Genomic DNA, 61,841 nt, shown 5'->3' with positions numbered 1-61,841 from the left:
CACTATCTGTCGAATAGTTTAATCTTTGTGTGCTAATAGGGATTTTGTTGCGCCGATAGGGCAGCTTTTATTTTCTCTGCTCAAATTCAGTTTGAAATCAGCCCTGTGAAACCTAGGTGATAGGGTTCCAGTAGCTTCCTTCGCAGCTCGCACAATATCCGATTTGCCAGCAGAGGGCGCACTGTAAAAGCATAGCGGTTGGAGGTCTTAGAGGCTTCTTCGGCTTCTGGAGACCAGATTTTTCCTTCTTCACCCTGCATCCAGGGGTTTCGCCATCGCCAGCAGCCTGTGAGGTGCGGCTTTCTGTGGTTCTGTTTACCTGGTCTCAGCTTTTGATTAGGGCAGTGGTGGTATAACCGGAACCCAGTGCAGTCCAGATCGTTAGCTAAAATCCTCGTGTCTATATTTAGTCCTCATCTCCACGAACACCCAAGACAGGGCTGTATGGGTCTGGCTTTGCCCGGTACCCATTAGAGCTCTGTTTCTGTCTTTACTGCTGCTGTCCTATCATAGTTTAATAGTTCTTCATGCTAAACTAACTTTATGTTACTGCATGGTTTCTTTCTACCGATCTGAACTAATGAATACGGTTGGTCACGTACTTTGCCTACACTTGCAGTTACTTGCATTTTCTTTTCCATGAGTTTTCATACCATCTCTTTTTTCTTGTGCAAGGCTTTCTGCGCTGTGCATGCACCTTGTAGACTACATATATGCATATATTTTGAGGTAGGGCCTTATTTAAGGCAGAGGTTGGCCTGGAACTCACTAAGTAGTCTGCGCTGGCCCGAATTTGTAGAAATCTTCCTGACTTCGCCTTCTGAATGGTAGGATTGCAAGGATATGCCACCATACCTGGATAGGTTTCAATATATAGGATCTTTTGGTCCATTTTTAGTGAGACTAGACCATGTCTTTCTTGTTCAATAGATAAAGCATTAGAAATGCAACAATTTGTTTCAACCAGGGAGGGAGACTTCGGGGACCAAAAGGCTACCCTGTTCCTATCCTTTCAGCCAGAACCTGAGTTCTGGAGATTCTGACCATGAATAGCTTACTGTTAGAACTGTCTCACAATTTAATGTTGATAATACAACCTTACCTTCCTACGGGTAACACGACTGAACATCTTAGGGCAAAATTCAAATGGAAGTTATTCGAGGACAGAAGAATATTGATTAAAACTCCATGTTGATAAAGAGTTTTCGAATAAAACCCCGCAGTATTTTTATTTCTCCAAGTGGGATTTGCAGATCTCTGAGACCCTGGAGAGTGTCTTACACAAGAGCAAGGCTGCTGTGATGTCCCGCCTGGCTCAGTTTCAGCAGCGTGGCTCTATCCACAGGAACCATCAGCAACAACGAGGCATTTGCGGTAAAGTCCTTTTCTAGCAAATACAGTATATTTTATGTTGGTGGTGTGTATTTGTTTACAAGGGTAAAGAAAGCTAATGAATACAACAGACTTTTTTTTCCAGAGCTAGGCAAGCGCTCTACCACTGAGCTAAATCCCCAACCCCTACAACCAACTTTTAAAGACATTTAAAGCAGCTTAGAAGTCTTTAGTAGCACAGGAGGGTGTGGTGACAAATGAAGGGCCTGGACAATCAGAATTTAGGGTTTTCTCTTTTAAAAATATTTGTTTATTTTTTACATATATAGCTGTTTTGCCTGCCTGTGTCTGTGCACCATGTGCTTGCAATGCCCACATAGGTGGGTATCAGATCCTCCAGGAAGGGAGCTACAGACGGTTGTGAGATGCCCTATAGGTGCTGGGAACTGAACCTATATGTCATATAGGTTCATATAGTCAATGCTTTGAACCACTTAGTCTTCTCTCCAGCCTAGAGTCTAGGTTTCTTTACAAAGTCCAAAACCATTTTATTGTAAAAATTCAGGTAACTCTGATACTACAGAGTTAACAACCGTCAGCCCTCGCGCATCTACTTCTAAATCGTATGAAAATGTTCGAACTTTCCACAGCTGCGAAACACGGTCAGTTCAGATCCCTGATGGCTTCAGAACATGGTTTACAACAAGAACTGGAGATGTTTGCTTCCCATCGTCTATGAGCCATCGAGGGTCTATGCTCTTTCAAGAGTGCAAGATAAAACAAGTTTAAACCATGTGACAAGACTGAGGCCACTTCAGTCCGAGCTCAGTCAAGAATTCGCTATGGATGATATTTGGAAAGCGGCAGTGTGCAGGCTTCCTGCAGTTACCCAGATGAAGTCCCATCTTGCTTTCGTCCAACTCTGAACCGCAGCCCACCTCAGCATTTCAAAGAGGAAGCAAACTGCCTGGCCTTCAGCTTCCCAAAGCTTCAAGGTCCTGCATATTAGGACGCAGAGCAGACCGAACACCGGTTCAGCAGCGCCCCCTCTGACTCAGTTGAGGGTTTACAAGCAGGAGCTGCCGCTTCTAGACTGTGGTCTCCGTTTTTGCTGCCCGTTTACTCTGAAGACACTTCAGTATAAAGGCTCTTTCGGTATTGAACCTGAAAAGGAGAATATATATATATATAGGCATAGGGCCTACGGAAAGATGAAATACCCAGGGGTCCACTCGGGACTCACTTTGCCATAATTCTCTCAATCTCCATTTTCTCTTCTTCATCTAATCTTTGAAGGATGGATTTCAAGAAAGAAAAGTGAAAATTAATGTACGGAGCCACCTGAAAAGGAAAACAGAGTTTTGGGTAAGAAGCGCCGAGTCAGCGGAGACGCGCAAGCACAAACCCACTGAGGCCGCGGGCGCCCATACATCACTGCTAATTTCTTCTGCGTCTTTATCCATGAGGAAGATCCGAGCGTTGCTTTTGGATGGCCCTTGTATTAGCCTCTGCAGCAGTGGGACATCGGTCTTCTTTAGCTTTCTCTTCTCTGAAAATGGAAAGGAATGAACCATAGTGTAAGAGTTAATCCTCGAAGAAGAAAAGAAGGTAATTTCGTCTTTTTGGTTTTCCCTTGGTTTGTTTTAGAAGCAACAGATCATGAGAACCTCCTATCCCGCCAAAAGGAAAGCCATGCTCCAAGACCCATGGTGGATACATTCCCAAGCCCCAAGGAACATGTGACACTGTAGATGATATATGATGCCGTACATCTGTTTGTCCTACACGTATACATACATATCTACAATAAAGTTTAATTTATAAATTAGTCACAGTCAGAGGGGAGCATCACTAGTAACAAAATAGAACAATCACAATATAATCTAATAGAACTGTCAGTGTTATTGCTTTTATACTTCTTTTTCATCCCCTGTAATTATTTGAAGATTAGCACTACGCAGCCTCAGTGCTGGACTCGTTAACTAAGCTGATACTAAGTGGCTAGTGGGGTGGTTGTATCTACAGTATGGATACAAAGGACAAATGGATGAATCATCCCAGGGGCAGTGATGGACAAGACAAGAGTTCATGACTATACTCTGATGGTACGCCATTTAAAGCTTACAAATTGTTATTTCTGGTAAAGTCCACTCAATATTCTTGGACTATGTTTGACACTGGGTAACAGTAACCTTACATTTTAGACACATTAGTATCAATTGAAACTAAAAAGAAAAACCTTTACATAATCTCCAAATGAACTTCTTCCTTTCAATATATAGGGTCTGACTTACTAGTGCAAATAATTTGACCTAAATTTCAGTTGTTTAGACAAAGCTCTAGTCCTACTGGGGGGACAATATGACTTCACTCATTCATTTATGCATCCATCCATTCATTCATTCTTTTATGCATTGATTTAACAAATATTTATTTCCAAGTTCAGCTAATGTAATTCCATTTTTAAAGTTGTTCTTAACTCCTCCTTTTGTTCCTGTCTCATTCAGCTCTGGGGTTTTCCAAGAACTAAAATATAAATGCAGAATTTGTGAGATTAGTTCTTTTCACTATCTGTGGGTTTCACCCCTTCAGCCATGAAAAGGAGACAAAAGAAAACGGATACAGTTTCAGAATTTCACATTTAAGAAGTTAGAATAAATGCCCTACCACAAAAGTACCTCTGATATTTCGTCAAAGGGATCTCCTATCTGGGACTTCATTTTAATAAAAATGAAACACAGGGGAAGCCCTCAGTCTTCCAACCCCTCTTCTTTTCTCTCCCCCTTCCTCTGGGTGATCAAATCTGTTTCTCATCTTGGAATTCCATTTATTCTTGTTCCCGTTCCCATTCACCAGGCACTGATTTCTGGCCCCTGCCAGGTCTGAGAGCAACAGGAAGCCCTCACAATTCTGTTCCTCTCCTCAGCACAACAGGAAGCTAACCTGGTTTCACATCCTCAGCCACTCGCTTCCATAGCTGACATTCCCTAGCTTCTTGCTTCTTGGTGATCTGGAACCATCACTGAAGACATCTGTCCCACCCACCTGCCCCTGATCCGGGTTCTCCCTCCTGAGGGAGAGCTCATCTTCTTATGTGACAAACAAGGAAGAGCAAGCTGACAGGGTCAGAGAGGTGGCATGTCATGATGCCCAACGCGCTAGGGCAAGGAGGGATAGGAGATAGGTACAGAAGGGACACACAGGAAGCCCAACACCTCCTGGATAGCCTCCACCTCCACGGACGGATTCCTGAAATTCTGATCTCCACTCAGACAACTTAGCATCTGGCAAACAAGCAAAGTCCTTTGTATCGTAAACTCCTGGAAGGAATTTATTCTAACTGATCTCTCTCTGCAGTTGGAGAAGATTTATGATATTTGAGAACCACCTCTCCCAGATGGGAGTGTAGCTCAGTGGTAGACTGTGTTTTAGGCTTATACCCAACTCTGTAATCAACAACCATTATAACGAACATTTTCCTGTCTCTCCTTCCTTTCCCATTCTCTTTCTTTCCTTTGTTGACAGGGTCAAGTGGCCTCCTCTTCTGCCTTCCTCATGGGCAGAAGACTAACGTGTCAAAGGGGTCCAATTTTCTTACCTCCTGTCCCAAAAATAATGTAAAGAGCGAAATCCCGAGGGCTATTCTCGATCTGTCAGTGGAAAAAAAAATGGAATAAATGTAATTGTTCCAGATGATGTTATTAGATCCAAAGTATTTAGGGGAATCCCATTACCCCTTTACTGTCAGCATGACATCTTCCCAGCTCCTGGGGGCTGCAGCTGCCCTGAGGAAATCTATCTGAGGAAGTTGTCATCCATCAGAACTGAACATATGGTGTTGGTTCACAGTCCTCAGCCCTTTCCCGGAAAACTACATTTGTGTGTCTCCATTAGCTTTGACGGTGATGCTCCGTTCAGTGGTCGAGGTTACCTTAAATTTTTGGAGAAGCTGCTTTATTACTTCTTCGGTTTTCATAATACTATTGGCTCTGACCTTAGTCTCTGATCCGAAGGTCGGGGTGAAGATGGACGTCTAAAAGACAATAACAAATCACACGAGAGCTTGAGGCTCTACCAGCCAACTGTGGCCAGTATCTGGAGCCTGAAGTGCAGAAAAATGTAATTCTAAGAAGTGGTGACTCAACCCCTTGCGATGTCACAGTGTTCTCAAGTAAACACAGACTTAATAACAGTTATTGTATGAGCAACAGTGCTAAGCATTACATAAATCGTTCTAAGCTTTTCATAAATATTGACTTAATTCTTATAGCAGGCAATAAAAATGAACTTTAAATCATAGGATATAAGCGTCACATATGTAGAGTCTGAGAGCGAGTCAGTGTTGAGAGCACTTGATACTCTAACAGGGGACTTGTAAGTATTTGTCCAATGAAGGAAAACACACGTGATTGGTAGACCCTGCACCATGAAAGAGCCCTGAATTCTGGGAGGAATGATAGATTTCTTACCTTCTGCAAGTGAAATGTCTTATGTTATAGAAAGACATGTGTACATTTTACGTATCATAGCAAAACAAAAATCAGAAAGGAAATTGTATCTAAACTGTAGCCACACTTGCACAAACAACGTGTGTGTAAGTGCGAGACCTACAGGGCAGGATCCAGAACAAGATGTACGTCTGGGTGAGATCAGCAGTTCGAATACCTTTAAACCATCTCCGTGGGGGCCTTTATGTGGCTCTGACGTTGTTTGTTGGTGTGCTGGTATCCTACTTAAGCTCTGTCCCCACACCTCGGGAAGCTCATCTGTGTATTTCTAAGGTTTGGTTCAGCACCCAGTCCCTGACAGAACTCATCCATCACGCTGGTTAATAACGAGTTCTGGAGTAACACAAATAGGACTGGGCCAAGTTTCGAGATATTATTAAAAGCCACATGACCCAAGAGAAATTGATATCTGTGAACTTTGAGTATACGTAAAGAAGAAAAAATGGCACCCACCCTTGTGGAAGAGGTTTTATGATTAATGAGACCGTTTATTAAAAAGATGTTCAAATTAGCATGTGTATAATCTTAGCACTCGAGGCTGGCCTGAGCTCTATAGTGATACCTGGCAAGTAGGTGCTGCTGAATTCATGTATTTACTTTTATTTAAAAATTCTCACACAGAATGTTTTGAACATGGTTTCCCCTATCCCAATTCCTCCCAGATCCTTCCTAACCACTCAGCTTCATGTTCTGTCTTACTTTTCCCTCAAATAACAAAGAAGAAAAAAAACTCAAACCCCCAAACCAAAACACTCAAGACAAACCAACAAGATAAAAAAAAAAAAAATATGCTCAAACAAATCAAAACGAGACCAAAAGCGCCCCCCAGTGGAGGGCTGGAGAGATGGCTCAGCCGCTAATAGCACTGACTGCTCTTTCAGAGGACCAGCTTTCAATTCCCAGCACCCACATGGTAGCTCACAACTGTTTGTAACTTTAGTTCCAGATCTGGCACTCTCACATACACCCAGACAGACGTTCAGGCAAAACAACAATGCCCATTAAAAAAAAATGGAGTTCATTTTGTGTTACCCAGCAATTCCTGGGCATGGGGCCTGCCCTGGAGTGTGGTTGGAAGAAACGGATTTCCCTTTGCCAGCAGGTATCAATTGCAGGCAGTTTCTGGGTTAGGAGTGGGATCTTTGTCTACTTCCTCCCGTCTCGTACAGGAAGCCAGGCTGGCTTGAACCTGCTCAGGTCCTGTGCTCTCAAAGTAATTTAAATCTGTGGTTAGCAAAGCTAACAAAGAAAGGAGTGAGCCAGGCTGTATTTAAATTGAGTTTATTAGTTACTACAGAGGGAAATTTGATGACTGCTTAGGCATCTGCTGCCATTGTTGTTACTGACTTAGATGCTAAGTTGAGGTAAATAAATAGTATTGTCAGTGTAACGGACATTCTTCCTCAGGAACGGAACTGCAACTCACCTCATGGTCATAGACGTGTCCATTGATAGAGGCTCTGTGCTTCGCTAGCGTCCCCATTCTGTCTTTTCTGTACATCTCTGGGGCCCTCATTCTTTTCCTCACCAAAGCTGCTTCACTCACGGTCCTGTAGAGCAATGGCGACTCGGGCTCTTCATCTGCACATTGCTTCAGGACGCTGTAGCAAGATAAATAGTCTGGGAAGGATAAAGACCACAAGCCTGCGTCATTCAGCTGCCTGCCTTCCTGCAGCGCAAGGATGCTGGGATGCTTTGACCAACAAGAATCGCTGCTATTTCCTGGCCGTCCCAAAGCAGCATAACTCACTGTCTGGCTTGGCTTACGTTGACTTAGTAGGTGGTGTATGAGCCTGGTCAGGCAGCCAATGTTGCTAGTGAGTTGTGTCTTACAGGATTCGTGTGATCACATGACTGGCATTTCCAAGTCTTTTAATCTTACTTTATTGGGGGGGTGTAAATTATACCCAATTTTAGTATGGAGGAGCTGGATGGACCTGTTCTTCTGTCAGTCTGGACTCAGTCAGGTGAGAGAAAACCATAGCGAGCTGAGTAGCTTCTGCGTGAATATAGGACTTGTAATTGATGAGACCGGGTCTCCATCTCTGTTTTATCCTAATGCCAAGCTTAGCAGACCTTTCCTAAGAAGACAGACTCAGGGCCTTAGCTCCCCTTCCTGAGAAAATTGTTCTCACAGAAAACAGAGACTTAAAAGAATTTGCTCCAAAGTTTCACAAAAGCAAACCATCAGTGTGCTCTAGGCTAGTGACTGCCTGTAGTGTGCCACACGTACGTGAGTCCACCAAGTAGTGTTGTGTAAAAAGCAAACGGCTAGGAGCTGTGTTTTATGTTGTTAAAAGTGAAATGCGCCACACTGATGAGACTTTGATACTAACCTTCCGGGGTATGCCTGGCTTCAGGGGCTAGAGCTTGGGTCTTGTCCATCTCACTAATACGGTAAAGGTCATCGAATTCTCCCCAACGAGTCATCCTCCTGTGAAGTAACAAATCTTGTAAATGAGACTAATTCCATGTGATAGGCTCAGCTTTACAAGGGTGATCTCTCTCCAGTCATGGGCCTCTGTAGGTAGACACATTATCCAAACTTAAAACAAGTTTATCATGGTACAAAGATTACAGTCATACTAGAGTGATAAGCATATGTTTCAAACACACTCTATGTTTTGGGGCAAAATAATTCAGCTATATCCTGAAACGCAGTATTACATAGATTCTGTAAAATGCATGTTCAGTTATGGAAAGTAGAAACCAATGTGGACCACTGATGCATGAATATTTCATAAGGTTTCGGGGGACTGGATAGAATCGTCATAGACACTCATGACTCAAGTACTCACAGCATGAAGACAGTTATATAAAGTGACTCTAACATGATAATATGTGGTACTTATCTATAAGGCCTGAACTGCTTTGAAATATACAGTTTAGGAAATAGAAATGTATGAAAATAGCCTTCACTAGGAAATTATTACCTCATGTAAGCATTAGCAAATTTACAAACACTCCACTGTCCAGAATACATGGAGCCTGACAATGGCTTACTTTACAGCAACTGCCATTCATTTGGATTTTACATCTGGCCTTAAAGAAGTTAATTAAATATCCTTTCTTGGCCTCATGGTCCTCATTTATGAAATGGGAATAATCATAGTATAAGGTAGGGTAGAGTTGTTGGTAGGATTTAATGGGTTGATTTATGTAGCATTCTTGAAATAATGCCCTGACTATAGTTAAGCACTTAGTAAAAATATTATCTGAATGATCTCATCTTCAGTGGCATCACATCATCATCACCATCACAGTCACCATCACCACCACCATTATCACCATCACAATCACAATCACTATCACCATCACCATCACCATCATCGCCACCACCACCACACCACCACCACCACCACCACCACCATCACCACCACCACCATCATCACCATCACTACCATCACGATCATCACGATCATGACCACCATCATCATCACCATCACAGTCACCATCACCACCATCACCATCACCACCATTATCATCATCACAATCACAATCACCATCACCACCACCACCATCATAATCACCATCACCACCACCACCACCACCACCACCACCACCACCACCACCACCATCACCACCACCATCACCATCATGATCATCATCATCATCACTGTAATCACCACCCTGTGAATCCATTTCATGATGGATCAGGTACAACTTGTGGTCTGATGCATTCATGTACTGCTCTAGGCAGACGGATACTATTATTTGTGGCAATGTTTCTTGTCCTGTTTGAACCTCTTCCATACAATTGTTTACATTATGAGCTCCAAGTATTTATACTTGGTTTATCTGTGACCGTAACGCCACTCAAATGTCTCTGACTGGTGGTTTGAATGATAATATTCCTCAGAGGCTCATGTATTTGAAGACATTGGTTTGGGAAAGTTATGGCAAATTTAGGAAGTTGAGTCTTGCTGGAGGAAGTGTGTCACTGGGTAAGCTTTGAGGATTTGTAGCCTTATGCTGTTTCCTCCTCTGTGTCTCTATGTGTCTGCTTCCATCCACACATCTACCCATCCATCCGTCCATCCATCTGCCCACCCACCCATCTATCTATCTATCTATCTATCTATCTATCTATCTATCTATCTATCTATCTTCCATCCATCCATCCATCCATCCATCCATCCATCCGCCTTTCTGTCTGTCTGTCTGCCTGCCTGCCTGCCTGTCTGTCTTTCTCTGCTCCCTATGTGTCCATGACAATGTGATCAGCCAGCTTCCTGCTCCTGCAGCCATTCCAGGCTGTCCTGGCCAAGACAGACTCTGTCCCTCTAGAAGACAGACTCTGTCCCTCTGAAAACCAAAGCCAAAACAATTCCTCCCTTGTGATGCTTTTGGTCATAAGCGCTTTATCACAGCCTAGGGACAGATGATGCTGTAAACACCAATGGTGAAAACTACAGTTTTCCTTTTGACCTTGGAATTATCCTGACGCCTTTTGTAACTCTTGTTTGATTTGATTTACAACAGCCCTAAGAAGTAGATAGTATGATCCTAATGTATTTGCTAGTGAACTTTCGAGCAAACTCTACTAGCTGTGAATATTGTCAGTCAAAATACATGTCAAAAAGTAGGACTATATGTCCTAGCAGTTCAAGTCTCTGCTCACAGTCCATCCATAGAATATGACGAGATCCAGAGATCCAGAAGATCCATGAAGAAAATCAAGTGTTTCTTCCAATTTGTAGCATATTAAAAATCAAAAGTAGTCATGTTTAATTACTATTGAAAGATGGGTAGCAATAGGCACTGGATACCAATGAGAAGCTAAAACTGAAAGGCAAAGCAACCAGATGCTGTTTCCTATAGGGGGGGACCAGAAGGTCCAACAAATGATGGCTTAGACTCACCACAGCTCCTCGGTGACCTGCAAACGTGACAGTCACCCCCTCAGGTTCCTTAACTTCCTGCAGTAGAGTGGTGCCACAAAACACAGAGGCCAAGGCATGACTCAATATATTCAGTTTTGCTTCTTTCCTTGTGTGCCACTCCTTCCTGGAGCTAAGAACAACTTCTTTACAGTTTGGGAGTGTGTAATTCAAGAAGCTTTCCACACGCTGTGCGCATGACTAAGCTTAAGGGTGGCTGTCTGTACTTCTCAAGCAAGAACTGGTTAGAACTTTAAATCAAACAACTGAGCATGTGCAAACATGGAACAGCCTGAGTTACTCTGGCCAAACACCAGGAAGTGTACCGGGGGCAGGTCTACTGCGCAGAGGGATTGTAATGGGTTGCAAAGTAAAACCGAGGTAGAAATGTGATAGGCAAATAAAATGCAGCCACTTCCCTATCTATAACACAAGGGGGAAAAAAGACGTTACTGCAAAATATATGCACCGTTCACTTCTTGCTCTGCAGCTCATTCTGTCATGGCTTGCCTAAAATATTAAAATGGAAATGAAAACCGTTGAGAGCAAAAATAACCCCAGCGAGGCTCTTCTTGTCTGCTCTGTTTTTTAACACACGATTTCTGTCAGAAAACATTTGGCCCAGATAAGAGAGATCAAAGTCCCTCCTACAGAGTCATTTCCATGCTCACCAGTGGTCAGAGCTCAAACACACTGGTGTATGTACTTTTAAACCTCCACCATCCCCATTTGGGTAGTACTCAGTGTAACTCACCGCTAATACACTAAAACAAACCAAGACAACAAGAGTGACTGTTTTCCTCAAAGGAATGGAAAGATGCTCAACTGGAGTCCTTCTTGCAGCTGAGCATATACTGTCCCTGTCCTTTATTGTCTACTAACCCATGGGGGACAGTAAGTCTGAGCAGCGATGTTAACTTCTGTCCACAGATGCCCAGCACGGACGAAGGAGAATGGGAGAAGCTTTGAAATAGGGGGATGGGCAGCATGATTAATAGAGGCCCAGAATTTAAATGAGTCACTGAGAGGAGGTGATCAAGGTTGAGGGTACCTAAGACTGAACGGAAGCAGAGAACAGTGCTTTAGATGTTTGTATGCCATCGCAGACAGAAGCCAGGGAAAGCCATTTTCTCTGCATTGTGCCTTTATGCCTGAAGACCCAACTGACTGCACCAACTAAATAATGCTACCATGCTTGTGTGTGTGCGCGTGCGGGCGTGCATGCGTGCATGTGTGTGTGTGTGTGTGTGTGTGTGTGTGTGTGAGAGAGAGAGAGAGACAGAGAGAGAGAGAGAGAGAGAGAGAGACTGACTGTACTGTATGCATAAGGGTGGTGTCTCTTTCTGCTGATTCTTATTAGAATGTTAGGATTCCTGGCAGAAGCATGGTTCTAGTAAGTCTTGTTACCGTGCTAAAGGTCAGGCTAATACCTCCAGTGTTCTAGTCCATGTCTGGTTCCTACGGTGAATCACAGGCTTATGAAATTGTCTAGGCATATTTTCTCAGCTTTAACTACAGAGAAATAGCCTCTGCTTACTTTCAAGCTGTTACAGCTTGAACTTGAAATAGACTCTACGGGTTCAAGGATTTGAGCACTCGGACCCCCCAACTGGCAGTGTTGTGTTGGGAGGCCCTGGAGTCTTTGACACCGTGACCTAGCTTGCAGAAGTAGGTCACCGGGGACGGGCCTCGAAGAACCTTGATCAGAGCTCTCTGCTTCCTGGTTTGCTAAGATGTGAACACGATATGGCTGAAGCTCCTACTGCTTGGCTGGCGTCCCTTCAGCTACCATGGCTTCTCTACCATGGTGGTCACATCAGAAAATGTGAGCCAAAATAATCCTCTCCTCCTCACGCTGCTCTGTCATGCCTGGACATGCTGATGAGAAGAGCTGCTAGCATACCAGCAGTGTTCTCTGGGTGGGAGTGGGGGTGGGGATGGGGGGTGAGGGTGGGGGTGGGGGTGGGGGTGGGGGTGGGGTTGGGGGTGGGGGTGAGGGTGGGGGTGAGGGCGAGGGTGGGGGTGAGGGTGAGGGCGGGGGTGGGGTTGGGGGTGGTGGTGAGGGTGGGGGTGGGGGTGGGGGTGGGGGTGAGGGTGGGGGTGGGGTTGGGGATGGGGGTGAGGGTGGGGGATGGGCTCTGCAGGAGACGAGGAAGCGATAGTTTATAATCTGCTGTGACATAGAATGAACATGGTCAGTGTCACCTGTCTGCACTGCTGGCTCCTAACACTCACCTACAGTTTCCACATCTTTCATTCAAAGCTAGTATGCTGAACTGGAGAAGTTATCTTTGAACAGCCATTAAAATAATAATGGCTTAGCACAGCCGTAGAAGTGCCTGCTTCCTCCACGTATCGCTTTAATGCCTCGTACCTATGAAGTTTTAATGAACCGAAAGGAATTAGAATAAAGCAAGAGGGGTCCGCTCCTCAGAGAAATTTGCCTTGAGTTCTCAGGCAGGTGTGAAAAATACAGTCATTAATTTTTCGTTCATATCTTGTATATCTCTTTTTGTAGAAGCGAGTCTCAATCACTTTTATGTGCTGCTTCTACTGATTTGAGTGAATGGTCTTGTCAGCCATTTTGTACCTGTGGGATGCTGGGCTTCCCATGCTGGGCTGAGGTTGTAGTTCCATTTCTGTGCCTGCTGGCAGCCCCTAGCTTGGATGGGCGATTCGGGAGAAGGTTGTCACACAAAGCAGGTGATGTTTCAGGGGCTTCATCTGATCTTATCCCCACACCCGCTCACCCTTTCTTTCTCCGTCTATCCTATATATAGATCCCTCTTTGTCTCTTTCTTCACCCCCTGTCTTTCCCTCTCTCCTGACTCTCTCCTTCCCTTTTCTCTTCTTTGCGTTGGGCACTGGGATGCAAGGGCAATGAAAGATGTGTCCCCTGCTACCTAGAGACCCCCCTCTGTAGACGGGGACAGGATGTGTCTCTGTGGGCCCTGGAGATGAAAGAGAGAAGCGGTCAGTGTGCTCAGTATGGACCGAAGGATCATGGAGGGCTTTCAGGAGAATGTGTTGAATTTGTTGGAGGAGAGACAGACATAAACACATCAGGCAGGCAGAGGGAGAACAATAAGAAACTGCCTGACGTGTTTACGGCATTGCAAAGTGTTCAGCCCTGTTCAAGGGTGGTATTTGAGAATTGTTGAATGGGTAAACATCATGGTAGGACATGGGTGTGTTCTCCAAGGTGATATTAGCTTCCCTTAATTATGGCCAGGGATCAGACTACACAAATGTATCATTCTGTCAGCGGTCTCCCCATTTTCTCCTCTTGGAGAGACCCAAGTCTTCTAGTAATGGATGGGAAGATGGGAGTTGGGAAGAGAATTTTGGTGGCAGAAGATACGATTGGAGGGAAAGAGGGGAGAAAGGAAGCAAGCTCTTTTAAGAGTATAGTTTTGAATAACTATGATTTTTTAAAAAAATTATAAATTGTAATAACAAAACCCCACACAAGCCAAATATTCAAGTAATAGTTGCATCCACCATGCAGGGACTTTTCTGTGTAAGGAACTTCAAATGCTCCTTGCTGTGTTTTGCTAAACAGCTCTGCTTGTTCTGAACATGAGCATAATTCAGTCTCCCGCCCAGATAGCAAGAAGAGTTCTTTGTTCCAAGGACAGGACAAACTGAAGTTTTCTTCTGGTTTTTAGAGATCAGATTGGGACCAAACCTTGCCATTCTATCTAGTCTCTTCGGTGAGCAAATGCAGTTCCCTGGGGATGCAATGGAACTAAAGGTCCCCCAGCTGGGGCTCTGGAGCCCATGGGACAAAGGTGCCTTTGGTCCTGACAGGTGGTAACTAGGGATCCTACAGTCATCTAACCTCAGAGGCACAGTTTTCAAACAACTAATCTATGGAGATGTTGGCGTTGGTGTGAGATTGTCTATAAGCATCTAGGGGCATATGAAACCCATCCTGAGAGCACGACAAAAACAAAGAGTAAAACCACTGAGGGAAGACCAAGGGAGGACAGCTTACCCTTTGCTGGAAAAGGTTTCCGGTGACTTCAACAGATCAAAGGAAGAGATTTGCTTCTCATCTTGTATTTTCAGCTGTATGGGTCGTTTGACTCCCCAGAAAATGTCCAGCATCCCTTCAACAATCAGCTGTCCGTCTTCGGTCTGAGGAAGAAGCCATTACCCATAGCAATTATTTTTGCACTGTTTATATTACGTTAAGCAAACGCTTTAACTGAAGTTGTAGAAAGTCAGTCTGTAGGAGACGTTACCAGGTCTAAACATCTCCCAGGATGGAATATTTCACTTCTCAGCCTATCTGCAAAATAATTCTAATCTTGAAAGGGTCTTTTAGTTATTAAAGAGTACACCTGGCAGAGTAAGCCACAGTGTGTTTTGCATGTTCTGCAGTGGGGACACTGCACTAAAACACTTTCTCAGCTCTAGGTTCTTGGATTAGATGGCATTATATTACTTTACCTCCATTTAATTTAAAACCATGGCAGCTTTAAAAACTATACTGAGTTAGAAATTAGAATAAATAGTTGCCGAGAAACTTAACGGTTGTTTGAGTAAACAGGAGCAGTTCAACTCAGAATGTTATGTAGGTCAAAAGAAAGGATGCTTATGGAAGGGTGGTGGCAACACATGTCTTTAATATCAGCCCTCAAAGAGGCAGGTGGGTCTCTGTGAGTTCCAGGCCAGCCAGGGCTATGTACTGAGATTCCATCTCTGTAAAAGAAGGAGAATGCATATGAAAAACATACTAGGGGGCTGGAGAGATGGCTCAGCGGTTAAGAGCACCTGACTGCTCTTCTAGAGGTCCCGAGTTCAATTCCCAGCAACCACATGGTGGCTCACAACCATCTGTAAAGAGATCCAATGCCCTCTTCTGGTGTGTCTGAAGACAGCTATAGTGTACTCATATATAATAAATGAATAAATAAATCTTAAAAAACAAAACAAAACAAAAAAAAAACCTGTATTATATAGTACAAAACAGAGCTGGGGAACCTGAGTTCTGAGTCCCAACGCCTGTGTAAAGAGCCAGGCATGTGTGTGTCTATAACCCCAGCTCTGGAATAGGGATGGGGTGGGGGTAGGTGGATGGGGGGTCCCGCAGACAGTCCGAGCTCAAGAGCTCTTCGAACAGTCGGGTTAGTCCGAAGCTTCAAGCTTCTGGTTCAGTGGTGAGAGACCTTGGTTCAAAGCAAGAAAAGAGAGGCACCATAGCAGAGACATCCTGCTCACGTGTGACTGTGGCATGCATGCTTGCATACACACATGCTCACAACACACACACACACACACACACACACACACACATACATTGGGATACATTTGTGAAAAATTAAGTGTTTTCAAAGTACTCATTCAAAATAAAAAGAGTATAACAAAAGGATTAAACGTGTAAGTGAAGAAAAATTAGCAAACAGATTGTGTGTGTGTATAAAATGCATTTTGCAAAATCATGAAATATTCAGAACAAAGCATTCCTCATATAATTTATTTTCAAACTTTCATAGGATCTACATAGAAACTTTGAAACTATTTAGAAACTTTGAGAATACAGAAACTAGAAAGTTATATTAAAAAAATCATTGACTTTGGCTGCTGTGAAATGCCAATTGTTCGGAAATATAAATGACTAAAGTATTTCTCTAACATTTGTAAACTGTTGTCATTGGGCCGCAGCACACACACAGCCTCTGGAACTCAACACATGCATGTAACCAACAATTCAAACTTGGCTCTCCAGTTACAACATGACCTGTGACCGTCCCACCCCGGTGGACCCGAGGCACCTTCACGTGTCTCTCTGCAAACGGCGTCACAGTGCATACTTCACCACACACGTCGCTAAGAGTGTAAGAAAGCAGTGGACTTGTTATTCATAACATTGTCCACATTTGAGAAATTCTCCATTTTTAAGACAAAAAGCAAACGGGTCCTTAAAATTACTTGTGTGTCTGGTTTTCTGTGTCAAAAATGCTTAGAAATTTGCAGGCACCCCAAGCCTACTATTTTGAGACATAGCCTAAACATGACAATGAGTATAAAATTAAAAATTTATCTGCTTCTTTGCACCAAATGTGTAGCTAGGTTCTAGACGTGAGCCCACCCTGACACATCTACACGGTTATAGAATATGAATATAGATCTCTTCATCGTGAATCAAGCTGTTGCCATCTTTGATGGGCTTACCTGTCCATACAATATATGCAGATTTTTCTGGTTTTCATAGAAAACATTATAAGTCTCCAGTAAAGAATTGAGTTGTTCTCTAAAAAAAAAAAAAAATTAACAAGTCACAATCAATCTTAAGCCTTAGAATAGCAAAACTTGATAATATAAGACTTTAATTCATTAAAGCATGAGATAAAAAAAAGTTTCTGTGGAATCGCTATTATCCTGCCATTTTAAGGTACACCATGGAAACCAGAAGCAGTCTTAGAACATTAACACATTTTAAATATGCTAACTAGTGATTGAAATGCAAGGGGGTGATTGAAGACTGTACGGGTGGGAGAGCCTGGTCAAAGCAGGCAGCTATGAAGCAAATATGGTTTACATTTTGCTTGCTTTTGTTTCACAACAGTTAAGCACCCAGACACTAAACAGCTGCCCTACCTCTGACATCAAGGTTCTCTTTAACGTTAAAACAATGGTCAGTCAATGGCTTCACTGCTGCTCCAGAGGAATCTCACTCAAGTGATAAGTAAGCCCTGTGGGAGGCACAGGTGTCAGGTGGACCCTGGAGTCACAGGTGTCAGGTGGACTCTGGAGGCACAGGTGTCAGGTGGACCCTGTGGGGGCTCTGGTACCTGTCATGTGTCTGCCCTTCCCCCTGAGTCATCGTGTCTGGAGAGGCTTACCATCTCACCTAGATTACAGAAATGGTCTCCTACAAGGCTTCCCAAATCTATTGTGAATTCTTTACTACGGGAATTATTTTAATGTGAACTCAGCCATCTTTCTCCTTTGCTCAAAGCTCCTCAATTTCTTCTCAGAATGGAATTCACCATCCTGTTGCTATTATGGTGACTTGAGGGATGGGGTTTGATCTACTTCTGTCACCTCATCTACCTGGTTATGTATTTCTCTGTCCTTCAATCCACCTGCTTCTGCCTCTAGGGTGCCAGGATCCAAGGCGTGAGCCACCTTGTCTGGCCGTAAACTTGACTCTTTTGTGTTCTGTCTTCCCCACAAGTATGAAGCTCCTTGAGGGTGGCATGTTTGGGAGTTTTGTTCAGATTTTATGTCCCTGGTAGTAGAATGTTTGGTGCATGGTAGACAATTAGTTAATTCTAGTTAATTAATTTTATCAGAATACCTTCTTCTGGAAAAACAACCAAACCAAAAAAAAAAAAAAAAAAAAAACACAAAAAACAAAAACAAAAAAAAAAAAATCAACCAAGATAGAGGAGAAAAGGCTTTTCTTGTGCAAGCCTACTTATTGAAAAATATTCTATAACCTTTTAATTCCAAATATTTCATTGTCCATATCTCCTTGACCCTCAAATACCTTTGCCGTTCTCAAACTGGCCCCAAGGGCTGACTTCTCCTGTTGATTAGAGAGGATATTTGCCCACCATAAGCTGTTATTCAACAGACATGGACTGAATACTGAACGGGCTTTATGCAAGCTGTTTTTACATGGTGGGATCATAAGAACATGCTTTCGTACTCCCCTTTCCTCACTTGCGACGCACGTACATTTCCAGTGAACCACAATGACCATAGAAAGAATCCTAGCGAAGGGCTCCAGGCTACTGTTCCCCTTCCCCGATGGCTTACTCCAAATCTCTGAGGTTAAAGACTATTTCTGTTCTAAATTTCACTGGCCACCCTGATTTTGTTCCTTTAGGGTCATTACTGTGAGATACTTCCTTTGAGATTGTACCGCTAAAATGCATGCTAGTCTCTTATAAGCTTTAATGCTTTCAATGCCAGAGCAGCGCAAAGAAGTTCAGGTCCACGAGGGATGCAAGTCTGGATATGCTGAGCTCAGAGCATCGTTACCAAAGCACATGAGTAGCTTTATGGAATCTCACTCCTCACCTTCTGCTTCTGGCAAAACCCCATATGTGGCCTGGCACAAGTCTTTGAAGCATCACAAAGGACCATGCAGTAGAAACGCTCGGTCTCTGAGCAGAGGTGAATGCATCCTACCAAGGCCTTTTAACTCTGTGTGTCTCACCGGAAAAGCATTTTTAGTTTACAGACCCAATGAAGGATGGGTGGACATAACATTGGGAAGAAATGTTAGCTTGTGATTACACTAATATACCAGGCTGATTCATTGTAACTAGGGGCATAAGAAGATAAGGAATTAGTCCTCTGTGTCTGCTAATTCAAATGAAGCATGGTAACAGAAAGCTAATGTCATTTATTCACACATGGCAGAATCATTATGTGAGCATAGTCAAAAGTTGTATGTCCAAGGTGAGCAACCAGGTGGTCCCTGTGGTGAACTTGGGTGGGCAGTGACTGAACCAGAAGAGTTAATCAGGTTAGAGGAACATTACCAAATTCATATGGTCTTTTCTGCAGTGTGTATGGGCCACTCAGAGATGACGGTGTGAGCATGTCCCAGGGATTTGTGAGAATGGGCACTTTAAGAAACTTAAACTTCATCCTCTGGGCAAAGGGAAGCTGGTGAAGTTCTAGGCGAGAGGAAGACAGGCCAGCACTAAAGCCGGCAGGTGGGGAGGTGCAGGTGGAGTTTGGCATGAGACAACATGGAGGCAGCAAGGGAGACAGAGACCATCATAGCACTGAGGCAGAGGCTGAACAAGACTGGGAAGATAATTGAATGTCCCATATATACAGAATGATCTAGAGTCTAAAAGGAGTCTAAAATAACCACAATACAGGCACTTATGACTAGGACATAAAAGGTACTATCAAGGTCTTTTAAAATTTATTTTATTTTATTTTATTACTAATTTATTTTAGCAGAATTTTAAGAGACCATTTAAGTGGACTCGTTCTTTTTTATTTTATTTTTTTGTATTTACATTTCAAATGTTTTCCCCTTTCCTGGTTTCTCCCTTCTTCCATCCCCCTTCCCTCTGCCTCTATGAAGATGCTCTCCCTCCCACCCACCCACTCCCACCCACTCTCACTTCAACACTCTGGCATTCCCTACACTGGGGAATAGAGCCTTCACAGGACCAAGGTCTTCTCCTATTGATGCCAGACAATGCCACCCTCTGCTAAATATGTGGCTGGAGTCATGGGTCCCTCCATGTGTACTCTTTGGGTGGTGGTTTAGTCTCTGGGAGCTCTGAGGGGTCTGGTTGGTTAATATTGTTGTTCTTCCTATGGGGTTGCAAACCCCTTCAACTCCTTCAGTCCTTTCTCTAACTCCTCCATTGGGGTCCCAGTGCTCAGTGTGATGGTTGGCTGCAAGCATCCTCAGTATCAGTAGGGCTCTGGCATAGCCTCTCAGGAGACAGCCATATCAGGCTCCTGTTAGCAAGCGCTTCTTGGTATCAGCAATAGTGACTGGGTTTGGTGGCTACATATGGGATGGATCCCCAGGTGGGCCAGTCTCTGGATGGCCTTTCCTTCAGTCTCTGCTCCACTCTTTGTCCCTGTATTTCCTCCCATGAGTATTTTATTCCCTCTCCTAAGAAAGACTGAAGCACCCATATTTTGGTCTTCCTTCTTCTTGAGCTTCATATGGGATTGCAAGCTGGTACAACCACTCTGGAAATCAGTCTGGAGGTTCCTCAGAAAATTGGACATAGTACTACCTGAGGACCCAGCTATACTGCTCCCGGGCATATACCCAATAGATGCCCCAACATACAACAAAGACACATGCTCCATTATGTTCATAGCAGCCTTATTTATAGTAGTCAGAAGCTAGAAAGAACCCATATGCCTTAATGGAGGAATGGATACAGAAAATGTGGTACATCTACACAATGGAGCGCTGCTCTGATATTAAAAACAATGACTACATGAAATTCTTAGGCAAATGGATGGAACTAGAAAAATATCACTCTGAGTGAAGTAACCCAGTCACAAAAGAACACACATGCACTCACTGATAAGTGGGTATTCGTCCCTCTGAATACACAAGTGGACCCATTCTTTTTTTTTTTTTTCTATTCTTTTTTTCAGAGCTGGGGACCGAACCCAGGGCCTTGCGCTTGCTAGGCAAGTGCTCTACCACTGAGCCAAATCCCCAGCCCCAGCCCCAAGTGGACCCATTCTTAATGAATAAAAAATTGTGCCTCTTCCTGTCTCAGCTTTCAAATAGGCCCATACCTACTTACCTAACACAGACCAGGGCCACTCAAATACTCTGATAAAGCTAGCTCTAAAATGCTTGCTTATGGAACGGTTACACACCTGCCCTTTTTAAAATTTTTTATTTCTATTTTTTAATGAACCTAGGATGTCTAGTAGCCCACAGAGACAGCAAAGAAACAAAAATAATATTCAAACTCATTCGAATGAGTCATCAAATCTTCACTTTCTGGGAAATTTTGAGGAAATTTTTTTTGGAACATAAAATATTACCTCACAGTACATACCAAGTGTTTTTTAAGGACATCTTCACACTTCGTATTAAGGGGAAGGTGTTTTTACTAAACAGGGAAATGTCAAACTTCTATACAAACTGAACTTCTAACTGAAGGAATCCATGGGGCCAGCAGCTTGCAACACAGAAATCGGCATTCTAAGAGTGGCATGTCAGGGTGGGCATTCCGGGAGGCGCTTAGGGTGCCTAGAATTCTCCAGCATGGGTTCTGGAGGAGAGCAAGCCAGAACTCCAGCAAGCTCTGAAGGAACTGGCATGGGAAGGCGGGGCACCGAGGGTGTCTGTCACTCAAGTCCTGCTTGGCTTTGGTGAGTTAACAGCTTAGGCGACTGAACTGTAAATGCTAACGTGCACTTTGTACCTTGTGGCTGGGACTGCAGCTGCTCAGCAGATGGGAGCTACCCACATCATGACGTGTGCCACTGATAGTGAACTTAGCAAGAAATGAGTTCCTCTTCCTGGGTATGATTCAGTGGACTAGAAGGAACCCTTGCTCAGCATTGTCAACTGCCACAGACGTGGACGAGGGACAGGACCATGGGAAAAACAGAACTCTATGTCATACCAGAGACACACGGATGTGAAATTTGTAGCCTAACAACCCCCTCTTGTTTTTCCAGTTGTTTTTCTTCTATGCTTTTCCTGGAAACCAAGGTGCCCTCTTCCATTCTTGGTCCTTATAAATTGGACTCGATACAAACAAAGTACAGCTACTGTCACATACTATAGCCCAACATGAGTTCCCCAGACTACCATGTGGCATGTAAACATCCATGGCCATGCTTGGCTGCGTCTCCTACGTCTGTGTCACTCTCTGGGAGACTTGTTGGAAAACGTTGGTCATTTGAGTCAGTCACTGAACTGGAGCCTGGTGTTGAAATCAGGTGACGTTCTTTGTGTATCCTCCCATGTTTGAGAGTGGGACTGTTTTTGAGTCTCTTCAACACCCGGGATAGAATATAAATACCCCCCACCTTCTGGTTTTCACAATTAGTTTTCTTTACTTTGTGAACTTTTTTTTTCATAATATTATATTCTAGCAACGAGATTATTTAGCAATTTCATAGGGCCGGTTCAAAATGTTTAATTCAACACATTTTGTATGATTTTATAAGACAACTATAAATTGGAGAGATGGCTCAGAGGTGAAGGGCTCTACCAGAGGCGCGAGTTCAGTTCCCAGCATCCACATCGGGTGCCTAGAACTGATGTTTCAGAGGTTTTGGAGCCTCTGGTCCTTGCGCACATGCATGTGCACACACCCCCGCCCCCCCCCCACACACAATGCACATGCCCAAATAAAATAAGGCTAACAAACAACTAGGAATTAAACATGTAAGTCCAATGACTCCACTATTGCTGGTATTAATTAAGCTTGTTATTTCATGGGTTATAAGGCTTCACACTTTCCAAATTGTGCATTAAGTGTATGATATACTCATGATTTTTCACAGTTGACACCCACAGTTCATAGTATAAATGGCTGCCTGCCTCTGGAAAGGTAGGATCAGGAAATATGATTTATTCCAGAAAAATAAATCCTTATTAGTAAGCCAGCTAACACTGTCATTCTAAAGCCCTGATGTCTGTAAGCGTTGGCAAAATGCTTACAACCCACTTTATCCTTCCTTATGATCTCCTTGAATCCTGGAATTGAAATCACACACTTCAGCAGGGCCTCTTCTAGAAGGGACTTTGGGTGCCAGGTCTCTTGGCCTTGGGCCTCTTTTTCTGGCTGGGATATTGAAGAAAGAACACCTTACCTCCTGGCACACAGACCTTCCTCTGCTAGCAAAGTAGGTTAGCCCATTTCCACTGTAAATGAAGGGATAGAGTTCCAAAGTCGGAGGGCTGGGAGGCTGGGGAGAAGAGGGCCATCTTAACTGAAGTCAATGTTGCCTCCCTTGACGTCAGAGTCCTGTGCAGGGGAATGTGCCCCAAAGCTTCTGTCCTCTACAAAGAGGTGGAGGGCCTGGCTTCTCTAGAAACTATTCTAGAGTGTGAATCCCCAAAGCTTCTGTCCTTTACGAAGAGGTGGAGAACTAGGTGGTAAATACAAGAAAGGCTCCAGATGTCTCTCTCTCTTTTTTTTTTTTTTTTTTTTGGTTCTTTTTTTCGGAGCTGGGGACTGAACCCAGGGCCTTGCGCTTCCTAGGTAAGCGCCCTACCACTGAGCCAAATCCCCAGCCCCAGCTCCAGATGTCTTAACTGTGCAAACTCCAACATATAAGAGAGCTCTTGGGACTTGGAGCAATGCTAATAAGCCGTACAAGGACAGGATAGAAAGATGAAACATTTCTTCTTCTAATGTTTCAAACGCTAATTCTTTTGGCCTTCTTTTTGAGTAGGGTCTCACTATGTAGCCCAGGTTGGCCTAGAAGTAAGGAACCTCTTTCATTGCTTTCTCTTCAGGCTTTTAGGTGAGGATTTGCATGCTTAGCAGATCCTCAGTGAATCCAGTGCAGCTGAGGGATCCCCACTTTGGGGTCCACTTTGGGGTTCACATCTACAGCACTAAGAACCCAGGTGGCACAATCCTTTTAAAAGAGGGGGAGGATCTTTATGGGGAGAGTGACCGTTTAGATATGTAGTCATTCTGACTAAGACTACACCGATTGCTTCTGATGATTCTACATTTGTTTATGTGTCCAAATAGATGGACCATCATTATAACTCTTGAGGAGAAGCAGCATCTGGGGCTGAGGCACAGGAAGTCATAATAATGTTCAACCAAGCTCTCTGAGGCTGGTTCCATCCCCATTTCTATGCAGTAGGACTCTGGTGGGGGACTGAAGTGTGTCAGGTGTGGTAACGAAGCCCAGAGGCTTCTGCAGATGAAAATAACTTTCTAGCAGAGAGCAAGGAAAGAAAAGGGAACAAAGGAACACCATTATTTGATAGAGGGAGAGATCTCGGAAAAGAAAACGCCATTCTATGATATGGTGCTTAGGAAGAAGACATGCGAGCGAGAGACGGGGTTCAGGAGGTCTGAGATAGTAAACTGAGACCTCAGTAATGGGACCCTTCAGTCAGAGGAAGAGTGAGGGAGAGATTCCAGACACACAAATGTGTGATTCGAGTGTAGGCACTTCTGAAGGAAAGGTCATGATTCAAAATGAGGTTACAGAGGTCCTGCCAGTCTCTGAAACTCTACACGGAGGGAAGTGCATCTCGCTCTGAGCACAGCGAGAAACCTTTGGAGGATTTAAGCCAAGATAATCGGGAATACATTAAGAGAGGAACATTTGATAGCTCAACGAGAATGGGCTTCGGAAGGGAAGCCCCGGAGGTGGCTGCTGAAGTTGTTCAGGCCAGAGATCTATCACCAGCTTCAACTGCAGAAGGCTGATGGTGCTTCAGAAGCAGAGTGATTGGCTGAGATGTGCGCTAGAGGGCGGGGCAAATGGTTCCAAATGCCTGCTCCTGGTTCACCCCTGCTGTACCCTCTCAAGGTTTCCACTTCTAAAACAAAACGTAATGGAAAATTTTTGAAAAAAAAAAAGTCACTTGGAAAGTAAACACGACCGTGCCACACATCACTGGGCGTTGTTTGGACAGGCGCAAGTGTTGCTGTGAAACTTTGTGGTTTGTGTGTGAAGGGTGAGGAGGGACTTCGTGCCTGCTAAGAACGAAGGCCAACAGTGCCCCATACTCTGGACAGCCCTCCCCGCTCCTTCTGGAGGGGGAATCGATCCGGCTGTTCTACTTAGAGAAGATGTCCGTTAGTTTCCTGTAAGCCATCTAGCCTCACGAGGCCTGTAAGATTGTTGCTAGAAGTTGACCCATAATTCTCGGGGTGACTGACCTGAGCAAGCAGAGGCGCTCCGGCAGGAGCTTTAGAGCACGCAGCCTCACAGCCACTGGAACCTGCTTTGCCCTCATGACTTTAACCACTGGTTCTTCTCGTTTCAAAAATAAATACAGCAACCAGCTGAGTAACACGTGCCTGCCATTCATAGGACCTCCACTGAGCATAGAACATGTCTAATGGTATCATGCGCTTTGTTTAACAGCCTTTCTCTTGGTCTTTTAGTAAACTCTTCCAATCCTTATTACAGCACACGATGATCTTGCTTCGTCCCTCTTCCTGCTTTCTTTCTTTTTTTTTTTCTTTTTCTTTTTTTAGCGTTCCTTTAAGAGATGTTTTTGGATCTGAAGAGATAGCTCAGAGGTGAAGAGCACCTTCTGCTCTTCCAGAAGACCCAGGTACGATTCAGAGCAACCACAGGGCAGCTCACGACTCCATTTCCAGAAATCTAATGCCACCTTCTCCCGGCCTCTACCGGCACCGGGTTTGCACATTGTGCACAGATATACATGTAGACAGGACATTCTACTATTAAAAATAACGTATTTTTAATGTAAAAATAATATATACTGTTGGGTGTCCTGTATCTCAACTAGCCTGAAACATTTTGCATGCTGTAACTTACTAGCCACAGGATTTGGTGACTTCCTGTACCAGATATCTCTTGATCCTGTGGTTAGCTGCCTCCGTAGTCCTTACAGTTTCTCCCTGAACTCAGCGAGGTGAGTCCTGTCCCTCTAGAGTGTTTACCTCACTTTGTTTTGCCACCCTAAACCTGCACTTCCCAAAGAGCCCAGCAGCTGAATTACCCGGGAACCGAGCCACTGCAGATCCCCACCCCAGGCCTGAATGAAGACCCAGGAACCCTGAGGAAGGACCTGGCTTCCGGGTAATTTTCTGGGCAAGTTGAGAGCTGCAGCGCCAGCCAACAGGCTCCTTCTAGAAGGGTCCTGCTTTCTTCCAACACCCTAGCTTCCCTCTGGCAACAGCTTCTGGCGCACCGCACACCCTCAGACCTCATTTATTTAGGGAATAAAATTTGGAAAATTGAATCCCAGCCTACTCTTGGGGGTAGGGAGGTGGATATCTTTTTACCAGTACAATGAAGACATCATAAATTCAAGTAAATTCTTTACAGGTAATAAAAAATGGGGTTGGGGGTGGGGTGGGGTTGAAGTTTGACTTTCAGATTCTGGAAAAGTTTCTGGGTTATCTTAGAAAGACCTTAGAAAGACCTGAAGTGATGGAGTGGGAGACTACGTAGCAGATAAACTTTACTGGTGGTAGTGGGTACCACCGTGGCTATCCTCAGTGACTACTGAAAATCCACATGGGAAATACTGGCTCTAAAATTTGTAACAAGTACCACCTTCCCACATATCTGGTGACATTACTGAACTTCCTATGATGTAGCCCCACGTGTATCATTCGTATTTTAAAATAATCTCTCAGTCTCAACAGGCCGCCAGTAGTAATACTGTGAACACTTAAAAACAATATCTACATGGGAAAATGTCTATGTTTTAATGTTCTAAGCACATTTCAAACCCTTTTTCTATGGCTCATTTTAAACTCTTGGTTCTTTATTTTTAAAAAAAAATACTACTCAGCTATTGAAAACAATGACTTCATGAAATTCTCAGGAAAATGGATGGGTCTGGAAACTATCACCCCGAGTGAGGTAACTCAGTCACAAAAGAACACACGTGGTATGCACTCACTGATAGGTGGATCTTAGGCAAAGAGCTTGGAATGCCCACGGTACAACTCACGGACCATATGAAGCTCAAGAGGAAGGAAGACCAAAGAATGGATGCTTCAGTCCTACTGAAGGGAGAGCAAGATAATCAAGAGAAGTAGAGGGTGGGGGGAATTGAGAGGAAGAGAGGGAGGAGGGGGAAAAGAGGGGCAGAATCAGGTGTGGGAGGAGATGGGGGAGACGTACAGAGGGTCAGGGAATTGAACAGAGCTGTGTAGCAATGGGGGATGGGGAACTGAGGGTAGCCACCAGAAAATCCCAGATGCCAGGAAAGCAAGGGCCTCCCAGGAACCCTCCCCCATGGAGATGACATTAGCTGAAATGCCCCACAAAGGGGAAAGAGAACCTGTAGAGTGCATATCCAGAGATTAGGGATGGTCCCCCGCCCCCAGCTCCCCTCTGTTGAGGGATGGGGTCACCCACCCATCTCAAGAATATTAACCCAGAATTGCTCCTGTCTAAAGGAAATGCAGGGACAAGATGTGGAGCAGAGACTGAAGGGAAGGCCATCCAGAGACTGCCCCACCTGGGGATCCAGCCCACATGCAGCCGCCAAACCCAGTCACTATTGCTGATGCCAAGAAGTGCTTGCTGACAGGAGCCTGGTACAGCTGTCTCCTGAGAGGCTCTGCCAGATCCTGACCAATATAGACATGTGCAGAAACTCAAAGCCAACCATCAGACTGATCACTGGGACCCCAATGGAGAAGTTAGGGGAAGGACTGAAGGAACTGAAGGGGCCTTATCTGGCAACAATGAGAGGGGAGGCCCTTGGTCCGGTGAAGGCTTGATGCCCCAGCATAGAGGAATGCCAGGGCAGTGAGGTATGAGTGGGTGGGTGGGGGAGCACTCTCACAGGAGCAGGGAAGGGGGGGATGGGATGGGGGCTTGCAGAGGGGAAACCGGGATAGGGGATAACATTTGAAATGTAAATAAATAAAATACCCAATTAAAAAAAAGAAGAACAAAAACCTTTACAGAGGCCTTCCACATCCTCACTAAACTTAGACGTAGCCTTCCTGAGAGTAATATTATCTACTTATAGACCTGTCTTCAGGGCTGGCTCTGCCTATGCTCACCCCTTTGATCAGGAGAGGCTGGGCCCCCTTTGTAAGTAACAATGCCTCTGGCGTTCTGATGGCAGCCTCAGGAACATGGTCCCTTTGCGTATAATTTGTGCTTAGAAATGTAGGTGACTGGCTCTTTTGTCTCAGCAAAGGGTACAAGCTAACGTGTCCAGAACCGGAAGCAGTAAGGAATAATGTACTCTGTGCATAGATTTATGATGTCATGCGACTTCCTAAGCTCTGTAATACACATGTGCCTTTTGGCCTGCGAGCATAGATTCCAGTTTCTAAGAAGCACAGAAAACCCAACAGGTTCTGAAATCTGACCAGCGTTTGAAACGGAAGTGGACTTTTTTGTTTTTGTTTGTTTTAAATACAGGGCTGGTATGTACTCACGTCTCAAGTGTCCCGATTTAAAAGGGTAAAAGGAAGGCACTTTGAAAGCAACCAAATGGAACCATATTTAATTTGGAATATTTGCATGGGCACCCAGCACAGTGGTGACTCCAGGCAATGAAGCAGCGACTTGGAACTGTAGTCGCTGGAGTGTGAAGGGAGCTGGTGCCAACCCCTTTGAGCCAGGTGGTCTGGAAACAAACTGCCACCCAGTACTAAGATCCAGTCACTTTACTGGCTGTGGTGCCATGACCCACAGGGCCTCTTGTTTTATTGATCGTATGTTCATTCTCATTGAATATGCTAAAACCAAATTTTCAATTAGGCCGCTGACACTTTCTTCACACTTTAAAATCCACTTTAATAGCAATTTCTAACACTTTCCTGCATGTCTGTTCAGGCAAATGGAAAATCCTTAATTAGTTAAAAATTTTAGTTTTGTGTACTACAATGCCAAATGCAGATGGGAAGCTGAGAAACACTTGAGCGAGTAAACAAGTGGGGACTGCTTGCCAGCTGTGCGTATACTGGATACCATAATTAGCCAGCAGGATTGGTATCATTTTCAATGACAATTTTGCAGAGATTTCTTATGGTTTCAGGAACTTTATGACAGGAAGTTAGAAGCAGCCAGAACTCCATCTCTTCCTCCTCTGATCAGCTCACTGAGTTCAGCATTCGGGAGAGTCACCTGACCAGTGTTGGGGCAATGCCCAACGTCTGTACTGTTGTTGAATTCTGGTTTAGAATCAGGTGCTCCGCAGACTGCATACTGAAAAGGTCTATCTTGATGCACAGTGTCTGTGGGATTATTCTGCTCGGTCACACAGGGCTCCAGTGAGCACACATAGAGCCCACGGCCTAAAAGACATCCAGACCGCAGAAGACAAACTCTTAAGTTCTCCAATTGACCGATTCAAAGATAACATAAATAAATAAAGCTCACTACAATCTTAGCATCTTTGGAAACATCCCTCACAGTGTGTGGCTTCACTGCGACATATTTAATTGCTGATAAGTAATACTCTGGGGATATACATAGGCTTTAAAGTGCCCTCACTTTTTCTATGTCAGATTTGAAAATGCTTGCCAAAATATTTTTCAGAGAGGGAAATACTAACTTCATATATTAGGTGTTAAGGTTAATGTGTAAGAAAACAAATGTATTGGTGAACCAACATAAACCCTTCCTTTCCCTCTGCCACAAAAAAGGAAAGAAAATAGGAATCCCAATGCTGTCTGGCTGAGGGCTATGGCAGTACTGAGCTCAATACTGTTTTAATAATGTAGGTCAATTTAAAGCATTATCCATCGTCATTAATTTTATACTGGACTTTGCTTTCCTTTATTTTTCTCTAAGTAATATCTGTGAAACCAAAGATATCATTCATACTTATATTTTCTCAGTACTTTCCATAAGCGTTAAGGATGATCTATGCTGCACTTAATAATCAACTTCCTACACCAGGCTCTCCCACCTTCCCACTTTGATGAAACATATGCAAACGATCATTAGTTCGCACCTCAAGTGATTTCCATTGTACCTAATGGAGCCAAGCACCCCTGTTAAGAATAAGCGAGGCCTTGATACCTTCAGCTGTGGGCTGATGTTAGCAGATGTTTTTAGAGAGCTGATTTGTGGAAGTAACCTTGTATTATTAGCATATATTAATCCAGGGCTATTTCTGCCAACCGGCTTTATGAATCAAAAACAAAACTACAGCCGTCTTGAAATCGGGGTGGTGTTTCTGTCATTGAATGATGCCATATCATTCAAGACACTTTAGGGAGATTTTTCTCCAGGGGTACAGGAGAAATTTATAATCTAACGATGGGCGTGTGTAAAAAAAAAAAAAGATACAGTGTGGTCTCAGCTTTGCGAAATAGAATCTGTGTTGGGCGTTGGTCTGGTGCTACTTTGCATTCAAATGCTGAATTCTGTACCCCAAAGTCTGGCCGCCCAGAGACAAGTGAATTCCATGTACAGCAGCCTTTGTTGTGTAGACCTTGCTCCCCAATTCAAAACTACTGGTTAAATCAAAGTGGCTACAGCCAGTTACTGGAAAAAATAGCAACAGGCAGAATTTCAATCACAGGTAGGGGCCGTGAGGAGTAGAAGAAAAGGAGGAGGAGTTTGAAGGAGGAAGAAGACAGAGAGAACGGGTGGTCTCCATTAGATGTGTTGCAACAGCAGCACGTGCACAAGTCAGATGGACCCGGAGGACAGGCTGGTGGAGCAGGAAAAACCCGGGAGAAACACAAACAGCCAGTCTAGCACGAGAGAAATAGATCAGGGGTAATCAACCAGTAATTGTGCAAAGCTAACTAAACAGATCAGAGTCTGAGTCTTACTCCATTTGGAAGCTAGGTGGGGATAGGAATAGTTAATTAGTCTACAAATCTGTCACCATGTGGATGCTGGGAAGTGAACCCAGGTCCTCTGGAATAGCAGTGCTTTTTTTTTTTTTTTTTTGAGCTGGGGACCGAACCCAGGGCCTTGAGCTTGCTAGGCAAGTGCTCTACAACTGAGCTAAATCCCCAACCCCACAGTTAGTGCTCTTAACTACTGAACCATCTCTCTAGTTCCTCACTGGTGTATACTATACCAACGTTCTTCGGTGGAAAAGGCCAAGTCTCACAAGGGCCTCCAAAACACTATGTGTTCCAGACCCTCGGTGTCTCTGATCTCAGCTTCGTTTCTTCCCTTTCTACGTTAATTCCTCTACACTGGCCAGGTAAATTAGTATTGTGAGCCTGCATCTGTTTCAGAGGGAGGGAGGCCCACAACCGTTTTCCTGAAGCTTTTCCTTCTTGTCCTGTATCTTCACTCAGGTCTCCCTTGAGTACCTCCTTGGATTAGAGACTCCCTGCCTGTCTGCCTCCAGATTCTTCATTCACGTTGCTGCTTAATTTTTGTTTCCTTTATTTAAGCATTTACCATCACATTGACATTACCCTCTGTCCTTCGAAAATAAAGGTTTTGTTTGATTCATTGTGAACGCTCAGTGCTCAGTCCAGTCCTTCTACAGCGAGTAGCCAGCAAGCGTCTGAGCAATGAATGAAGGAAACTTGTCCCTTTAAGTTCCTTTCCATGTTTACATTTCATCTGTATCCTCTAGTGGTGACTTTGGACCACATCTGTGCCCCTTCACTTTGCTACTCTGTTTTACATTCACGAGCATTCCTCGGTGGCATCCAACTGTCATCTCAGCCCCCCTGTGACTTGGGCACGTCCGGGTAGCATTTGAGTCTGCATGACCACTTTCTCTTCCTCAGCATCTGCCCTGGTTCAGCCAAGTTCAACTCTCACCTTCCCAACTGTCAAACATCCATTGTACCCAAAGCAATAGAATATACTATTGCCTGTTTGTAGGAAATTAGGTAAAGACGTTGCCTATATCTTATGTAATCTCACGTCGAGAGGAAAATGGAATGCGCAAGAAATGGAAAGACAGAAACAGAGCTAAGGACTCAGAACAAACTCTGAGTGTACTGATACCATCCATGAGGAACTTTATCTCCGTAACTTGATCTTCGTGGGTGTTATTAAAGCTGGAACATAATTTTAAGTGAAATCAGGTAAGCATTTATGAAGTCTGAGTGGCCATTCTATGACAGGCTACGGCTTAGCTGCCTCTCTAGTATCTTACTTAGTGATTCACAGCACTGACCTTGCTGGCCATACGTCATTCCAAGAAGCGCTGAATGGCATATTCCACCAGTGACTAGAGCAGAGTTATGTATCACACGGGTGTATGGTGTATGGTTACCTGGTTATGGATGTCCTCTCGTTGACAAAGATCCTAGAAGGGAACCGGTGATCCATCGTTGTCATCCTTGGTCCCTTCCCAAGACGATCTGAGGATGCCCTAAAACATTAGAACAGTATTACTGCTCTGCTTCTGGGAGACGTCCTGAAGTTAGTGTCTTACTTTAATTGAGTATTTGCTTATGTCTTTAATGTATAGGGGAAGGTTTTAAATCTGTGTGAGGGGTTACCATCCTTATACTGCAGCATTCTAACCCACAGTGGCTGGTCCCTGGATCAGGACAAGACTCCAGGCACTGTAGTCAAGTTCTGGCTAGAGAGCTGTCTATGTATGATGCAACAGCCTTCATCTTTCCTGCAGGCGCTGGAATCTGGGACCAGATATCATCAATCATCTCTATTATGAGTTCATATACGTGGCACTAGGGTGTGGGCCACGAGTATTAAGCATAATTTTCTGCTTAGTCTGTTTTACATAAATACATACGCAATTACCATTGCTCTGAGCCTGAAGAATCGCAGGCTCTGTATTCAGATTCAAAAGCTGGGCTGGAAAAAAAAATCAATTTTCTTAACAAATAGAACCTAGATGGGCTATTTTTTACTTTCATGGCAGACTGTTTTGGTAGGGTACGGAGAATGGAAGACATTATACATCTAATTCCCAGGGGTACCAGAAGAGAAAGGAAAAAAAGAGGAGGAGGAGGAGGAAAAAGAGGAGGAGAAGGAAGAGGAGGAAAGACAAGAAAAACAAGAAGAGGAGGAGAAGGTATAGAAGAAGAGGGAATAGAAGGAGGAGAAGGAGGAGAAGGAGAAGGAGGAGAAGAAGGAAGAGGAGGGGAAGGAGAAGGAGAAGGAGAAGGAGGAAGAGAAGAAGGAGAAGGAGGAGGAGAAAAAAGGAGAGGGAGAAGGAGAAGGGGAAGGGAGGAAGGGAGACTAATCATTAAATAGTTATTCCACTGTTCTTATAAAATCCTTGTTTTACTTTTCTTTCGAACATTTTGCTGATCTCAACAGGCATCTTGTATCACCATCTAAGCTGAGCTTACTGTGGTCTTTTAAGAAACACTTCTACTGTTCTGACCATTACATCACTCTCGTGGTGCCACCCTTCCAGCATTTCCTCCTTCGGACACATAGCCTAAGTCTCTTTACCTGCCTTTACATTTTCTTTACTTGTCCTCAAACCTATCTTTACGGACTCCTCCCTGAGGCACTTCTCAGTGACAGGCCTGGTGTAATAATTTCATACCACCAAGTTTGTCCTCATCCGTTCATCTTGATCACAAGGCAATCTTCACTGTGGGTCCAGATGTCTCTCAGTCATAGGGGCACCCAGATCAAGTCGCCCCACTGCTGCTTTGTCTGCACCACTCTGATTCTGGCTTCCTGCTTCCAAAATTGTCATAACTGATTTATGTATTATGTCCCTTTGTGCTTCCCTTGTTCAAATCACAGTTAGTGTTCTTCTACTTAAGAACTTCTCTTTGATGGCACACCGTTGCCCAAGGCCTGTGTCATGGAGGACGCACCCTAGAAGAGACGAATTCTAGCTACCATCATCTCCGTGCTACGCTGTCTTCCAATGAAGACACAACTTGTCCACGAGCCTAACGAATTACAGTCATGCATTTACAGGATTCGACGGATCGGAATGTCTGCCTACACAGACCTTGTTCTAGCTTCCAAACCCTGAGGACTGCTTTTATACTTTTTCATTCTTAGACCCTACAGCAAAGCATTGCACGTGTCCCATACAAAGGTCCTCCAGTGGTGGTGATGTGGCTTCTCCCTCCTGGATCAATTTATGTGTTATTTATAGTCTGTTCATTTAACTTACCCCACCCGTGCCTCTCCTCCCACCCTTGAATCATCTGTATTTTGCTAAATTGTCTGTTTTTGTCTGCCTCGAAGAAGTATTGGATGAGACTGATTTTTCTCTTCCCCCGATGTATTTTCCCCTCAGGCTTCTGAGATGAAACAGCAATGGCAATTTTGCTCTATTTCCCGGTCACCTCAGGGCTCTCAGGGACTTGGTCTGCTCTGCTGACCAAGATACCTTTTTAAATACCAGCAACTTCGAGAGTCTATTCCAGCTTCACTCCTCTAGCTATATTTCCAAGCAAATGATTCCGGGGACCAATCCACTCAGCTCTGGCTAGAACATGAGTTCTAGACTCATGCTACCACCTGGTTTCTATAAAGGTGTCTAACAGCTTTTCGAGCCATATGGATATAATAGAAGCGTCAGCTTCCTCTCAACTCTACTACTTCCTGCTCCACAATTCTTTCCCATCCGTCCAATTAGGCCTCCTTCTATCATAAACACATGTAAGTTCTCTTTGACTGTACTTTTAATATAACCTGAATTCAAGACCCGGAGAGCCATCTTGCTCACTGTTACACAGGATGACCCAGAAACCATCATCTATGAGTCAGAGGGCAAATTCTCATCCAGCACTGAGGACATTTGTGAAGTGAAGGCTGTCAATGGAGGTGCCATGTGATAGTGCAGGGAAAAGAAGTAATGGGTCAAAGAGCCGTCGTAGCAGTTTCCATCAGTCCCATCTCTCTGTGTTCATAAAAATCTGAAATGCTATTAAAGAGGGCAAACAACCATTGTTCAAGTATGCCATCAGATTGTGATGTGTTCAAGTATGCCATCAGATTGTGGTGTGTTCAAGTATGCCATCAGATTGTGATGTGTTCAAGTATGCCATCAGATTGTGGTGTGTTCAAGTATGCCATCGGATTGTGATGTGTTCAAGTATGCCATCAGATTGTGATGTGTTCAAGTATGCCATCAGATTGTGATGTGTTCAAGTATGCCATCAGATTGTGATGTGTTCAAGTATGCCATCAGATTGTGATGTGTTCAAGTATGCCATCAGATTGTGATGTGTTCAAGTATGCCATCAGATTGTGATGTGTTCAAGTATGCCATCAGATTGTGATGTGTTCAAGTATGCCATCAGATTGTGATGTGTTCAAGTATGCCATCAGATTGTGATGTGTTCAAGTATGCCATCAGATTGTGATGTGTTCAAGTATGCCATCAGATTGTGATGTGTTCAAGTATGCCATCAGATTGTGATGTGTTCAAGTATGCCATCAGATTGTGATGTGTTCAAGTATACCATCAGATTGTGATCTGTGCCAAAGTAAACCAGAGCAGATAGGCTCCCAAGACTGGGAGATAGAACCTTAGTAAAGGAGGCTGTTAAAAAGAATTTATGGACAAGAACTTAAAAAACTGTGTTTGTAGGTAGGGTGCAATCTTTGAATAAAAATGATATCAAACATGTATGATCCCCAAACTGCCCAATAAAATGCTCAGAGAGTTCCAATAACTAAACTGTAAGAGAATGGTTGGTAGTATCTGGGTCACTTTGTTTACTCAGAGGGAAGCATGGATCAATTCTTTTCTTCTCCTCTCTCCTTGTCCTGTTCACCATGACTCAGCAAGTGAAACCTCAGAGCATTCTGACGAAAACCTTCTAAAGTAGTAAGACTTGATAGGTTAAAGGTTTGAATCCGTTATCACGAAAACGCAGGCAGGGAAGTAATGCTAGAGTCAGAAGCAGCACAGATAAAGAGGATGAAAGAGAACAAGGAAGAAACGTAAGCCTAGAACCTTCTGCGGCCATGCTTCAGGCATCCGGTGCTTTGGTGGAACACAGCGCTCTGTGTTGAGAAGGCAGACGGTTGCCACAAACATGCACTTTGCTTGGACAGCGAGTCATCGTCACTACCAGGCCCAAGGGGTGGGAATTGATTGACTTAGATTCCGTGCAAAATAAGAGCACCGGTTTAATGAGTTTGGTTATTTACTTTTCCATTTTGCCCCATAGGATGGATTTCATGAGACAGAAGATTTGACAAGGTAATCAAGTCTTAGAGCACCCTGGGGACAGCAGGCAGGTTTAATTAAGGGGAGCCGGGGTGGCAGAGGCCCAGGGAAGTCGAGTCATTCCTAGCTGGCAGATGGATCTGGAGCCTTCGAGACGGTGACAGACAGCACCAGTGTGTGGGCTGCCCTGGGAACTGAGAAAATAATGAAGAGGGATTTGGGGTTCCTTCCTGTGTTCCTGCTTACAGAGAGGCATGCCTGGATCTGCTAGTTACCGTAAGATTGAGGCCCGAGGTGCAGGGAGGAGGAAGGGAATTCAAGTCCCAGTGAACACAAATAAACTAGTCAAAACACCTTCCAGGGCCCAACCATGTATTCCTTCAGTAGTTACTTATTTAAAAGTGGACGTTTTGGTTCACTCATGTGAATATCCAACCAAATGTTTCTTGAGTGCCTTTTTTGAGGTTGCTGCCATGCAACCTCAAAATGTGGCCTATATCTGACTGTATAGCCAGTGGGCCAGGGTCTTTGTAAAAGAGATACATAGAAAACCAAAACAAAGTAATAATACTAACTCCCCAGGATCTTGCTGGCTTCTGAGCTTTTATAATAAATATCCACAGCTCGCTAAACATTTAACTGCTCTCTTTCTTTAGTTTTCCATGCCTAATTTCCGTAAGTTGACTGCCAGATTCTTCTCAGCAGGATTGTTACTGCTTCATTTTCAATCATTCAGATTCAGTGTATGAAATGGACATATAAAAATTCATAAAATATTAACTATACTCAACCTATAGGAAATATTTAAGTATCAATAAAAAAATTAAGGGCTATAAGAGGATGATTTTCCTTTTGAGTTCATATGTATGCTTTAAAAACATATATAAGGAGCTGGAGAGATGGCTCAGTGGTTAAGAGCACTGACTTCTCTTCCAGAGGTCCTGAGTTCAAATCCCAGCAACAACATGGTGGCTCACAACCGTCTGTAATGGGAAACCGAAGCCCTCTTCTGGTGTGTCTGAAGACAGGACAGTGTACTCATATGTACATAAAATAAATAAATAAATCTTTTTAAAAACATATGTAAGAAACTTACCCTACACATCTGCCCACAATAAAAGTAACTCAGCAACAAAACTAATCCCAGAAGTATCCCAGGGGAAGAGGACTATGATTTTAATTGTGAGGTAAGATTACAGTAAGGTCTATAAACCTGGCTTTCTCTTTTTTAAGAGAAAGTTGTTCTAGTTTGGAGAAGCAATGAGAATGTACAAGTATGTATTTTGTCCTAAAATAAAGATGCTTTCTCAAAGCTTGGAGGATGGCGGAGCAGAGCCGCAAGCAATCACCTCGTAGGGGAAACGAGACGTAGCTCTAAGCTCTCTGTAACTCCGTGCATCCTCCGGTTTCTGAAAGATGGGAAGGAATTCATAGAGATATGGTTTCCATATCTTTCTCTTCTACAGCGGATTGTTTGGAGAGGTGATTGACAGTTGCTTTGGAATTCAAGGGCGGCCTTGAATTCCCGATCTTCCTCCCTCCACCTCCTGAGGGCTGCGATTACAGGTGTGTGTAACCACACCTGGGTTCAAACTTTCTTATTTCAACTGGTGAATTTAAGGCCATATTAAACAGGGTATGGATTCAAAGTCTGGACTTCCAAATGAGCGTGCCAGTACTCTCAGTGCACACGAATGTCCCTAAAAACTACTGCATGGCACCATGACATTCACGCAAGGCACTGAATGCCTTGGGGACATGTAGGAAACAGGATTAGATGAATAGGCAAACTGATCACCAGCTGGGGACTTCAGGCATCTTCTTCCCCTCAGCCAGCGACTGCTGGCCAGGTTCAAGGATTCTCCGCTGACTCTGAGGTTCCAATAAAAAATTCTAAAAGTCAATGTCCTGAGGATCATGACTTACTTTTCCTATTCACTTACTGGCTGTTAAATAGCGAACACTTTTTCTTCTGAGCCTCCACTGACTGGGCCCTGAGTAAAGATGGGCGAGTAACCATGGGCGTCGTCTTCCAAGCAGTCCTGACCTCTTGCAAGAGGAGCCTTCCCTATGTCCATCACTGGAAGCAGTGTAGCAGCAGACGCACTTATATTATTTCTACCTACTCTCTCCCACACTAACTCTACTCACGCTACCCCCCTCAAACTCACAACCAGCCCTTTAATTATCTGTCCTTCTTTAATTGTCATTGTCTATGCACATGCACACGGCCGTAACTATAAACACCATCTCTGAACCCGTTGGTGTCGCTTGCATTTGCCCGCTATTTGTTTGCTGGAGGGCTAACATCCAGTCCATAGAGAACTATTTAAAAACCCAGAGTCCAGAAAACAAGTGAGCCAGCTAAAAACAGGACACAGATTTGTCCTAGTTTTCTCTCGATTGCTATGAGGAACACCATCATAAAAGCCACGTGGACAGGAAAGGGCTTTTTTCTGCTTACAGTTTGTAATCCACCATGAACGGAAGTCAGGGTAGGAACTCAAGGCAGGACCCTGTAGACAGGAATTGAAGCAGAGACCAAGGAGAAATGGTATCTATCTGCTTGCTCCCTATGGTTTGCTCCGACTGATGTATGTATGTATATATGTATGTATGTATGTATGTATGTATATAAATAATTATAAATGTATATAATTATATATGTATATACATATGTGTATATTAAATAATTATATACAATTTATTAAATAATAATTATGTATAATTTATATGTGACATTCACAGTGGGATGGGTTTTCCCACATCAATCATTAATCAAGAAAAATGCCCCACGCTCTTGCGTACAGGCCCATTTGATAAAGGCAATTCCTCAGTCGATATTCCTCAATTCCTCTTCCCAGATATGTCTAGGTTTGTGTCACGTTGAGGAAAACTAACTGCACAAGTTGTCGACAGAGAGCTCTCAAAAGAAAAAATGCAAATGGATAAACTACATCTTCAAAGGTGTTCAACTTCTTAGCAATGAGGGAGATGCAAAGTAAAGTGAGAGGTTTCCTCTTATTCCAGTCAAAATGGCCGAGATCAGGGAAACAACCAACAACAGATGCTGGTAAAAGTGGGGGAGACCGGGGATCGCACATTCAATGTTGGTTAGAATGCAAACTGATGTCGCCACTGTGGAATCCAGTGTGGAGAACTCTCAAAAAGCTGAAAGTAAAATTACCACGCAGCCCAGCTACACGACTCCCTGTCCTACCCACAGTGGCTCCACACCATCCCAGCGACACTTGCTCTGCCGTGCTCATCGCCTTCACTCGCTGTAGCTAAGGAAAGGAGACCGCCCACATGCCCTTCAACTGACCGACGAGAATATAGAATATTTCTTTTAAAAGACTACATTTTCACATGAAGCCTGAATCTGTGTTTCTAAAGCCCCAGAATCTACATTGTAATCAAGGAATTTATATAAGTAAATGGACAGCTAGCATTAAACATCCAGCTTTATAATTATAGTTTCTCATTTTAGGAAACTAAAATAGGAGTTCAGTATACAACATTTAATGTTATGTTGTTTGCGTTATCTTACACTATTTTAAATATAATCAGAAAAGTTCCTTATTTCTTAAACACCCTTGTCGTTTTTCTCTCCAATTGATTAAAACATTCTATAATTTGTAATAAAATTTGTAATAAATTGTAATAAAAGGTTATATATCTCAGGAATAACAGATAAACATATATAGCATACAAGTTAACTAGGAAGACAGTTTTGATGAAGTTAAAGAGATTCATCTCAATATTAAAAGATTAAATATAGTCAAATAGATTTATCTTACTTGGGGCAATATATATTGATATATTGTTAGGAAATACAAAATCAAATACTTTAAATTGAATTCAACATTTTATATTCAGTATAGTAGATAAAAATGTTTAGTTATTACTCTGAATGAGTCTAAATAAATCAGATTATTTTATAAGCTAAACTGTGCTCGTCCCTGCTAGATCCTAGAAGACAATAGCACAACAAACTTCAGTTGGCTTGGCTTTAGAGTTCTACCCATAATTCTTCAGTCAACATTTCATTAGAAACGCATAAGGAAATCCAAATTCTATAACGGGCAAAAGGACACCCAAGACAATGACGACTTGCATTGCAAACCATTTAGCAGTTTTCATAAAGCTCATAGCAAGAGCCACAAAAGTGTCGTTTATACAACATGGTATAAAAGAAAGCCTCTTCGTGTCATTTAAGCTGAAGACTTAGAGGCTGACAAAGCATGACTACCAGACTGTTAGAATCTAAAGGAAAGTCACCTTCATTTGACTGTAAGCCATTCAATATGGATTACAATAGAGGGGCTCGGCCCAGGTGGTCTAATTTGACGAAAATCATTTAAATGCAGTCCTTCCTGTGCAATTTAAAGGCCACAGCTCTACAGCATAGGATAGCAATTCTCCCGCCACAGAGGTTTTATTTCCTCAGAAATAAGCATGTGTTTCACAAAATAAATGGATAACATAAGCTGGCCCCCAGGTACGCTAAACACTTGGAAAGCAGTTGATTTCACTGCTACAGAGAGCTGCTACTGCTCGCCCATGATCATCAGCTTAGTTTCACAAGCACTGTTCTCTTCCAGCATCCCCAGGGTCTGGGGTTGTCTGTCTAGCTCAGGTCAGTTTGTCCTCCCCAGCACCCATTTTACAGATCTGCAGATTTGTGGGTGGTGACAGACAGAAAGTGCCGTTTGTGGAAGAGACCTGCTACCTGTTTAATCCCCACTAGAGCCCCCTGTGACACACGGCATCATGCTTGTTTTATAGAGGTCAGACTTCTGAGGCTTAGATAAAGGAGGTAGCATTCAAAGTGGCAAAGTCTGTAAGTAACACAAAGTGACTAGTAAGTAACAGACACAAGACTCGATCCTATGACTCTCCACATTCAGCATCTTGATGCTAACTCACAGAGGTGCGTGTGATTACGGTATCCCAACATCGTCTGGTGAGGTCTTCATTAGATCCCAATATCCCTTTTCAGTGAGGGTGATTTACCATGAAGAAACGAATTATTTAACTGGCCCCTCAAATCAAAGGATCTTCCCCTTACGATGTAGTCCTGTATTATGAACTTGAAATGCTGGAAGATGAAGCTCAGGTAAAGTCAGTGAGCTGGCTCTTTGGGAAAGGGGAGGACAGGGTGGCCTTGCTGCTCCAAACGCTCTCCCTTATTCTCTCCCACCCTCCTCAGGAGCTTACCTTGTCCAGGAAAGAGTATTCTGAGAAAATTCTGATTTAAGGCCAACTCACACCAGGGCTGAGGTCGCGCTGATGCACGCCCGGGTTTACCCTACCGGACTACGGATTCCACTTTCTCTGGACCTGCTTTCAAATGCTCTCCGCACTCTCACCTGGTGTGTGTGTGTGTGTGTGGATTGAAGGGGGGGGGGGGCTCTTCCTTTCCACCTCCAAGTTCACCTGCTATTGTCACGCTGGGCAAAGGAGACTCTTGTGATCAAGCAGCGCGGAGCCAGAGGTGGCGAGCGTCCCTTGCAGTAGTGGGAAGGCGGAGCTGCCCGCGGGTGTCCAGGAGTCCTTGTCACTCACCTGATCACTCACCTGCTCCGAGCTGAGGCAGGCAGGGTGGAGGGCACATGGCTGCCCCCACAGCGCTGCTCTCGGCAGTTTCACAGCCCCAGCGGCAGTTAATTATTACTAGGTTGCCCATCGCAGTGGGTGTGAGCAACATGAGCCACGCCCAGCGCCTCAGTGCATGTTGGGAGTGTTTACTCTGTCCTTGCGGCCAGCAGGTACCCTGCCCTCTGACTGGGTTCTGCAGCAGTGGGGATCTCTGTCAGTGACAGGTTGCGTGATCTTTGCCAGCCGTCTGTGCTGTAGAGAAACGGCACCAGCTAGGACTCTTTTGCGTTTTGTTTTTGAAAAGTTAATTTTTCTTTCAGCTTGGGATTCTTAATTTTCTTTTCCTTGGTCTTGGCTTCCTGCCAGCACCTTTGCACCCAAGACTTTTTTTTTCCCCCTCACACCCTTAGGGTGCGCCAGAACCTTCTAAGCAGCTCCCAACACCAGGGCATCTGCCTGGCTTGACCACCTGACTTAGTGGGACTTGGGGTAGCCTTATTATTTCAAGAGAAGGTGAGGCAGGATTGACTTGTGATATCCTCTGAGGTAGAATGCTGAATGAACCAAATGTCTGACCTTAACGCTAGAGTCAAAGGACTTGTTTGATGTGTTTATATGGTGCCTTCCATATAATTCTAATGGTGCCTTCCATAGGATTCTAAACTTGTGCAGAAAGGGTCAGAGAGTTGAATTAGCCTGTGGCCATTGAAGAAGATGAGGGGCTTTGAGATTTAACAGGCATTGGTCAAAAGAGCTATCGGGTCCCAGTCCAAGTGTTAGAGTCCTGGGTAAGGCCAGGTTCCGGTATTACTTAAACTAGCTTGACCACGTTGGCCCAGAACATCCTGGTGTGTGGTTGCTAGTGTGGACTGACCTTTGGATGATAAGGAACAGGACCTGCAGTGTTTACAGCTCCGGCTTCTAGAATGTCTTGCTCAGATCCTGGCTGCAGCCAGAACCTGTGCTCAAAGAGATCTCCTGTTTGTTTTCAGTGTGTGAGCAACATTGTGTTTCTGTCTTTACTCTGCAGCCTTCCAAATGGACCTCTTTGTCCTTTGAATACTCTATCCTCCTGTAGATGTATAATTTTTCTGTATAACATAAAGCCATAAAACACGTACAATGTGAACATTTTAGAAAGCACAGAAAGGAAACAAAATATTTACATATCTATTATTGCAAGCAGTGGGCTGACTGTCGTGACTGACATATTTACTCTGTGGACATGTCTAAAGGTGGTCGCATAGTGTGCTGTTTTATAACTTACCTTTACCTCATAAAAGATATTGTGAACAATGTACCATATGTTAGGCTGGGTCATTCTTTTTTCTTACAATGTGTTTTAACTAGCGGCGCTGTAATATACCATATGCATAAGACCATTATTTATTTAAGCAGTTCCTTATTGTGAGAAACTTTTACTTCCAATCAACACTAAAGTTTATGTATAATTGCACCAAACTGTGGTTATGGCCTTACAATTTTCAAAGTGAGGTAGCAGGATGGAAAGGAGCGTCTACTTTAAATTATATTTAAATTTATTTGACTTTTATCTTATGAGCATGGGTGTTTTGCCTGTGTGTGTGTGTGTGTGTGTGTGTGTGTGTGTGTGTGTGTGTGTGTGGACACCATCTGCTTTTTGTGCCTGCTGGGGCTAGAAGAGGGTGTCAGATCCCCTGGAACTGGATTTACAGACAGTAGCTGGTCATCATGCGGGTGCTGGGAACAGAACTTGGGTTCTCTGCAAGAGCAGCCAGTGCTAAGCTCTTAGCCATCTCTCCAGACTCTAAAAGTGTCCTAATCCAAAGAATAATTTATTGATTTTATAACCCTAGGGCAGTATGCTTTCGTGAGCTATTGTACTTCTTTCCAATGATTGTCGGTTTGAAAGTTTAAAATTCCCATTTTCTTTTCTTTTTGAGATGGGGCTCACTTGGTAGCCTATACCAGTCTCCAGCTCTCGGCTCTCCGGCTTGTTTCCCGAGGGCTGGGATGGCGGTGCAGCTGGTCCCTGCTGCGAACGAGGACAGACTCAGTTACTAGTAAAAGTGAAATCTTTCTTACAGTAACCTCGCGTTCTCGCTTCTTTGTTTCTGAAGTTTGTTCTTTGCCCATCGTCCTCTCAAGTGTTGTCTTTCCAGAGGAGGCGTAGCCACTCCTCGTTGGATACACTGTGTGGCTTCACTTCCTAGGCTTTCCCCTCATGGCCTAGTCTTGTTTGTGACACTTTTGACATACGAAAGCTTAAAAAAATAAATGTTCAAATCTATTTTCTCTGTTATTGGTTTGCATAAATAGTTTTCAGTTCATATGCGTGTACATTTTTGTCTAGGGTTTTTCTTCAGACATTAGTCATTAAATTCTACTCATATGGATTATCTTAAATTAAAAATGGTAAGATTTAAATCTTACTTCATTTTTCTAAACTCCTCAACTTTTAGACAAGTCCTATTTACCAAATCATACCAAGTATTGGTTCCGCATGAAGGTGGGGGATCCAATGTCCCTAGAACAGGTCTAGGCAGACCCAGTCTTGGTCAGTCCATGGTGCCTCTTTTTCCTCCTCCTATGCCCAGCAATGTGAGTCCTTCTAACTCCACCACCCTCACCCTACCTCAGGCCAGCATGGTCCTGGATTGGCCACTACAGTGACTTCCTAATTGTTTTCTCTGCCTTCCAGCAGGATCTTTCATAAACTATTCCAACCACAGCATACTAACTTCCTCTGCTAAGAGCCTGTCTCGAGACTGCCCGTTCACGAGGAATGAAATCTAAATCTGACCCCCTTACTAAGACATAAAAGATCCCGCTCGCCCCTTTCAGCGTCATTGATTCTCTGCTCTCTTGGTGCTTCCTGTACAGTGTTCTCTGGGTTTAGTTTCTCTCCTGGAACAGACCAGCCTTGTTCCTGCGTTACTGCCTTTGTACTTGGTACGGGGTCTGCCAAGAAACCTTTGCTCTGGCCACAGCGTCTTCTCATTGTTCTTATTTTCCCTCAAACGCCATCTTCTCAGGGAGACCTTCCCGATGACGCTATTTTGAAGAAAGTCTCCATTCTTTCTCTACCACAGCACCCTCTTTTGTTGTGTGCATGGCGGTTCACATTGCCTAAACGCGTCTTACATTTCAGGTAATTTCTTTATCGTGCATATTCTCTTATTAAAACATAAGCTTCAAGACAGCGGGAATCTTGGTTTGATGCTGTGATGGTGTGCGCTGTGTGTCCTCATAGTCTCCGGCATTTGACACTTGGTTCCAGTGGGTGGCGCTGTTGAGGAGGTTTAGGCGGGGATAGCCCTGATGAAGAAGTGAGCCAGTGAGGGTGGGCTTTGTTATTAATATCTTCCCTCCATTTATAGTTTGCTCCCTTTGCTTTATGCTTTCGGTGACGGGTGCGAGCTCACAGCACCCTCTCCTGCCGCCGTGTCTGCTGTTTGCTGCCATTGTTCCTAACCACGATGGACTCATCTCTGGAACCATAAGCCCAAAGAGCCCTTCCTTCTATAAGTTGCCTTTACCGTGGTGCTTTATCACAGACACAGAGGAGTGACTGCTTTGGGTGTCCAAAGTAATGCCAGACCCATGCCAGGAGCTCGAGAAGTCTTGTATCGATTCATAAATAATGGTGATGGTGAATATGTTTTGGAAAAGAAAAACGTATATCATAATGTTTGCTCTTTTGAAATGGTGCTTTCCACATTAAACAAATAAAGGGTGAAACTAGAATTTATTTATTTATTTATTTATTTATTTATTTATTTATTTATTTATTTATTTCCCAGAGCTGAGGACCGAACCCAGGGCCTTGCGCTTGTTAGGTAAGTGCTCTACCACTGAGCTAAATCCCCAACCCTGAAACTAGAATTTATATATGCTTTTATAGCCTATCTATCTGTAGTGTCACCAGTCCCATACCATTGGCTCTTAGAACAACTCAACCTGATGGCCACTTATAATGATTCCGTGATTATTTTTGCCTTGTAATACCACGAATAACAGCTTCCTATAGAATACTAGGAGTTATCTATGTATTTGTTCACCATAAAGCCTTATTAAAACCTTCGAGGCCTAGTGTATAAATATTAACAATCGATAATTTCAGGCTGAGGAGAGAAAGACTTCTATAGTAGCTTCTTTGGCTGTTGAGTTGTTTCTGGACTTTACTTAGGTTATTGATAGGAGTGTTGGAATATGACTATGATATGATTATTGACTAATGGCTACAGTAATGGATCTGATTTGGTCATCCTCACTGCCACCTCCACCATGTCTCCTTTGAATGGATTTACCTACATGCATTTTGGGCTCCATCATGATGCCTGTTTTGATCTATGGATCAGTACCAAACAAGGCTTGAATAGTTTTATTTTTCACTGGGACTTCCTGCTTTTGGTCCTAAAACTCACAATGATGATATAAACAAACAGGTTAGCATATAGATGACAGGGACTTTTGGTTCAGTTGCCCGGTTACCCCTGATCACAGCCTAGACCCAGAGCCCTGAGCCAACCCACAGCTGATTAAAACCTCAAAGACAACCTCAGATAAGAAAATTGCCCCACTGAGCACAACATATACGTTGTCAATCAATCAGAAACTTGAGCCACACCAAAGTTGTTATTTTAATGCACTAAATCTGGGATGTGCTTTTCACATGTACTTCTACATGCCCATCAATGTATTAGTAATTAAAAAGTAAGAAAAATACTTGGGTTGCAATATAAATATAAAAATATAAATTTTTTAAATATAAAAGGAAGCAGAAAAGAAGAGATTTGGGATATTGTTAGGCTGAGCGATTTCCATAAAGTTATGATGAAATATCTTCTGAAGAATATTTAGAAGTCACTATGACATGAAGAAAATACCTAGAGGCAAATGACTGTCTATTTCAACTGTGTGAAGCAGAGAATCAGGTTGACTTGTCAGCTTGGTTCATGGCCTTACACTTCCACTTCCTACCTGAGGCTAGTTGCTAGAGTTCCAGAGGAAGCAGGATTGCCCTTGGTAAAGAGGGGACTCCCATAAAAACCCAACTGGAAACCACCTTGCTTAGGAAGCCTCTCTACAATATGAACAAACAGATGTTCTTTTTTTCCAGTGATAACGTTTTACAATAAATAGTTTATAATTGGGAATTTTTTGCCATAATATTATAATAAATCACAATAATGGCAACCGATTAATTCCCATGGGGAAATTCTGGACATTTATGCAGAACTTTTAGAGTAAACATTACTTCCGGTTTCTTTTAAGGACCACGAAACAGATTTTCTGTGGAAACAGATTTTAGAACTTTGATTAAAAATAAAAAAAAACAACCCTTTGTGGGAAAAACCAAAGATATAAAGGAGGAGAGATTTCCTTTTAGAATCCCCACAGCTTTAATTAAGGCAATGCTTTCATTGATGTACAAGTCACTGCGAACTTCTAGGTAGCTGAATATTTTAGGAACTTTGTCCTGTCGCAGTTACATTGTAGGGCTAAAGGATTTGCTTTGGAGAGTAAGTACGGCACAGCTGCTTCTGCAGCTTCAACAACAGAAAGCCATTGTACTGAGGGGTATAAAGTGACTTCCATTTTGAAAGCAACACATCGCTTCTTATTTTTAAGATAGAATGTTTTCCAACAATGTGTGTGGCAGGGGGAAAGTGTCTTACACATTGACTGAGATGTTAGTTTGTGCCAGGCTGCTAAGGAGACATACTATTCAGCACCCGTTTCTCAGTGGGGAGAGAGAGAGAGAGAGAGAGAGAGAGAGAGAGAGAGAGAGAGAGAGGTGGGGGTGCGGTGTAGCTCTATGCTCCAGGACAAAGAGAACACAGAGACTCTCCACAAGTCCCAGCTGCTAAGGACCTTGAAATGTCATTCAGCCCTGTGTTTTGCAATTACAATGGTGTTATTACCTGCCAGGCTCCATATTTTTGCATGATTTTATAGCCTTTTAAGATTTCATTTCCTAAATTAATTTGACTATCTTGGAGGCAGCAAGGCACAGCATAAAGAGATTGGGCTTTGGTTTTAGACAGAATTGAGTTCGGCCCTCAGTTCTGACAATATGGGGACTCTATATTATTGATTTCTTACCCCGTCCCTGATATTGCACTACTTTATCTTGATACAGGACTCAGCAAGACATTTATAGACCTCGTTCTTATGAAACTCAACAATAGAGCGCTAGTTTGGAGGCAGATGCTATTTGGAACTGATTCTAATCGATGTGCAGTTATAGCCTGAAACAGTTCTACACTTCTTCCAGGTAGAGTGGCATGAGTCAGGATATGCAAACACTTGTGGCAGGAAGGGACAGAAAACCCAGACTGGAATACAGCAAAAGTAGCTGGAGTGAAGGCAGCGAAAGGAGAGTGTAGAACTCTCTGCTGGACGTAGAATGAGGCTAATACTATCCCGGGTTATTTATACGTTAGCAAGAGGACATGATCCAGCCAGCCCTAGCAACACTGACTGCTCATTAAATGGTGACTACAGTTGGTATTAGGCAATTACTACAGCCTTAAAGACAGTTTATTGAGCTACATGATGTCACCTCTACATTCCCTTTATATTTCAAGTATACCGTTGTTGTTCCGGTTCCATCTCCTCTTGGCGTGTCCGGGAACCACCAGTACATCGGCTTTCGGAGGACAGGGCTGAATGGTTCTAGTTCCGGTCAGGTGCACTGTCCACCTCTCCCCACACCCCGACCCCATCAGATGTCATTGCCCACTAGGCCAGGAGCGGTTAAAGCAGAGTCTGAGGGTTGCGGATGGGGGTGGGGTGTGAGCCTTCTCCGATGATCTTTAATGAAGCAGCTCTCTGAAACGATCTTAGCTTGTTCGTATTTCCTTATTGGGAGTGGGTTTAAACACTTTATTCTGGGTGAACCAAGGGTTATTTAGTTTTTGTGGAAGGGCGTGAGAATATCCAGGGAGGGAAGGTCACTGGCTGAAGGTTAAGGCTACTGAGATGCCTCATTAGCATGGAGGGGTGGTCCAGGTACTGGGTGCATGGCTGACTGCCCTTGACCACCTGGTTGGGGGGTCAATCTGGGTGCGTGCCCTGAGGCAGGGAAACAAGGAAGGAGCTGGCTCTACTGCCAGTCTCAAGTTCTGAGATTTCCCGGGTTTGAACTTGCTCTACCTCGCCAGTTCCATGACAGTTTCTCTGGTGGCATGGTCCAGGTCCCTCCAAAAACGCACACCGGAGGACTGTCGCTCTGTGGACCAAGAGCCCTGCAATGTGGAAAGGCGTGGTTTTGGTTACGCTTGGTTACAAAGAGGCTCAGAGAAAACGTACACAGGACAGATGTAGTGGGCTAGGGGAAGAAGATGTTGAAGAAACTTGATGTTCTAAGTCTTCTGGAGATACGTCTGGAAATGTAACATTCCTTCCTTCTAGCCTGTCATTTTATCCTGCAGGCTGAAGTCCCTCCGGCCCAACAGTTGGCTGCAAACAGAGGACTAAACAAGGACGCTACTGCAGAGTGAAAGCGGCATCAGTGGACTTGGACTGAATGGCTCAGACAGACAGACTCGCTTGTCTGGTGCCTTTTTTTTTTTTTTACCTTTTTTTTTTTTTTTTTTTTTAGCATTTGAAATCTTTTTTTTTTTTTATTAACTTGAGTATTTCTTATATACATTTCGAGTGTTATTCCCTTTCCCGGTTTCCGGGCAAACATCCCCCTCCCCCCTCCCCTTCCTTATGGGTGTTCCCCTCCCAACCCTCCCCCCATTGCTGCCCTCCCCCCATAGACTAGTTCACTGCGGGTTCAGTCTTAGCAGGACCCAGGGCTTCCCCTTCCACTGGTGCTCTTACTAGGATATTCATTGCTACCTATGAGGTCAGAGTCCAGGGTCAGTCCATGTATAGTCTTTAGGTAGTGGCTTAGTCCCTGGAAGCTCTGGTTGCTTGGCATTGTTGTACTTTTGGGGTCTCGAGCCCCTTCAAGCTCTTCCAGTTCTTTCTCTGATTCCTTCAATAGGGGACCTATTCTCAGTTCAGTGGTTTGCTGCTGGCATTCGCCTCTGTATTTGCTGTATTCTGGCTGTGTCTCTCAGGAGCGATCTACATCCGGCTCCTGTCTGCCTGCACTTCTTTGCTTCATCCATCTTGTCTAATTGGGTGGCTGTATATGTATGGGCCACATGTGGGGCAGGCTCTGAATGGGTGTTCCTTCAGTCTCTGTTTTAATCTTTGCCTCTCCCTTCCCTGCCAAGGGTATTCTTTTTCCTCATTTAAAGAAGGAGTGAAGCATTCACATTTTGATCATCTGTCTTGAGTTTCGTTTGTTCTAGGGATCTAGGGTAATTCAAGCATTTGGGCTGCCTTTTAAATGGACTCCAGGGAGTACCCAGTGGTCCAGGAATCAAACCACACATCTCCAGCCTGATTTCTCGGTGTCTTCATTTTGCGGTCTGAGGAATAAAGCTAGCAACAGTAATCTCTACTTAATAGGCTCGTATGAGGACCGAATGAATTCACATGGCCCTGAGGCACCTGCATTTGGTCACAGGGCATCAGAGCTTCTATCGCTGTGATGAAACACTGATCAAAAGCAAGGTGCGGGGGAGGGGTTTATTTTAACTTACAGCTTCACTGCACAGTTGCCAAGGGACGTCAGGACAGGAGCTCAAACGGGACAGGAACCTGGAGACAGAAACTGATGCAGAGGTCACAGAGGGGGTCCTTCTTTATTTTTTATTTTTGTCTTTTTTTTTTCCGGAGCTGGGGACCGAACCCAGGGCCTTGTGCTTGCTAGGCAAGCGCTCTACCACTGAGCTAAATCCCCAACTGAGGGGGTCCTTCTTACTGGCTTATTCCTCGTGGTGGTTGCTCAGCCTGCTTTCTTGTTGCCTATGGGTGGAACTGTGGACGTGAGCTGAGCCCTCCCCCATCAATCACTAATTAAGAAAACACCCTACAGGCTTTTGGAGGCATTTTCTCAATCCAGACTCCCTCCTCAAACAACTCCAGCTGTGTCAGGCTGACGTAAAACTAGTCACCACATAAAGAAAGTATGTGTTAGCTAGAAAAAAAAAAAAAAAAGACAATAGCCAACCACTTACCCACATGCTCGCACACACAACATGTAACTTGATCATGCTGCTAAGAGGATGTGAATGCTCTTTGGGTGTTGGCAACTAAAGGGCTTTGGATTCATCAAGTTTTCAAATATTATAGTTATTAAGGGCAAACGGACAAAAAGAAGAGCACTATCTTTTTTCTCCAGCGTCTTCAAAGGGGGCTCCTGATGCTTTGTGGTTGTGTGGAAGATACAAGGGGCAAAGGGAAGATGAATTTTTTTAAAGGTTTATTTATTATATATACTGTAACTGTCTTCAGACACACCAGAAGAGGGCATCAGATCTCATTACAGATGGTCATAAGCCACCATGGTTGCTGGGATTTGAACTCAGGACCTCTGGAAGAGCAGTGGGTACTCTTAACCACTGAGCCATCTCTCCAGCCTAGGGGAAGATGATTCTTGAAGCATCTCTTCTTTCTGGGTTTCATGTGTGAACACTAATTTACTGCACCTCCTCAATTGTCCCTGCTGCTGGGTACTCATCGCAGGGAGAGCAAGGCTTAAGGTAGATGAAGGAGACAGTAGTGTGGGAGCTAGGAATGGAGTACCGTCACGGAGCTGGGAGGTTCAGTCGCCTGTGTCCTGGGTACTGACCGCCTTGCAGCTATCCCACCTTGTGGAAAGCTGAGCCTTCCTATATGGACCTCAAGACTGGTTCCCAGGCTTCCGGTTTCTGCATACTTTTTCCTTTGCGTGCCACACAGTCAGGTACTAACTGACACATAGCTGAACAAACAGAAAAGTTAACCTCATTGATGGAAGAGAGGTCCCAAGGAAGACTGGTGTCCCCTCGATTTGTGACTCAGTGTCAGAGCATCACAGCTTATCTGGGTGGAAACACAGGGACAAACACCATGGGAAGACACAGTGCTGAGGGAGGAAGGCCAGAGCTGTCTCCCACGGATAAAGTGCTGGAGGCTTAGTGTGGGCAAGGCAGAGGGTGACACCCAGCAGAGGGGCCCAGTCAGAGGGAACCCCTAAACCTTTGTGAGTTTGCCTCCAGGGCACCACTATGTAGTTGTAGTAAACGAGGTGGGAAATCCTCTCATGCTTCGGGCAGAGGGAGGGGAGAGTGACCATTGAAATAGACCAGCCTGTTCTGGTATCCTTTAAAGGTCCTGCTCTCAAGAGAAACCATTTTTTCCAAAGCCCAACCTGCAGGGGTTTTATCCAAACTGACCCAAGGGAAGATGAAACCCCAAAACCCTACAGCTCCGGTTTGTGGTGTGGATAACGCATACATGTCCTGCAAGTTGGAAGTTTTCTCACTGCTCGAAGAAGTGCGTATTTGAGTGAAAATTCTGTTATTTTAAAGCTATAGTAAAAATTTCCAATACTTTCGCGATTACGCAACCGATAAGACGCCGCTGCTGGGTGGGTCCATGGAGTCCTCTAAACTTCCATGGGGGATGTGGTGTTTGTCCTTTTAAGCATTTTTATTGTAATTTTATTTTTCTTGGATATTTTATGTATTTACATTTCAAATGTTATCCCCCTTTCCCCCTCCCCCTGCTTCTATGAGGATGCTCCCACTCCTACCTCAATGCCCTGGCAGTCCCCTACACTGGGGAAACGAGCCTTCACAGGACCAAGAGCCTCTCCTCCTATTAATGGATGGACAATGCCATCCTCTGCTACACATGCAGCTGGAGTCATGGGTCCCTCCATGTGTACTCTTTGGTTGGTGGTTTAGTCCCCGGGAGCTCTGGTGGGGTATCTGGTTGGTTAATATTGTTGTTCTTCCTATGGTCTTGCAAACCCCTTCAACTCCTTCAGTCCCTCCTCTAACTCCTCCATTGGGGTCCCCTTGTTCAGTCCAATGGTTGGCTGCAAGCATCCTCATCTGTATCAGTAGGGCTCTGGCAGAGCCTCTCAGGAGACACCCATATCTGGCTCCTGTCAGCAAGCACTTCTTGGCATCAGCAATAGTGTCTGGGTTTGGTGGCTGCATACAGGATGGGTCCCCAGGTGGGGCAGTCTCTGGATGATCTTTGCTTCAGTCCCTGCCCTACTCTTTCTCCCTATATTTCCTCCCATGAGTATTTTGTTCTCCCTTCTAAGAAGGACTGAAGAAGCATCCACATTTCGGTTTTACTTCTTCTTGGGCTTCACATGGTCTGTGAATTTTTTCTTAGGTATTCAAGCTTTGGGGCTAATATCTACTTATCAGTGAGTGCATACCATGTTTGTTCTTTTCTGACTGGGTTACCTCACTCAGGATGATAGTTTCCAGTTCCATAAAAATATGGAACGCTTCACAAATTTGTGTGCCATCCTTGCACAGGGGCCAGACTAATCTTCTCTGTGTTGTTCCAATTTTAGTATATGTGCTGCTGAAAGGCTAGGCTCACAACCAAAAAAAATTTTTTTAATTTTAATTTGCTATGGGTTGCTATATGGTGACAGGAACAGTGTCGCCGTATAGTGCTGTATTGACTGTAGTATTCGTTTCTTGTTTCTAACTGAAGTTTACTGAGAGAACAATCAGGGTGGGCTGCCAGTTGAAAATATAGAAACCACACTAGACATCCAGATTTTACATTATACTCATTAAAACTGGAAGTTTTATTTGCATTGTGGTTGCTACTGTTATTATTTAATATGAGGTGGGTTTTCCTGATTTTTTTTTAAAAATAAGGTGAAAGTGTTGCTATTTTTCATTTTGGAAATTTAAAGCTTATTTTCAATATAAAACTAAGCTTGAATTCTACTTTAAAAGAATGGCTTCTAGTGGATATTTTTAATTTGCCTTTGTCTTACACCAAAAGTTCTTAGTTGACTTTAGAGTCAGAATACACTTGATGTTTTACAACTCATCCACGCTCATGCTCACGTCGTTACAATCACAGATTCGATGTTTCTATTGTTCCTGACTGCTAACATTGGGTGGCGTTTTATAGGTGGAGACTGGTGGGTGGGAATTTATAGCTTTTACTGCACAGTAAGGGAAGGTGCAGCAGAGGACCCTCGTAGCCACAAGAAAGGAAAAACACACTCCATAAATACTCAGAATGAGTCTCCAACCTTCCGTAAGAGGCAGTTTCTGGAACTTGCCCTTTCCCATTTAGTCCTGCGTGTGAACCCATTACCCCACCACTTTCCTGCAAAGGCCCCTCATTTAGGAAGTTAAATAGTCACTATTCTGCCATAGAAGAGTTCCAATGCCTGACTTGGAATGCCTTAGAATTTTTACTCTGAGTAGAAAAGAAGCTTGTTAAGCAATCAAGAAAGTATTTAAATAACTGTTTAATGGTCTCTGGGATTTCCCAAGAGGGACTTCTTGCCAAAGATCTTGCTTGACTTGTGAAAGAGAGGTCTACCTTTATGGAGACTGTACCAGCAACCTACAAAGGAAATTAGTGTCAGGAATTTCAAGTTCTCCTGGTTCAGCTGGCTTTGGGCATGGCACACGGTTTCCAAACTTAGAGATGGCCAGTGTGGAAAGGATGTCCTGAAACACCGAAAGTCAGGTTTTGAGTCTAGAGTTTCCGATGCAGAAAGCCCACAGTGAACCAGAGAGCTCGAGTTGCTGACACAGTCCCAGGTGTCCGCACTGAACTAGGACGGGAATTTGGAACAGGGACTAATCCTTTGTGCTCTCTTCTCTCTTCTACTTCTTGGTACAAACCCCTCCTTAAGCTCATTGCTGGCCCCTTGTCCGGGTGCTGGTCCTCACATCCAGGGACCCCAGTACTGACCAAACCTAAAGACCAAAAGCTGTTCTCTCAACAAGAGACCCCCTTTGGGGAGGTCTGAAGACCTTCAAAACCCACAGATATAGGACTCATAATATCAAAATTGCACTATGAAGTAGCAACAAAAATAATGTTATGGTGGGGGGGGGGTCACCACAACATGAGGAGCTGTATTAAAGGGTTGAAGCATTAGGAAGGTGGGAACCACTAGACAGTCAAGAATAAGAAGGGTCTCACTTATCCCAGACTCTCCCTGCGGCAACTTCAATCTTCCACAGGTGGAAACACTAAAGAAACATTTGCACTGAAGAAATGGGTTTTTGCTAATTTAGTAATTGCTATATGATATGAGAAAACTGAGCCGGGGAGTGAGATGAACTTGTGTTCCTGGGACTTAGATCTACACCGAGGGCCCTTACCACACATGCAGGTCTGGTAGCTGGAGAGATGGCTAGACTGACTGTTACTAGCACTTGCTGTCCTCCTAGAGGACCTTGGTCTCGTTCCTAGGAACAGCATGGTGGCTCACGGCCACCTGTACCTCCAGTTTAGATTTGTATTTGATGCACATACAGAAAAGTGGGTGCCCTCACATACACACAAAACTACAAATAAATACGTTTTTAAAATCGAAGGTGCTGTTCCCACCACTGCACCACAGAATTCCCATCTTTAAGTTGCTCGTTCGGGAAACACCTAGATAGTTTGGCTATGGGTAACCAGGTTCCTGGTGTTAGGCATTAGGGGCACTTGATGAATTTGTTAGTTCAACTATATAAGAGCATCTGTGCAAACGAAGAGTGTCTTGTCCTTTCAAGTACTTTCCTTGGTGACTGTCATGTGCAAGTAAGGTTCTAGGTTCTGAGGAGACAAGATGGAGGGGCCACCGCAACTGTTTAATTTATTTATTTAAAGATTTATTTATGAGCACACTGTCGCTGTCTTCAGACATACCAGAAAAGGGCATCAGATCTCATTACAGATGGTTGTGAGCCACTATGTGGTTGCTGGGATTTGAACTCAGGCCCTCTGGAAGAACAGTCAGTGCTCTTAACTGCTGAGCCATCTCTCGAGCTCTCTGTGACATTGTAACTGTGATATGCTGTCATTGAAAGTAAGCCCGGACTCCTCTTGAGGTGGGTTAGACTTGCTTTTGCTTTAATTTCATCTCTTGTTACTTCAGCACGCCCTGTCATTTCCTTTATTGATAGATTACAACATTTATTGACCATTTAATTGATGCATTTAATTATAGGCATCATTATTAAATATATAGACATATTAAAATAGAATAGTTAATAAAAATATTTATCTAAGGATATTCAAGCATGACCATATGAGTTCATACCATATGATACAAAGTAGCATGATACAATTCACTAGAACAGCAACGTGGGGGACAGACTGCTTTTTTACTGCAGCCCGGGGCAGCCACATTTTAGGGCTTAGACTGTAGCTCCCTCTAGTGACAAACCAAATTTCTCTTCTTCTTTTTCTTTGGAAGGCTCCTTCGGTATTTTGACTGCCTGAGAACTGTGCCCTCTTAGAAGGGAAAGGAACTTGGTCCAGCTGACTGTCTTTTTTTTTTTTTTTTTTTTTTTTGGTTCTTTTTTTTTTTTTCGGAGCTGGGGACCGAACCCAGGGCCTTGCGCTTCCTAGGTAAGCGCTCTACCACTGAGCTAAATCCCCAGCCCCCCAGCTGACTGTCTTACAGCACAGCTGAGGTCCTGGGGTAAGAGACCCACACGAGGCTGCAGAGACATGCTGTGGTGCTACCACCGATCGCTCGACTGCTGGCGAAAGACTTGTGTACTAAAGGCTTTATGACACTGAAGACACTGAGGGATACCAGAAGGTGAAGAGGTTCTCCATGGAGATCTGTAGGTTCAGTACTGTAAAAATGGCCATCCTATCAAAAGCAATCTACGTATCCCTTGGAATCCTTACCGCAATTCCGGCACCATTCTTCACAGAAATTGAAAAAAATAAAAATTAAAATTAAAAACAGAAAAGAAACAACAGCAACAACAACTAAAAAACCCCGATTTTCAGCTTCATATGGAAACACAAATGTCAGGATATCTAAAAACAGATGCTGCATAGTGAGAGAACTTCTGGAGCTCTGTCCATCAGAGATTCAAGTCGTACTACAGAGCTATCGGGGGCACAGCAACATAGGGTTAACAGATACATTTCTCCATGAAGCTGAAGCAAAGACCCAGAAATAATTGCACCTGCTTTTGGATAAAGAGGCCAAAACTACACGCTGGACCCAAGACAGGACCGTCCCCTGACGGTGCTTTTCAAACCGGATGTCTCCACGTAGAAGAATGAAGTTTGAGCCATATCTATCTGTGCAAAACCCAGATCCAAGTGGATCAAGGACCTCAACTTACGATCAAATTCCTCTGTTTTATAAGGAAGTGGGAAATAGGTTGAACTCAATGGCACAGGAAAGGGCTTTCTGAATGGAACACTGGGAGCGCAGACACCAAGTCCAACGGTTGATAAATAGGGCCTCAGGAGGCTTCGAAGCTTCTGTACTGCAGAGGGTGTCATCATTTGAGCACAGTGGCAGCCTCCAGAGTGGGAAAAGACCATTATCAGCTACATGTCTGATAGAAGATTAGTATTGGAATATATATATATATATATTTGATTTATATTAGATTAGTATTAGATTTTATATCTATATAGAAGATTAGTATATATACTAATAGATTATATATACTAGTATTAGAATACATATATACAAATACATAAATACAAACGATGAAACATAAACGCAGAAGAAGCAGCCTGAGCTAGCAGAGACATACAAACTGAAACTACTCTGAGATTTCATCTCAACCCCAGTCAGAATGGCCAAGAGCAGTAAAACAATTGGCCGCTCAAGCTGGTGAGGAGGTAGGGAAAGGGGGACAAAAGGGAGACACTCATCCATGGTTGGAGGGTGGTGCGAACTGGAAAGCCCCTGTGGAAATCAGTGTGGTTGTTCCCTAGAAAGGTCTCGCTGCACAGCTTGTCTTGTGACACATAAAGGAGGGGTGAAAGATCAGATTGATTGCACACCCGGGTACACCGGAGATCGGGGAAGCAGAGGCAGGCGTAAGGAACAATACGGAAGAGAGAAATCATAAAAGAAACCTAGGACACTGAGAGCTTAGTGGAGACAGACAACTCAGTCCCCTCTGAGGCGGTGTCATCTTACCCCTGAGGCTCCTTCACTGTTCAGTGGGACTGTGGCTACTTTAGAAAATGTGGAGAGTCAATTAGATGTCAAAGGTCATAGGTTGGCAGCTAGATGTCAAAGGTCACAGTCAGGTGGGCTGCTAGATGTCAAAGGTCACAGTCAGGTTGGCGGCAAGTGTGATTTGAACCTATTAGCATTCGGGGATTTTATGAATGTTTGGAGGAGTTTTGTCAGTTATGGCCTCACCCTGAGAATTCAGCCAAGGATCCGCCATTCCTCTTTCCCCCTGCCAAGCTCCCCCGGCCCCACTCCCTTCCTTCCAGTCTTCCTAGACAGCTAGTCTGAACTGGCCATGATAAGTACTCTCCCAGGTGCAAAGACAATGGTGTAACTCATCGAGAGGCTTAGCTTCCTCAAAGATTTCCCGGTCTTAGGTTCCTCTTTCTTGGGCTCCTTTGTCCTAGGAAATCTAGAAAGAAGTCATTAGCAGTACAGTCATCTGACTTCTGCTTCCCTAAAGGTAAATGTATTGAGAAGAATCAGGTGGGAGGGTGGGGAAAGAGAGCAGAGCTTCGGGGGTGTGTTAAGAGATGAGAGAGGACGTCTGTGTACACTGGAACAACAAAGTCAGTGAATCCTGGAGCAGCTGAACCTCCTTCTCTGACAGAACCCCAGAGGGTTCCCTGACAGCAAGGCAGAGGTGTTAGGTAGGTAGAGTTCTAGACATGGAGTGCCTAGGCTTGGCAAGACCTCCAAGACTCAGGGACCAAGATGGCTGACTGCCCCATGATAACTAGAAGAAAGGAAGAGAGAAGAGGATGGTAGGAGAGAACTTGTTTTGGGCAAGAGAAATAACACATCATTTCAGGGCTTCTCAAGCTACAGCCATAGGTGGCTCCATCTTCCTCCACACTGTGGACACTGAAGGGGAAGTGGTAATAATTAAATTACCCCATAGTATAAATAGGAACCCTATGGAACAAGTCACATACCTACTTACCCAAATATGACCTTTTTGGGGAGCTCAGAAAGAGCAGCTCTAAGAGAGGTGGTAGTGGCCTTTTAGTCCCAGCACTTGGCACAGGAGGCAGAGGCAGGAGGATCTCTGTGAATCTGAGGCCTGCTTGATCTATAGAATGAGTTCCAGGACAGCCAGGGCTACACAGAGAAACCCTGTTAGGGGAAAAAAACAAACAAACCAAAAAAAAAAAAAACCAGACAAACAAACAACGAATGAATAAATGAATGAATGAATGAATGAATAAATAAATAAATAAATAAATAAATAAATAAATAATTGGAAATAGTAGCTCTTTGGCCTCAAGGGTCCCAGGATCTTCCACTCTAGGAGGATTTCAGATTCCAATCTGCTGAGTTTTCTTCTTGTAAAAAGGGAAATGCAAACTCATTTACGCACTTTAGCGAAAACACTCTCAGCAGCTTCCATTCATACACAAGCCCAGATGGAAGCAATTCAGACGCGCAGAGATCTCTGCAGACCCGAGGAAACTGTAGTGTCTGGCGATGCGGAGGAATGCTGCGGAGCGCTCTGAGAGACGACTCATTCACGCGTCGACGTGAATGAATTTCAAAACGTCACTCTGTGCTCGGGAAGCCAGCCAGGGGATGATCGATGATAGGTGATTTCAATTACGAAGAATTCTTAGATTCGTAAAACTGTAGTAACGGGATTTAGAAAAACCCTAGAGGCTGGGGCTAGCGTGGGGGACTGACCAGAACTGGAGAACTCTGGGGAAGAATGACACAAACTGCATTTCTAGTGACTGTTTGTCAAAGAAACTGGGCAGAGCACCAGAGAATTCTGTGGATGAATGGCACAGACTGCCATTTCTAGTGACTATTTGTCAAAAATTGTCAAATGCTAGTCACAGTTTTGATGATGTTTGTCATGTGTTAATTACCCTTCAGCTTCTCTGACGTTCATAAAGGCAGTCAGGAAAGTAGGAACGCCAGTGTGGGACTGAAATCCTTGCCAGATGAACATCTCCCGTGGGAAGTCTTGGTACTTTTCCTGAGTTGGTGAACCCACGAACTGACCCTCCTCGAAGTCATTTCTCTCTTTCCAGATTTATAACTGGAATACATGCATTCGAGCGCTGCTGTCACAAGCATCATTCTCTGGCATCGAGTAATAGCTGTACTAGTGGAGGCATTCAGCGGATGCACAAATACATCCTCGCCAGCTACCTACCTCCGCTCAAATACCATACCGAAGCACACAGCATCCCTGACGGATGGGTAGTGACAGTTAATACCAGGCTCAGAGATCTAGAGGACATGAAAATGTTACTGCCCATATTTCATGGCTTGGCTCCTGAAGAAAGCAAACGAGACTGGTGGAAGGGCTAAATTTCACGAATGCAGCCAGGGGATAATCCTGCCCCTTCTAAGCACAGTGCTTGATAGCTCAAGTGAACCCAACCTCGATTCAACCTCACCACTGATTTGGTGCGAGCACTCATTCCTAGTTTCATCCAAGAAGAATTCTCTCGGAAATGGGTTGACTCTGAATTGTCTCCACGGGACACAGGTGCCGGGGGACCACAGGTGTGGGCGCTCTGCTCGGCTTCTGTAGTCGCCTTTGGAAAGGGCCATGGAGATTTGCCGTGGCGTAATTCAAAACACATGCTCCCACATACCCAGACTCTGTGAGCATTTCGGATTCAGTATATGAAAAAAAAAATAGAAAATTTACAGTTAGTCTGTTGAGCTCAGGCTGGCTCTGAACCTATAGGGATCTCTTTCTGAGTCTCATGGCAGATATCTCATCACAGGTATCTACCAACATGCCTGAGTGACATTTGTAAGCTTTTTAAAAAGCAGGAAAAAAAATGGTTATCTTAATTTTTAAAACCTCTGTTGAGAAACATCCAAAATTTTATCCAAATTTAAATGAAGACATTGAGAAATTTTATCAACTGGCACATTGAAAACAGCTGTTGACAGTTCTCTATTTACTCGTTTATTTCTAAATACCGTTTTAGGCTTTAGAGACCCTTTCTTTGCCTAGTGAATAAATTTGCTTTACGTGTTTGGACACTTTAAAGATGTGATTTTTGAGAAAGAGATAGCTGCTTCTCGTGCTCCCCTCTGAAACAGTTTCATAAACACTCATATCAGACAAAGCCGTGATGAATCGTGACAAAGCAAGGACCCACAGATGAGTCTGAACCCACGAAGCTCGGCTACAGAGACGAGTCCACCTCCCTCCAGATTAGGCTGTGCGGAGGCTCGTCTTTGACTCCGAGGTCATTCTTTCATCTTTCTTTATTCAGGTAAGAGTGGAGAGAGCCATTAACACAAGCACACTGTCCTGACAACATCCAATCCGGAACAATCCTGCTCCCTAAGCTTCCCTCTATTCCCTGCACTCCTGAGAAGCACTCCAGCACCAATGCCCTTCCTGCCACCCCCACCCTGACCCGCGGTGTTCTTAATTGCTCTTCCTGCAATGACAATTCACACAGGGTGAATTCAGTCTCAGGTGTGATCCTTCCGGAGAGCCTTGACCACTTGTCTGCTATTGATTTCAACTTGACTCAGCTAAAGTAATTGGAGAACAAAACATTTTTTCCCCTCAAATAAACATCTAGGAAAAAAAATCCTAGTTTAAAAATAACCAATTTCTTCCAGGTTACCTTTATTAAATTAAACAATATCTCTCCTTAACTTCCAATGTACTTTAGTCAGTAAACAGGGTAACAAGAATTTTGATAAGTACTTGGTAAGTGGCCTCTTCCCTAAGTATAGAACTAAATACATATTCAAATATGTAAATTAGCTATCATGTTAAGTGATATAATAGAATTGTTCATGAAGCGTATGAAAACCCAGTTTCTGTTTGTCTATAATACTCTAATATCTTCTTTTAAATATTTTTGTGTGGGCTGTGAAGGGGTGTGTGCAAGTCCTGGGCCTGTGGAGGTCCGAGGACAACTCTCTCCTTTCACCATATAGACCCAGGGCTCTAACTTGGGTCATCAGGCTTGGTGGCAGGCACCCATATCTGCTGAGCTGTGCTATACACTCTTGGGCATGTGCTTGCAGGAGTGTGAACTCATGTGTGGTGTACGCACATAAGTGTGAAAGCCAGAGGTTGATGTCAGATGTCTTCATCAGTTGCTCTGCACCTTAAATACTGGGATGGGGGGGGTCTCTTCCTGAACCCAGATGGGACGGATTTTTGCTTGTCTCTCTGGCTAGAGGATCACGTGTCTCTGTCCCCTGGGAGTATAGACATGTCACCACGCAAAACCTACATTTACCTTGGCGCTGAAGATATGCACTTGCACTCCAGCGTGCACATAGGTGGGTCATTTTTCTGTCCTGTGGAAGGACACCTG

At 43.9% G+C, this 61,841-nt stretch overlaps 1 protein-coding gene and 1 non-coding gene across 7 annotated transcripts; both read right to left on the bottom strand.

The window, feature by feature from the left end:
* Positions 1-1,612: 1,612 nt before the first annotated feature.
* On the bottom strand, positions 1,613-41,615 carry Rassf6 (Ras association domain family member 6). 6 transcript variants are annotated; one of them, XM_006250745.5, is made up of 11 exons: positions 41,472-41,615; positions 32,055-32,153; positions 16,901-16,979; positions 14,718-14,860; positions 8,177-8,274; positions 7,267-7,460; positions 5,264-5,365; positions 4,931-4,982; positions 2,763-2,881; positions 2,576-2,673; positions 1,613-2,496 (listed from the first exon to the last, which is right to left on the bottom strand). In XM_006250745.5, the coding sequence occupies exons 2-11, from the start codon at positions 32,117-32,119 to the stop codon at positions 2,421-2,423; spliced, it is 1,026 nt and encodes a 341-aa protein (XP_006250807.1). In that variant the 5' UTR covers positions 32,120-32,153; positions 41,472-41,615; the 3' UTR covers positions 1,613-2,420. The 6 variants fall into 6 exon arrangements, with proteins under 6 accessions (XP_006250807.1, XP_006250809.1, NP_001020842.1 ...); XM_006250747.5 differs by having other exon boundaries at positions 41,484-41,603; NM_001025671.1 differs by lacking the exon at positions 41,472-41,615 and adding an exon at positions 41,343-41,353.
* An 11,213-nt stretch (positions 41,616-52,828) lies between these two features.
* Positions 52,829-52,940, bottom strand: LOC120096747 (U6 spliceosomal RNA). Its single transcript, XR_005493587.1, has one exon. It is a non-coding gene; the product is annotated as a U6 spliceosomal RNA (small nuclear RNA).
* Between the last annotated feature and the right edge of the window lie 8,901 nt (positions 52,941-61,841).

This window comes from Rattus norvegicus, chromosome 14 (genome assembly GCF_036323735.1).
Source record: "Rattus norvegicus strain BN/NHsdMcwi chromosome 14, GRCr8, whole genome shotgun sequence".
NCBI lineage: Eukaryota > Metazoa > Chordata > Mammalia > Rodentia > Muridae > Rattus > Rattus norvegicus.
Note: the sequence above shows the minus strand (reverse complement) of the source record. Positions and strands in the feature narration are given on the sequence as shown.

Coding starts and splice junctions, on each gene's coding strand:
- Rassf6 (XM_008770036.3), bottom strand. CDS start 32,997: ATGATTAGTCTCCCTTCCTCCCTTCCCCTTCTCCTTCTCCCTCTCCTT. Junction 7,461..8,176: donor AGCCAGGCATACCCCGGAAG/GTTAGTATCAAA, acceptor TATCCTTCCCAG/ACTATTTATCTTGCTACAGC. Junction 5,366..7,266: donor GACACGTCTATGACCATGAG/GTGAGTTGCAGT, acceptor ATTGTCTTTTAG/ACGTCCATCTTCACCCCGAC.